The sequence below is a fragment of the Macadamia integrifolia genome, chromosome 4 (assembly GCF_013358625.1).
Source record: "Macadamia integrifolia cultivar HAES 741 chromosome 4, SCU_Mint_v3, whole genome shotgun sequence".
Lineage (NCBI taxonomy): Eukaryota > Viridiplantae > Streptophyta > Magnoliopsida > Proteales > Proteaceae > Macadamia > Macadamia integrifolia.
The window spans coordinates 3,201,615-3,273,703 of NC_056560.1; the positions used below are offsets into that span (position 1 = coordinate 3,201,615).

At 39.8% G+C, this 72,089-nt stretch overlaps 1 protein-coding gene and 1 long non-coding RNA gene across 6 annotated transcripts; one reads left to right on the forward strand and one right to left on the reverse strand.

Moving 5' to 3' along the window:
- Nucleotides 1–13,027: 13,027 nt before the first annotated feature.
- LOC122077285 (thylakoid lumenal 29 kDa protein, chloroplastic) lies at nt 13,028–50,268 on the reverse strand. Of its 4 annotated transcripts, none has more exons than XM_042643178.1 (11): nt 50,060–50,261; nt 49,733–49,831; nt 42,513–42,597; nt 42,398–42,432; nt 42,237–42,302; nt 42,037–42,077; nt 40,903–41,033; nt 40,354–40,460; nt 24,012–24,149; nt 13,757–13,891; nt 13,028–13,439 (listed from the first exon to the last, which is right to left on the reverse strand). In XM_042643178.1, the coding sequence occupies exons 1-11, from the start codon at nt 50,150–50,152 to the stop codon at nt 13,329–13,331; spliced, it is 1,041 nt and encodes a 346-aa protein (XP_042499112.1). In that variant the 5' UTR covers nt 50,153–50,261; the 3' UTR covers nt 13,028–13,328. The 4 variants fall into 4 exon arrangements, with proteins under 4 accessions (XP_042499112.1, XP_042499115.1, XP_042499113.1 ...); XM_042643181.1 differs by having other exon boundaries at nt 50,053–50,193; XM_042643179.1 differs by lacking the exon at nt 24,012–24,149 and having other exon boundaries at nt 50,060–50,263.
- A 1,794-nt stretch (nt 50,269–52,062) lies between these two features.
- Nucleotides 52,063–57,409, forward strand: LOC122077286. Of its 2 annotated transcripts, none has more exons than XR_006139755.1 (3): nt 52,063–52,498; nt 53,479–53,653; nt 56,007–57,409. It is a non-coding gene; the product is annotated as an uncharacterized LOC122077286 (long non-coding RNA). The 2 variants fall into 2 exon arrangements; XR_006139754.1 differs by having other exon boundaries at nt 52,083–52,498; nt 53,500–53,653.
- The last annotated feature ends 14,680 nt before the right edge of the window (nt 57,410–72,089 follow it).

The following is a 72,089-nucleotide window of genomic DNA, read 5'->3' on the forward strand; positions in this document are numbered from 1 at the left end:
CCTCTCCGTTTGATGATACCTTCCATTCTTGTATAGGAAGTGGGTATCATTTGCTCTCAGTACTTAGTATGTCATGCACTGACCTCCCCGAGGGTGCAGGCATGACAGGGAGTACCCTCGCCAAATGATCACTTCGAGCATGATGCATGATGCGATTAGTGAATACAATTACAAACATAGTGTTAGCCAAACACGTTTTAAAAAAAATGTGGTGGAAAATGTTCTTGCATTTAAAGGTAGCATCTAGTATTGGAAGCTTGACATTTATCCCCAGTGGAGTTGCCACTGTGAGGATAGCGGCCGGAGAATGCCTCTGCCCTTTCTGTGAAAAGGGGGCTTTGGCGTCAATTTCATCCTCTCTCCTCTCTTTCTCTTTTCAATAAGGGAGGGGTGCATCGTGTGTGCTTCACTTGCAGGCACCGCACCACTGTATCTCCGCTCGGAGATACGTGGAAGCCTATTTTGCAAGAGTGTAAAGTTTATCATTCGAGACGGGGATTTGATGATGATCTAATATGGGGATCGGGATCATACAAAAGGGTTTGGAGTGGCCACCTAGGATTATGGGCCTAGGACCCAAGGGTGGGCCCAATTTTTAAAAAAAGGGCCCGAAAGTTGGTCTGGTCCAAAGATTTAGGGTAAATGTCAGGTTACAGAATTGAGAAGGTGTTAGGCACCCAATCTGTCTGGTTTAATCGGTCTTCCTACTAGATGCTTAAGAACAAACATTTTCCACAATTATTACTATTCCACATGCATGGCTAAGTAATCACACATATATAAATTGACTGAATTTAAATAACTGTGTACACTAAAACATGGTTAATATAAGGTCTACATTATGACGATTTGGTCGAGAAAATATACCTGATCTTAACCACTGTTTCTGGTCAAGAGGGGTGGGCCCCTGATTAGTACCGACTCAGACTATCTTTCTCTTGGCTCAGGGGAAGATGGTCTTGACCTCCAACTTCCTTTCTTGAGAGATGTTGATTGTGATGGTATTCAGTCAATGTTCTGGCTAGGAACGATTACTTTCGGATTTGGATTCAGACAGAGCTTTGGCTAGGGAAGGCTATTTCTGGGCTTAGGATGAGGTGGCACTCTGTAGAGCTTCCGCCGGGGATAGCCTAAGGGAGGATTAGGGTGAGGTGGCACTCTGACAGAGCTTTCCCTAGGGATAGGCAAGGGAGGGCAAGGCTGAGGTGGCACTTCGACAGAGCTTCCGCTGGGAATGGCTATTTCTAGAAAGAATCCAAGGGCACTCGAATAGGGCTTTGGCTAGGAACTACTTTTTTTCGAAAGAAACGGATTGACCTAAAAATGGATTGAAGATCTCCAAAGCCCCGAAGAAACTTTGAAATCCAAACAGAGTTTTGGATCTTGACAAAGATCTCTCCATAGATCCGAAGAACCTCAAGGGGGGTTTCTATTTTGGGTAAAACTCAAGAACACTCAAAGGAGGGGGTTGAAGAACATACTACTTTTGGTAAAAACTGGATCTGACTAAGAACTTGGATTGAAGATCTTCAAAGTCCCGAAGAATACTTCGAAGATCCGAACAAGATTTCAGATCTTAATGAAGATCATTCCGAAGACCTGAAGAAAATCAATAGGGGGAGGGGAGGAGAGTTTCACTACAAGGGATTGAGGTGGGATTTTGGTGTGTGAAATCCAAAGGAGGGGGTATTTATAGGTTTTTCCGGCCAATAGGAAAGAGGAAACCTCTTTATCCAACGGACGAAATGGGGGTCTTGCCTAAAGTGGGGAGATATGCCTTTTATACACTGGGTAAAATAGTTCCTTGGACAAAAATGGGTGGGGAGGGCTTTTGTCCAATGGGTAAAAATGGGGTTTTTTGGGAGAGAATTACTATAAAAAAGGGGTCTTTTGGTTTTAAGTGGGTGAAGATGGAATTTCTTCACCCATCGGGTCAGGGGAACACCAATCTCGGCCATTGACGGTGGTGTGCGGGACCAGGTCGAAGTACCCGAGGTATGGTCAGTATAGGTAGGCAATTTAGGCGATGTTATGGGTGTGCGACGGATGACACACGGGTAATGGCCAAGGGGGCGCGGGCATGGGCAGTGAGCATGCGTATGCATGGGCAGCAGCCAACGCATACATGTGTGCGGGCTGGCCTACTGGCCAGTGCGTGCATGCGTATGGGCTGGCCTTCTAGCCAGCACACGGGCAACAAGGCATGGGCAGGGGGTGTGTGGCAGCATAGGCAAGGCAAGGCCGCGGGCACAGGTGTAGGCCAGTAGGTAAGGGCAGTGGGTAGGGTGGTGCATGGCATGGCTTGGCATGGCAGCAGACCTGTGCCCTCGGGGGCGCAGGTCTATGACCACGAGGGTGTAGGTCTATGCCGACGGGGGTACAGGCCAGCAGGCAAGGGCAGTGAGCACGTATGCAGGCTGGCCCACTGGCCAGTGCGTGAGTATGGGTTTTTTTGGTGACAATCACGGGAGATCCGTTGGTCCAATTTTGACGTTCCATATATCGTCAGAATCGTATTCTCGAGCACTATCCATATGTACGGTCATCTTGATCGGATTCTTTCATATATAAAATGCCAAAATTGAACCCTCTTCTCTCTCGCGCGAGGGTTTCTAGGGTTTCAGGTCTAGGAGTGTTTCTGGGTTATCTGGGTAGGTAGGGGATGAATTTTAGGGTGTTTGGGATAGGTAGGGGATTTTTTTAGGTTTCCAACGGGACAATCCATGTGCGCGGCATACGTGAGGGAAAGTATAATTTTTCGGGGATGATTGCGGGAGATCCATAGGTCTGATTTTGACGTGTCATATATTATCGGAATCATATTTTTTAGCACTATTCATCTATATGGTCAACTTGACCAAATTTCTCCATATGTTAAAACTCAAAACTGGACCCTCTTCTCTCTCGTGTGGGGGTTTTTAGGGTTTTGGATAGGGGAATGTTTCCATCATCATCTCCATCGATCGGAAGCCAGAAGTTGCATCCAAGATCCATATTTCATCATAGTCGGAGGAGAGTGACAAAATTGGGTGTCTACATGTAGCAAATCACCTTTGATCTAGGGTTAATATCTAACTATGGCTTTCCGCCTATAAACTGTGACAAATACTATCTTAAAATGTGACAAACATTGCCTTTGAACTGTGGCAAGTACTGCCTTTTAAATTGTGGAAAAAATATTGCTTATAACTAAGGCAATTACTGCCTATAAAAAATTCTCAAATGAAACCATAAAACAATTAATAAATGGAATAATTGTGCATAATATGAATGTTAAAACATAATCATAATTCAATAAATTGTGCCCTAAAACATACAAGCTAAGGTTTCAAAACATAAACAAGTACTCAATAAAAAATGAAGCTCCCACTAATCAAGCATTTTAAACAACTCTATATAAAGAAATCATAACTACTTGATAACATTTACTTATAATCGCTCCCAATTGCTGACGATCAGTTCACCTCACCCTTTCTTAGTATTCTCCTATTTATCATCCCCATAATTCTTTCTCTTTTCTAACTATTTCTTAAAGATGAAGCAGTCCTTCTTCATATGTCCTTTCTTATGGCACCAGAAACAGTCCACAATGTTGGTCTTCTCTTCATCCTGAGCATTCTGAGATGTCTCAAGCTCTTGAGAGCCCTTAGTCCTGTCATATGGCTTAAAATTTATTTTATTGAAAAAATTCTTGTTCCTTCTGCTTGGTTCACCAGAAGATCCCTTGTGAAAAGTTGCATTTGCACTCTCAAACCTGGTTTGTTTTAGTTTTTCTTCCTCTTGAGTACAAATGGAAATAAGCTCATTTAAGCTCCAATTGTCGTACAGTGTAATGTAGGTAGACTAGGTAACCTTATACTGAGTAGGGAGGGTATTCAGTGCAGTGTGAATAATATATTCTTCATTGATCTGTATTCCAAGATCCTTAAGTTTATTAGCATCAGTAGCTACATCCAAAATGTATTCCCTAACGCTCACATTTCTATCAATGTGGTTTTCTTAGCTTTCTTATTATGTTCAAACCTAGCTTTAATTGCATCTAAGAATTCTTTGGCAGTGTCTTTGATTTCTATGTTCGCACGTATAATTTCAGGAATTTCCTTTTTCACAACCAGTATGCACTTTTTGTTTGCATTTGTCCATTTCTTAAACTTGGTCCCTTCAGTAGCAGTGCTGATGTTTGTGAAAGGATCAGATTTAGGCTTCCTAAGTGCCAAGTCTAAGCTAAGAAGACCTAAATACAATTCTGATTCCTCCACCCACTTTTGATAGTTGTTACCAGTAAGAATTGGGATGGAAGACACATAACTTGAAGGAATGACCATCCTGCTAGGACAGTAATAACAACACAAAACATGAAAATTTTTTAAATATAAACCACAATACTAAAGCATGTAACAACATCAATATGTTTTAAATAAAACTATATCCCTATCCTTTTGGGACAGAAATTAACTGATGCTCTTATTTCCTTGTTTTAACTGTAAAAAGAACACTTACATTCGAAAATTCAATCACCTTTGGGCAAAAGAACTCCTAAGTTAATGTCCCTTCCTAAAATGTGGATACTTATCCTCAAACCTTAATGACATCACCTTTGGGAAAATGTCACATTTACTGTTGAGGAAGATACAATCGAACCGAATGTACCACTTTGATGAGTTTCACTCAATTCTATCATATCTTTCCTATTGGAGATGTGTATCTTTATTTTCAAAAACATACATTTAAATGTGTCATTAGGACAACAATAACCATACAAAGAGTCACAACTGTAACTACATTCCTATTTGGGCTAAGAATGCACTGGCCCTCTTACAAATCCATATTTACTGTGAAAAGAATAATAACTTTCGAAATCCCCTCACCTTTGGGCTTAGGAACCTCTAGATTACTATCAGTTCCTTTAACTTTTATGACATCATATTTGGGTAAATATCACCTACTTTGCTACCCCTGGGAAAAATCATAGAAAATAAGATGTGCCACTTTGGTGGATTCCACCTCTCCCTTTAATGGTTTCCTTATTTTTTTTTTACTATGCAGCTAAGAGTGTGCAAAAGCTTACACCCAATTCAATATTAACATATCTCAATTTGAAAACCCTTCCCAATCTCACAATAACCACTAACATATATATTTTCCAAAGCATTGATCAATTCCCCTTTGTTTCTATGATAAAAACAAATATAACATAACATTTAAAATAAACATGTTATATAACAATTTATATCATTAAATGTGGCCCATAAAAAAGAATCCAACGCAAAAAACGGATTTCAATTTAGCCTTAAAATGACCCTTTAAATGACATTTTAAGCTATTTAAATAAAAAAAAAAAACCCAAAAAAGAATTAGAAAACAAACAAGCCTATAAGATTTTTTTTTTTTGGTCAATGATAAAAAAGTCAACGCTGAGGACCCACCAAAAAACCCAGGTGTGTCAAAAATATAGGTCATTGGGTCAGGTTTTCAGGTCAACCCGATTGGTCCAGTCCAACTCTAACCCGGTTCGGCTATGTGTGGCCCAAACCTGATCTGATTCAATTTTGGTTCGGTTCATTGAACCGTAATAATCAATTAGACACTATGGGCCAAGCTAGTTGGCCTTAGCCCATAAGTCCTTTTTATAAGTCAAAAACTAAGTTTTAAAACAAAAACATGGGCTTAGCCCATTATATATTAGTTAAGTTTTAAACCAAAACTTATAAAAAAGAAAACTTGGCTCAGCCCATTAGTTTTTTTTTTCACTTAAAAGATTTGATAGACCCTAACTTAAGTCTATCACCATTTTCACGTGAACCCTATTCTTTTTATTTTCTCCAAACCAAAACTGCCTCCGCTGCCGCTGACATTGCTGATCCAAAACAGCCATAGAAGCAGGTTTTTTTTTTTAAACAACACAGCAGCCACCGTCATCGTTGTCGCCGTTGGGGTTGGCCAATACTGGTCGCAGCTCGTCACCCCAAATTCAGCGAAGCAACTCTTCCCACTTTGGTGATTGTCTTATCGGCGGTTAATATACAAAAAATGAACCTCACAGCAAAGAGCGAAACGATCCAAAGTAGAATCAAGACGAAACAATAAATGAGATCTCGTCTCTATTTGGTTGATTGAGGAGAGTGGAAATGCCTACAGAAACGCTGCGGCATGAAGTGCCAGACGGCTTTTCCTATCAATGGGATTTCTTCCTATCTATCCCAATACCCAAACCTGAAAACCTTCACTATCCACTAAGAAGTTGAAACCCTCCAAACAATTTCCCATCACAGCGATGGTTCTAAAGCAAAGATCCAAACATCTGAAGCAAAGTAACCTTTTAATTTGCCAAACCCCTTTTCAAGAGTAAACTTTTATTTAAAAAAAAAAATTATAGAATGGAAACCATGTAAAACGATCTCTCTCTCTCTCTCTCTCTCTCTCTCTCTCTCCATGCCTTTCTTTCTTTTTATTCTTTCTTTTTATTCAAGAAACCAAAAATAAATAAATAAAAACTGAATCAATTCTTGTCTTATGGTTGCCTCTAATACCACTTGTTAGAATAGTCAGTGGGTTCGAATCTTGAAACCTTAGTTGAACAAATCAAATAGAAAAACAAGAACACGAATCTAATAAAATTATCAAATCATAGAGGATACCTTTCACTAGGGGTGTCAATTCGTGGCCCGACCCGACAGAACCGACCGGAACCGACCGTTTAAAGCCCGGCCTGACCCGGCCCGTTTATTAAACGTTTCGGGCTTGAGCCCGGCCCGTTTATAAACGGTCGGTCTCAGTCCTGATACTTGGACCGTCAGGCACCCGACCGAGACCGACCAATTAAGACCCGACCGAGACCGGTCTATTTTGCACCGGCCTGGCCCGGCCCGGTTGTAAGATACCTATTCTACCCCCATATGAAAGAGTTAAAAAGAAAAACCAAAAACCCTAGTATTAACCTTCTCTTCTCTTCGTTTAACACTGTCGCCGTGCCGCGGCCGCCGCTGTGCTCTGCGAGTCTGGGTCGAGCGTCGTCGTCGTCGTCGTCGTCGTCTCGCTTTCTGGGGGTCAGTGCGAGCTGCTGTGCTGTGCTCTGCGAGTCTGGGTCGAGCGTCGTCGTCGTCGTCGTCTAATCAGACCACTGAATGCCCAAAATGCCCTTCTTCAACCTCTGGCTTAGGCTTTGGTTTTGCTTCTCTGCCTCTGCCTCCGACTTCGGCTCAAGCACCTCAATTTCTTCTGAGCCCTCATTTTTATGTTGAGCAAAACCCCCAGAACTTGCATCATCCTCTGACCCGCCATATTCAAGCTCATATTATTAGGATTCCTCTTGCAAATCTTGAACCATCCTCACAAAATCTGGTAGAATTTCTGTAGATTCAGCTGGCTCTTTGTTACCAAAGAACCAGGTTCATTTTACTTTTTCTTCTGGTCAGTAGAGTTTTTCAAACTCATTAATGGCAGGTGCTTGTTAAGATCTAGTCATTCAAGCCCGCTTTCTGTTCACATTCCTCTCTCTCTTTCTCTTTCTGTCTCAGAGGATTCTTACGGTAAGAAATTATGACCTTCCATGCCGGATCTTCTTTTCTAGTTCTCGGGCTGTAAGATTTTCCTTGTTTATCATCCCCTAGACGTCCAGATGTTGAAGTTCTCCAGAGATGCTGTGGAGCGGTGAGGAAAGTTCTTTGTTTTGAAATTGTGTTTGGTTTGGGGCTGGATTTAAAATCAACAATTAAAGAAGGCCCGTTTAAAAACCGGTTACGCCCGTTTAACATTAAACATGTCCGTGGCCCGATTAAGGCCCGACTAAAACCCGATTGAGGCTCAATTTTAATGGCCCGATTGTAGCCCGAGACCGACCGACCGAATATAAAGTGTACCATGCCCTCACTAACTAAGCTCGATTAGTTAAATGGGTGGACACGGTGTAACCTTTAAAAGTCTTCAAGCCCGATTAAGCCCGATCGAAACCGGACAAGCCCGACCGATTGACACCCCTACCTTTCACCTAGTATGCTGAAGAAGATCAACCTCATTCTTCACCTTTTTTCCTCTCTTTGTTATGGATCTTTTACAGTCCCTTAGACCTCAGTGGTAAAGTGAAGAAGAGTGAATACTATCTATAAGAACTCAAAACATAATATTTATAATATTGTCTTGCACCGAAAACCCTAAACCACAATAGGTTGGGTCAGCATATCCCTAAACTTGAGAGTATACCCAATCGATCTGCGCAACTTAACTCTCACTCATTTAATCAACCCGAATAATTAATTAGGCCCATAAGTTCAACATCTTGCTCGTATGATTGGGATCTGGGCACTGATGCTCCTATTATGATGACATTACCTCTTGTGATATACCATGTGTTCATTGGACGACGCATACGAAAATCACAAGGGCTGTGGAATGAATACGTGATGGGTAGGAAAGATCCTTAGTAATAGGATTTGAATCTGTGGCCTTGTGGTCCTTAACAGAACTTTTTCAAAAATTACAAAAAAAGGCCCCTTTGCGTTTTGGAGTTTATTAATAGCTGCTGTCGACTTTTAAAATATTACAGTGGGCCCCCTCTGCATATATTGTACCTTCAAAAACTAACTAGAGCTCCTTATATTCAATCTCGACCACCCGATTGACATTTGAGCGAATTTCTGAAAATTGTAAATCATACCCACAAACTTATGGTATTTATGAATACCCAATTGTAGTGTAAAACGTGGGCGGTAACTATTGTAAAATATCATCTTGTAGTGATCAGACGAAAAACTATGTAACTTCCTCATATGACCTCGGAATGCGATGACACAAAATACGTATCTACAACTCGCAACACTATAAACTTTCAGAACATTCCGTTAATAGACTCAGTCATGTAAAATGACCAAAATAGCTTCAAACTTTTCAATGGACATATCTTCTTCAACTGATATAAAAAAATGAGAAAATTTTGGGTGCATTGAAAAGAGTACGACATACTTTGCAACTTTTCAAAGACTCAACACCAGAAAATTCATTTGTAATGACCAAATTTCCCTCAAACATGAATGGGTTAAAATTAGCAATACCAAGCCCAGAAATGCTCCCATAGCACTCCACCAACCTTTGATACTCCACTCATCACTACCACCTCAACAAAGTGACCATACCTAGCCACATCATCTCTACCACGTGACCAAGGTTGCCAACAAAGACAACCAGAAAACAGCAAGGGATTGGGGTGAGATTTTTCTCTTCCATTGAAACAAAATCACAGTTCCAGTGATCACTTAGATAATGATCAACCTCAAATCCTATTAATTGCACATTGAGTAATCAATCTCCTTTTGGATTAAACTCCCAAGTACTAAGGAAGATTGAAAGAAAAACACCTCTCCTATTTGTGGATTTAGGATTAGATATCTTTCAAACAATCTTGTATAAAATTTTACAACAATTACTTGCAAACTATGATTAACATTTTAATGCATGAAGAGAGTATTGTAATGGACTGATTGCAAGCTAAGGTAGCATTCAAGTGTAAGTTATAAAGCAAGTAAATGGACTGAAATGAGGTAAAGTAACTTACACAAGAAGGGAGGAGAGAGAATCATTGAAAGACAATTGATTTCATAGTGGTTCGGATCCCCATCCTACATCCACTCACAGGGTCAACCGCCCAAGACTTTTTCATTAATTGATTCTTTTCACTGGCAAGAATCAAGCCATTACACCAATTAATCACAATCCTTCATATTGAGATCTAAATCACCACGACCAAGGATTGTGCACCCTGACCAGCAATCAAGGATTTTCTCAACACAATTATAGTCCTTTGAGTTGTGCACCCTGACTAGTAGCTAAGGATTTCCTCCACATAATCATAGTCCTTGAGATTTTGGCCTCATCCAGTAGCCAAGGATTACTTTATGTACTCCACAAACATCCATGAGCTTGCTCCAAGCCCACTTCCTTTTACAGCAAATTACTTGTTTCTTCAAGTCTGAAACTACATGCTTTAAGTTCAGTTGCATCTTTATAAGATCATTTCTTTTTCAGCTAGTGAGAAGTCAACAACTTGTGTGGAAGACTTAAGTCCTTGTAGTTATAAATTCAAGCCTTTTTATAGACACCCAACTAACCATTAAACTAGCTATTAGAATCATGCTAATTCAAATTGATTTTGAATTTTAAGCTCAAGAATTTAATGAGAAGTTGTTAAACTTCAATGTTAACCAAAGACTTTTCAAATTTCCAAGTAAACTAGCCATTGAGCTCTTTTAAACATCACTTAAGATGCCTTGAGAACTCTTCACTTGATTATCCACTAAGCCACTCTTTTTATGATTCAAACTGTCACGGTTGATTGTACGCCACCAAAATTGATCGCAAAAAAAATAGAGTACTTTGAAAAGCAAAATTTGGACGGAACTCATACGGATGACTGCCACCATTGTTTGCAAGTTTCTCTTAGAGTTTTCTTTAAGCCCAATCAACCTAACTTCATATGGATGACCATAGATAGTAATATTTACATTTTTTCTAAGTTATACCATCTAGCTTCTTGAATTTTCACTTGGGTCTCGCTATTCAGGGATTACATAGAATATTACATTTCATCCCAAATAATCTTTATCTTGTCGTAAGACTTCATCTTCATATGCTGATGTTTACTTTAAAACTCTTCTTTGTCTTTCATGGAGGCAAACAACTGCAGCTCTTCACGGTTGACCATCTGCAATAATTCTTCATCATATTTTGCTTTAGTCTCTAAGGAGTGTCCTTATAGGTTTGAGTCCCACTGCTCTTCACATGTCTTACACACGTTTGAACACCTTAACACATCATTATGGTTTTTATATCTAAAACATATCTATCAAAATAATAGAATCTCTCTAGATTCAACTTATAAAAACAACTAGGTCACTGTTGAGTTCTCCATCTCCCAATTCTGATATGTTGGATCACTTAAACAAGGAACCTTGATGTTACCAGTGATGTAGCCTAACTTCCAACAACTTTGCAAGAATAAATTTATGTAGTGAGCCCAATCTAGATAGTTAGTGTTGTCCAGTTTACTGGGTGTTTAGATTTTCAAGGGCAATCAGATTGAGGATTGCGACATTTGAACCACTGCCAGAAGCTTCTGTAGATCCACTGACCTTCGATATTAAGTGAGAGCACATTTAGGAAGCCAGTTGGATATTCAAACCAGATGGGGACTATACAGTTTACTAGACACTTCTTCTGAACATTCCCACAACAATTTCAATTAGCAAACAGATCACAAAACTTGAAGAAACTTTAATCAAATGCAAATTTCAAGCTGTGGTTTCATCCTATTACAACCCACAAGACCCAAATAGTATACTTACCCAAAAATAGCACTAGATTGCCTCAAGATTAGTAGTATTCAAGGTCAAAGAACAAGAAGCAAACCAGAGTGGCAGTGCGATAGGATGGTAGAGAATTGAGTTGTAAAACAACTTACAACCTTTTTGCAACTGAGGTAATAGGACCTTGAAAGAGGATCCCTGAGCGACTCAAATGATCCTCGTACCAACTTCAATGGATCTCCAAGGAGAGAGAGAGAGAAAAAACTACAGCGTTGGCATTATCTCCCCCCGCCCTTTTTTTTTCGTTATTACTCATAAATTTGTCATCATAATTTCAAATCTTCATCAACATGTCTTTTGATTGATGATGAACTACCTAAACGACACTTCTTACATGATGCAGCCTCTATTGAACCCCCACCCTTTTTTTTTTAATCTGCTAATGATGGGTATCTAGGTCGAATGCTTGACTAGTCCCGCGGGCCCATACTGACCCACAACTACATGGATCGGGTCATACCGGGGTTGAATGAGAACCATTCAACTTTTACTGAAAAGCAGGGAAGAGCACTAAACACCCCCATGTACATGAGTAGCCCAAATGAGGTAGGAGGAGTCGAACTCAAAACTACATGTTTTCTAAGGCGAAGTTCCATTGCAACTCGGCTACCCCAAGCCCTCTACTCTTCTAGGGTTACAAAAAACTAGAGGCACAATGGAGAGACAAGTTAAAATTATTAAAAGGAAATGTGTTGAGAGAACTAAGTAGGACTGCTTGGGTCTTATATTTACTAGCTTGTGAATGCCAAATAAAATTACATCAAGACCCCCAACACTAACAAAAAGTACCTAGGAAAAAAAAAACTTATTTAACAAAGTACCCATAATACCATTACTCCATGAACTATAACAGGTTTACATTTCAGGCCAAAATACAAATTTTAACAAAAAAAAAAAATCATTTTTCCGAAATGAATGAAAGTACAGACCAGACCCCCCATAAACATAAAGGTGAAAGAACAAAATTTTCAGCCCGAGTTTGCTGAATTGAAACGAAATAAATGATTATGGCTCCAGTGTTAGCAAGTATGACTGAGAGCTAACAGTCTAGTTTTGGTCCTAGCTGATTTACGTTTGCACATTCAGTCAGACTGATAAAAACCGACTATGGAAACCAACTGTATCACTGATACATAATGCTTATTTGGTATTGGGATCCATGTCATGTGGCCACCAATTCTCCTTTAGGTTATAGCTTTATATCTAGGGGTTTTAGTTAATAAGGGCCAATAATCACTATAGTGGTTGGTTAAACCTTGTTAGTTTGCTTACCATACAGCTCTCCAGAGAAGAGGTTACACTTTCTATAAGTGGCTAGTCAATGTCATCAAAGGAGAGAGAGAGACAGAGAGAGAGAGAGAGAGAGAGAGAAATATGAATGTTGTCTCTTTGGAGTAATTCATATAAGCATCATAGTGCAAGGGGTTTAGGTTTTCGAAATTTTATTGTGTCAGATCTGTGTCCATTCCTTGTCATCAGTTTGGATTTGGTATTTGATAAATGACTTCCACACCATCCAATGCTAAAACATCATTTTGTATTAAAGAAAAAAGAATGGGAATATATATATATATATATATAAATACTGACTGGGCCATCCAATACTGACTATCAGCACGAAATTGGTTTGACAGCAAAAAAAACACTAAACAGGAGAAAAACCCAGTAAATGGTTGGTTGGTTGGCCATAGGTTTGATGAGATGGCCATGAAATAGAATTGAAAGGAGGTTTAAACAGTCAGATTGGCCAACCTCAATCCTCCATGTGGCAAAAATAAACCATTCACCTCCGAGAGATTCAGATTCTGACTCTACAACAAATACAGTTGAAATTTAATAACAACAACTTGTTACAGATAGCTTGCTCTATACGACTGAAGTCGTTTTTTAAGTTAACAATGAACTGGTAATTGACTCTGCCTAAGCTGAGCTGGTGCCTCTTCTTCTTCTTCTTCTTTCAGAAAAATCTTAAATCTATAACTTCAATTTGCTGAAATCAACCTTTTTGATAGGATACGTATAGGCTTCATAGTTAATTTGTTGGCCCAAGCAACTAAGTTTTGTGAGGGTAGTTATAAGGTCAACCTGTTGCAAGATGCCACAACAAAAAAATTTCATCAGTTCCAGTCTTAATTTTTTACAAATAAAGCATATGGTATATATTAGTAGGGAACACCTATCCAAGCTCTAGACTGGCAAGACAATTAAGTCTGATTGAGCATATCCCAAATTGTCCCAATGAAAGCTGGGTAAAAAATTCTACCTCCAGGAACCAAATGTTGTGACACCATCATGACTCAGGTTCTTCAAGTTACCTCAATTATTAATAGTGAATTGAAAAAGATCCACTTCCTCTATTTGTCTTTTTAGTATCTTGAAAAGAAGAGGCAAATTATGCTCACCTCATAGTCTGTCTGAGACACTGTTTCACGGCTACGTTGGTATTTCTGAACCCATGGCTTTACATCTGGGTCTGAAGCTAATAAAGTTTCAATTGCCATCTGATCAGGACCGATGAAAGCCGACATAACAGCTAGCTGCCCCCCACCACCCCCAAAAAAATAAATAAATAAAGTCTCATAAAAAATGTTCAAGATAAAGACCACCAGATTGATGTTAGAAATATATACCAAACAAAGCAAAAGGAAAACTAATGAAAAGTCAGACCACCATATTAATGTTAAGAGAAAAATTACCTAAATAGATATCCTATTTACATGCATATCTTCCCAAAGCATGTTTTGTATTATTGTCTGTAACTGAATGCAATAAACTTGAGTTGTTATTAACTGATAATAAAGATTGGACAATACTCTTATTAATATTGCGTCCACACATAAGTAAGAGCCCACATACTAAACATGGATCATCATTGGATCACCATTGGAACGCTCTAATAACAGCGAAAAGGAGCATTTTTTTTATTGAAAAATGTACACAGCTGGAAGTAAAAGTTAGTAGAATACAAACAACGTGACTTGACAGTACTAACTGATAAGCCTAACTGCAGTATATACGGGTATGATGGTTCACGCAGTAGGTTGATGCCATAGACAACACAAGATATGATACTCCGCGAAAGAGAGAATTGGCCAAGATTTCTTATAGACTAAGTTAAGCAAAGCCAGTGGTGGAGATGTCATGAAACAGTTTAGGAAATATGAAAGGCTCAATAATAATGTATGTTAGGGTTTATCCAATGTTATTGCAGACCAATTCTTTGATAGAGTGTTCAAAGAGATTTTCCCAAATCCACTGCGGGCTTCTCTTTTGTTATTTTGCTCTGACTACAGTATTAACCTTTGGCTGCTCAACCATCACATACACTTTACCTAATAGGGTCAGTATTTATTGGTTGGGCTTCAAAAATAAATAAATAAATAAATGATTAGATATCATAGGCCAATTTACAACTTCATGGAGTCAGATTTTATTTTATGTTTTTAAGTTATTTTATAAAGTTTCTGGTTTAAAAAATTTACCTTCTTTCAGTAAAACATTGAAAAATATTGGGTTTATATACCATGGTTGGGCTTAATTTTATATATGTTAGGCACCGTTGCCCAATCTATGGATTCAAGTCGCTTTTTTTTTTTTTTTAATGAAATAAATTTTTTTTCGAAAAATAAGAGAAAAATTTTTTTGTTTGGATTTGAAAAATCATGCATTAATTTTGGAAGTATTGTTTTTGTATTTTCTACACAAAATGGTGATTAATTAGTAGTTTCATACTATTTTTTTGTTAATTAGGATCTCATTATTTTTTAAAAATCATAAAATTAGTTTTCATTAGGAAAAGGTATATGTAAAGTGAAAATTAAGAAATTATTAAAAAAAAATATAGTTATAATAATGTGTTTGGAGTTCCATAGTAAATTTTCAACCAAAATGCACTTTCTCTTTCGCACTAGATCTGGAAACCCACTAGTTAATTTTTGCTTTGCTAGGTAACTAAATTTCTTCTGAGGAATGTACAATATCTTGAAGTAGAGTGCCAATCATCAATGGAACCGGCTCAATTAGTGTCGGTGAAGGATTCCAACTTTAGATGGCTACTGTTGGAGAATAAAATGCCCAAGATTGTTATCCTCATTGTTTATGTTGAGGAAATTGTAGTTATTGGCAGCCATACGAGAGGAAATCTCGCATCTAAAAGCTTACATGGGCTAAGAATTTGAGATCATGGACCTTGGCAGGTCACATTATTTCCTAGGCATTGAAGTTGCTTGCTCCACCTAGGGTATTTTTCTATCTCAACGGAAATATACTTTTGATTTATTATTTGAAGGGGGATGCTAGGTTGTAAGCCTTCAAACACCCCTCTTGAAGCTAATATTCACTCTCCAGTGAAAATGGTGATCTTGTGGACAAGGGGCAGTATCAACGGTTAGTTGGAAAGTTGATCTACCTATCCCATACTTATCTAGACATTGCCTTCGCCATCAGCCTGGTTAGTCAATATATTCATAACCCTCACTCCACACACTTAGAAGTTGTGTTTTGTATCTTGCTTATTTGAAATCTGCATAAGGAAAAGTGGTCCTTTTCTATTCCTAGGATCACCTATGAGTTGAGGCCTTTACAGATGCTGATTCGGCCAGCTCTCCTGGGGATCAACGGTCTACGACAGGTTATGGTACATTTGTGGGTAGCAACTTGGTTACTTGGAAGAGTAAGAAACAGACTATTATTGCTTGGTCTAGTGCTGAAACTGAATTTTGAGCTATGTCTCATGGCATTTGTGAGTTGATGTGGCTCTAATCTTTTGAAAGATCTGAATCTCTCTGTTTCCTTACTGATGATGCTATACTATTGCAGTAAGTCTGGCCTCAGCATTGCCTATAATCCAGTTCAGTATGATCGCACAAAGCATGTGGAAATTGATCGTTATAGTAAATTCATTAAAAGGGAAGGGAAAAAATAGCCCAAAAGAGGAGTTACAAACCTAATTAGGGATACAAAAATCTCATAAAGGGCACCAATCAGGGCCGACGTCACCGCAAAGAACTTCTACAACCCCGCTTGTAAGCCCAACCAGAGGAGAAGGGCAAAACAGTCTGAAACGGAATAGAATCACAAACCCTAACCCTAATATCTCAACATAAAAGTTCCTTGCTTCCGACAAGAAGGAGCACTACCAGAGAAGAGGCAGCCACGGTGGAGGAGCATTGGCCTTGGGGAGGGCCTCGGCCAAGTAAGCAGCTGGCCTAGCGGATGGGGTCTCCAAGGCGAAAGGGCACCGACCTCTCTGAGGGGCAACGACGGACTAGCTACTGATCAAGAGAGGCCCGACGGGCTGTTATCGAAGAGGCTACTTCCGATCGAGGCAAAAGTTCAAACCAACAAACCGAAAGGTAGGTTACCGGTGGCCGTCAAGTCCAGTAGGACAGGCGGACAACGAGGGTGGAGGCCAACACAAGGAGTAGGTGGACAGACCAAGCGAGTCAAGCATTCGGAAGGGTGGGCAACCTAGAAAGGGTGAACACCAACGGACGACAAGCCTGGTGAGAGTAGCTTCCAAAAGGGATACAGGTATGGCGCAGGCGGGCAGCCATCCGAGAGGCAATATCAAAGGAGTAAACAAGCCACCAGATAGACCAAATGAAAATGAAGGCAACCAGAAGGGTAGGCAATAGTAGGCTTAACGAGAGAGGTGTCCAAAAGGGCAGTAGGCCTGGCGGGATGGCGACTAGGAAGTAGCTATCCCAAAAGGGGCCAGCACTAAGTCATCTACTTGCCAAGTAGGGCAGCAGCCAGCGGGAAGAAGAGCCGAACGGTTGCAACAGGCTCAACACCGATCAAGATGACTAATGCTAGCAACTATAGGATAAGAAGGTAAAGGGAATGGAGGAGGGAGAAGTGAGAGGGAGAGAGAAGAAGAAGAGAAGAGAGACGGAGAGAAGGCGAAGGGAGACGGAGAAAGGAGGAAATGGGGGAGCAGCCTGGCCGTGAGGCGGCCTCCTTTTCTTCTGTCCATTTTTGCTCCTTTCCTCTCCCTCTTGGTTCCTTAACCTCAAAATTCTGACAGTTTAGGAAACTCCAACTTCTTTTTTATTGCTACATATGCCTTTAAGTGTCCCATAGAGACAGCCTCTCTTTAAGGTGACCTTCGTAATATTACCTTGTAGGTTAGGTCCATCCCTAAGGATTGGGTGGTGATTTAAATGTTATTCAGTATCAGTCATGAAAAGCAAGGTGGTGATTGGCTTGATAGGTCTTTTACCGATTATTTTAATTGATCATCATTTTATTAAAGAGAAGTGGAACAAAGGTTGATGCCTCTCCCTCTCAGTTCCTTAACCTCAAAGTTTCTAATTGTTAGAGAACTGCAACTTCTTTTTCATTGCTACATATGCCTTTAATTGTCCCTTAGAGAGAGCCCTTATTTAAGTTGACCTTCGTAATATTGCCTTGCAGGTTAGGTCCCTCCCTGGGGATTGGGTAGTGATTTCAATGTTATTTAGTATTAGGCATGAAAAGCAAGGTGATGATTGCTATAATGGATCTTCTATCGATGCTTTCAATAAGTGCATTAAAGGCATAGTTGTGAATGACTTCAGGTGGTCAAGCCTTAAATTCACTTCACATAATAGAAGAAGTGGTGAGTCTCAGCTTGCATGCAAGCTTGACAGGGTCCTCGTTTAATGAAGCCTGACTCTCCACCTTTCCCTCTCTCTTTCTATACTTCTTTCAATCCCTTGGTATTTCTGAATTTTCACAATGGGAAGATCCCATTTTTTTGAAAAATCCTTATATCCCCAGGATTCTTCAAAAACCAATTTAGAATTTCAGGAAAAACAAAAAACCGATAACAAGGTATCGCAAGGGGAGATGAGAATATCAATCTTACATAAATCACCATAAATAACGAAATCACATGAGGAGATGAGCCATCTTTTCATCAAACCAAATCACAGATGAGATCATAGCAGCAAATTAATACCTTGTTTTGTCATTGTAAATAACAAGGGAATGCATTTTGAATAAAGCAGCCGTTGTTACACCCATGCACTAATCGGGTCAAATTTGAACTTTGGATTGCGACAGTCTATTGTCGTAAGGGAAGGGATGACCCTACTTGCCCATACATTTCTTGTCTGTCACACTGGAGGGGATTCAAACCTTCTGATCCTAAGCGGTAAGTGACCAAACACCTCCCCACAGTGGAAGTTTCCGGGAAGACCTTGAACACATCCTAAAGTAACCCCCTAGTGTATGGCCAAAGGTGGACAGAAAGCTATCAAAATATAGCACTAGAATGGCCACAAAAAATTGACCCTGAATCTGATGACCTCAATCCAGTGGCACTTGTTGTATTGAAATGGCTTCAATGCCCATAGGTCCTGCTACTCAGCCAGATCTGACTAACCTCCCACACTACTTTTTACCCTTCCCCATGACTTATATGCCTAGTGAGTCTAAAGAGGTTGGCCCGTGTGTCCCAATAGGTGACTTAACCCATTTAGGTCCCGGATAAGTGCCCAACCAAACAAGCCTTAAGGCCTTGCACTAAAAAGGAAGGAGTTCATTTCTCACTTCTCACCTAAAAACCAACGTGGGAGAGGGAGAGGGAGAGAGAAAAGAAAAAAAAGGAGGTGGGGAAGCTCCAAGCTATGAGTGTCGTTGCCTGTTGCCACCGAAGGTAGGTGCAACCTTCCCCTAACACTCTTTCCCTTCATTTTTTGTCTTTGCCCTTTGATCAAACTATGGAATCGTAGGGTTGGAGGGGTGAGCCTTGACCCCGGTGCTTTTCAGCTGTCGGGTTGGTGTGCATTGCACTCCCCCGCATGTTCCCGAGCTCAATCCAAGCCGATCGAGCTCCGATAACATTTTCACCAAATAAGGACTTAGGGTTTCGACTATTCGTTCATCGTATCTCCCAAAAGGCTTGGTGGAAGTGTGATTAGTTCAGCTTGAATGAGAGCTGGTAAGACCCCTTATAATCTCTACAGAACAAATCTTGAAGGTCAGGCACGAGCAGGCACAACCCCCAAAGGTGGTTGAATTTCTGGATTTATCACCAAAAACAGACCATCGGAAACACAAGGTTGAATCCAGTGACTTGTTTTCGGTGAACCCTGAGCTTTTAGGAAGCTATTGTCTAGGCCACCAGAAACAACGGGGCTGGATCCAATGACTTGTTCTAAACTGTCAAAATTGACTTGTTCTGAACTGTCAAAATTGACTATTCTGGCAGACCTTGTGGGTCCCCCTTAGATGTTTCTGACACTCGTTAACGCCTATTTATCATTGTACCTAGTATAGAGACAATCACAGAACGATGAGGCCTAGCGGGGTTTAACATTGGGTTTACAACTTGGGAATTGCACCCGTCCGATCTACAGACGAGGTGAGTGGTGGTTTGACTTTATTTTTAGAGTGTTAATATTATAGAACTACGTGCATACCATAGAAATCATTAGTATATAATTTCAACTACTTGTATGATTTTTATGAATTGTATAACATGTTGAGTTATTTATGAATTATATACTATACATGATTTATTTTAACTATATACATGAACTGTGTGACGGGATCTGGTGTGGCCGAGGTGGTTATGGTATCGTGATCGTCGGGTGGATGATTGCATTATGCATTGGGCGTTCAATAAAGTTAGCTATAGTTGTGGATGCACTTTGTGGCCAATATAAATTTCGGTATCGTGTACTCCATGGCTATACTTGGATATTGGTGTGCTTTGTGGTTGATGGTAATTCCGGTATCCCTTATCCCATACTTAATTACTTGTATGCTAGATAGGCTTAGACATGGGTGTGATGTTGCCGATGGTTGATTCCGGTATCGTATTACATACTACTTGTATCTTTATGCAAGGCATGTAGCTTACTATGGCTAGGTGACATTCCCTATACTTCGATCTCTTTCCAACAAGGGGTAAGGTGTTGGATAACCTAACCATGGTATGTTCGATGAACCCTCTCGGAATGCCAATGCTGTGGTACAATGTGATTGTTGTTGGAGGCGTAAACTAGTCCATTGTGGCCGATGGTAATTTTGATGCCATGACTTCCAGGAGGGGATAATCAGGGGTTTGCTAAGTGACTGATAGTCACATTCTGGGACCGACAGGCTCCTAATCACGATTAGGGTTTGTATCGTTGGGTGACCGATGTGTGAGTTCCGAGGACAGGGATACACCCTAATACGTCGTAGTAGCATAAACCTGACTTGGTTGTATGTTAGGTAGTTTAACGTCAAATGAATTGCATCATTCTCGTATCATTGACTATGTGTATATGCTTGCATGAACCACATCCCTCACTGAGCTAGTTGGAGCTCACACCACTTGCGTGTTGCTTTTTAGATGATGATGCAGGTGTTGTTGTGCTACTGGGTAGTGACACTTCTTCTTCGTACCCGAGTACGGTGGCAACTGGTGGACACCAGAAGCCGAGGAGCACGATCCCGATTATGCTTGTGATATCTATGCATATGCAACATCGTGAGCCGACTGATGGCTTATCATCCTGATACTGTATTTTTGGATGGTATACATTTTGGGCTTTATATGTATGTTTCGACAATTGTGACGAGTAAACTTTTGTTATGTAATATATTAACATAAGTTGTTTTCCCAACTTGATTACATGATTCCGCTACATTATACTGGTCCGGTATTGTGTGATTGTGAGGGTTAAGGTACTGCTATCAGAGATCCTGATAGAGGCATAAGACGGGTAAGGCGACTTCTTTACACTGCTGGTATCTTAGTAGCGTGAGCGGGGTGTGACAGCAGTAGTTGCTGCTCCCACCATTCTTGCCTTGAAGAATCTCAAACTGATGCCTTGATCTGTCTTGCTCTGATAATATGGGCCTGCTTGATACCATTATGTTTCTGTATTTCTCAATTTTTTTGTTACTGGAAACAAAAAAAGAATAAAATCCGTTTGCTAACATACGTTCATTTTTTTTTTTCCTGGGAATTTGAAAAAAAAGAAACATCTTTTAGAAACTCCTTACATGATTAATTTGATGGGCAAGACATAATTTTATGTTAAAAATAAAACACCTCCAATGCAACTTCAACCAACACCCCACCACCTCCTCCATTGCCAACACCACTAGGCCCACCACCGTCGCCACCACTGCACCACCAATACCACCACCACCACTACCACCATATCCCATCACAACCACCAGAACCACCAACACCACCACAACCACAACCACCACCAACACCACCACGACCTCCACCACCCACCACAACCACCACCGCCACCACCTAAGCCAAATTTTGGATATTGAATAAGAATTTATAAATTTATATAAGTTTCATACATAGAAATTAATATGCACTTAACAGAATCATTTTTATTTCTTTTCTAGTCCAGAAATAGAAATTACTACACATTATCAAACATGTTTTTTTGCCCAGAAATAGAAATACAAAAAGTTATTTCTAGATAGAAATTTAGCCCAGAAATAGAATGGTTATCATGCAAACCCTAAGTGGCAGAATCAAAACAAGAATAACCAATATGAACCCTTGAGCTAGAGAAGAAGAGAAGAAGCAGACCGAAAATGATGAACTAATCAGCTGCACAAAGATATACCTATAATAATCCAAGTTTCAATAATTACACATAATACCTCAACTAATGTGTATTTACACATGATTCCCTGAATAAGAATGAATTATAACAGAACACTCCGTGCAGTTCATCTTATCAATAATGATATTGACAATGAAAATTACAATAATAATGATGATGACAGTAATAAAAAAATACTAATACTAACAAATATTAATAATAATTAATAATACATAATAAATTGGCAGATATGTTCAAAAGAGAAAAAGGTAAATAATAAAGAATCAGTGTAGCAGTGAGAACTTTATGAATCCTAAATCTCTCTCCGTCTCCTACAATACGTTGACCGTATTTTTTTTCGCTCAGGCATGCCAGAATCCCCTTTGGATGGATTCAAAGTAATCTGACTTTGATCAAGGCGAATGGAGTCCTCTCATGCCCAGATTGCTCCAGGTACTTTGACTTCAAGATTTTTGTAGATAAACCAAACTCAAAGGCAAACAAAGGAATTTGAATCCTAAAGAACGTTGTTCATTGCATTGAGATAAATTCTGAGAAAATTCAAGAGTTTCACTAGTTGGGAAACTCGTTGAAATTACATCTAATGGAAAGAAAAGAGTCCTAAGTAAAGTCTATCCCTATAAAAGAGATGAAATTGGTAAAGAGTTGCATTTTTGCGAGAGTTTTGTTGTTGTTGATTTGATATCCCTTGGCCAAATTTATCTCGCCTTGAAATAGCAATCTTCATTTCGATCACAAAGAGTTGGTTGAGTAACTGCTCCCACTCTCTTACTCTTCGTGTGGCTGAAAGACAGCTGTTCAAGCGGTCTCATCCTCCTGGCACGTCTACACATCATCTATGCGAACGTGCCATGTAATCAATTATTCAAAAATTCAAAATCTACCACCAACAGAATCAAATTCAGATTAGGTATTGAAGGTGTTGGAACCTCTAGTTGAATTGCAAAATCAAGGTGGTTAGAATGATCATTTCGTGGATGAAAGAAATGCAATTTATTAATGGTGAACATGTTACTGCACTAGGAGAAAGGGCAGAGAATGGAGTTACCGATCACTGAGTTGAGGCGGCTGATCAAGACACAACTCGCAGCCTAATATTGGTTCTAATGTAGGTGGCTGGTTACCTAAAGTTACTTCATCTCTGGAATCTGTATCAGGTGGATCACACTGATAGGTTGGATTCAGGTGGATGCATAGGTTGGTGGTGGATCTTAGAAAGGTGGATAACGGGGTTCTGGATGGTGTGGTCAACCATGTTCAGTGAGAGATTCTGCTCGTAGCCTCCTACAGCTTTGGTTTCTGTTAGTCAGATGCTTTGATGTCTAGTTTGGTACAGCTGTTACAAGGCTTTTTTGTAGAGATTTCTTCCATCTTTTTTTATCTGTATATCTTGTACATATACATTTTCTACATTACATTAATAAAGTTTTCCTTTTTCCCATTAAAAAAAAAAAGTACTGAACCCTGAAAGAATAGCTAAATTAGATGTAGATGGGTGTTCCTTGGGGAGTCCTTGGCAACATTGGAGGTTTTCTCTGGCCAATTTGTGAAAGAGACTATAAAAGGGCAGAACTTACAGAACTCCTGAAAGAAACCAAGCTGAGAAAGGATAGTCACACGCAATAGCAGAGGTCTCATTCAGCAAATGTTACAGGGTTGATGAGAAATGCAGTAGAGAAACCAAGTTGCTTTGCCCCAGCTGATAAGATTCATTCACCAATTGATTTATTAGCTGCATATTATTCTGAAAGGGCAGCATGGGATGCTAATCAAGTAACTGAGGACCAAAAAAACAAAGGGATAGTCAAGACCTTGACGTGTTCTTCGCATAGTAACCTTTGTGAATTGTAGCCTGCATTACTATTTGCTTGTAATGGGAACGGGCTAGTTTATTTCACTAAAATCCCCCAAAAAAGATTCACAACTTAGTACTATTATGAATCATGAAGTACTCCTTTGTCTATAAATAATATTTTTATCCCTCCCATCAAAGAAAAAAAGAAGGCAAAGATGTTAAAATTATAACCAAACAGAAGTGTACATTGCAATTATGATGTTGAAGAATGACATGACAGAATACCTGGCGAGGGCCAAAGCCGATGGCAGAGAACTTATCTTTCATTTCCTTAACTGATACCTCCTCCCACTGCGGTACCCTCCCATCTGGATCTGGTTCATTCGCATCCTTCCTTCCAAATTGTTTATCAAACAACCCCCACTGTTCATACAAGACGACCCATTTATGTTTCACAGTTTCAGATTTATACTAACACTTGCATGAATTATAGGGATATTTGGTAAAGGAGAATTTTTATAGAAAAGAATATTCATAAAAACGAGAGACCCCCTGAGTTGCTATGGTTTTATTTACTTTAGCATATTATATTTTTCCTGGTCCTGTATGGGAAATATTACCAACTTCTGTCTACCTATATTTTGATAAAGGAAGATTATCCTAAGAATTTAATGTGGATAATCTAAATAAAAAAAATGAAAAAAGACATGATATATGTTAAAGTTCTCTATATGTACCAAGGGGTATTCTTGTCATAGATTTTCCTTCTCAAGGACTTGTGTGTAACTCCTTATTTTAATCATAGTTGTCTTTTCTATTATAAATAAAGGTTACTGCTCACGGTTAGGGTATTCTTGTAAATCGGTAAAATTCTGTCTATCATCATGAAGAAGAGATTAATATACAAAGAATGGACCCAAACATCATAGGTCTACACAAGGAAATAGCTATACAAGGAAAGAAATTATTAAATAGAATATATACAGCTAACAAGAAAAAATCTTATCTTGCATCTTTACACTCTCCCTCAATCCGGTGCTGAGTAAATAGAATAAGTTTGGGTACAAGATACCAATGGCGAGCTGATGAAATAGCTTTAGCAAAAATTTCTGCAATCTGATGAGCAAAAGAGATTTAAGGAAGAGAAACAAGATTGCTGAGATATTTGTCACGAATTAAGTGACAACCAACCTCCTTGTGCTTAGTGTGCTCGTGAAATATTGGATTGGAAGCAATTCAAATGGTGCTCCTATGTTTTTTTTTTTAATGAGTAAGTGAATTCATTACTAAGCGAGAGAAGAATATACAAGGTAAAAAGGGGGTGGGGGAGGAGAACAGCCCAAAGGCACAAGCCCTTTGAGGAGGGGAAACCACCGACAACACAAAAGGGACTAGCCCAACAAAAAAGCTTGGGGGGGATTACATCAGGGGATGATAATGGAACGGGGGAGACACCAGGACACAAGAGTGAGCATGTTCCTTGGGGTGTCGTGGACAGTGCAAGGGCGGAGGCAACCAAGTTTGGAGCTAACATCAAAGTAGATGAAATTCCAAATCTTATCGAAAGAACGAGAATTGGAAGTCCATCTATGAAGATTTCACTCCATCCAGGTATAGTTGATAGTAGCACAAAAGGCGAGCTTTCCAACAGTATCACAAATGGAGGATCTACCAAAAGTCAGGTCAACCCAGATCCATTCCTTGCTCAAGGGGAGAATTCTTCTTCAAGGCAACCAGCAACTACTAAGGACCCTCTTCCAGATAGAGGAGGAGAAGGGGTAGGAGAAAAGAAAATGATCGGCATCTTCAGCACCATTCCAGCAAAGATAGCAAGAAGGGAGAACATGAATGTGCCAGCAAATGAGGTAAGACTACACAGGGAGGCAATTAGATATAGCTCTCCAAACAGTGAAGCTATGAGGAGAATGGTGCTAGTATTATCAACAGAGAGGAGGTGTAGGATCCGAAAATGAAATAAATAAATCTTGGAATAAACCATAAAGCCAAAGAATCACACTACAAACTGAGGACATGGAATTATAGACTCTGTAGAAGGCTTGGAAAGTGTATGTTGCTTCTTGCATTTCCAAGAAAAACACCGTCCCAAAGTAGAAGACCAAGAGTCAGGACAACAAGCCCAATCAGCATCAACATAGGCACGCAACTGAAGTGAATGAGGATGAGAAAAATAACTCTTGCATAGATGTACCTCACAAATAGTAAATAATGCAGTGAGTACCAAATAGGTGCAATTGACAAGGCGATAAACAAACTGACTTACAACATGGATAGTGTTACAATCTCAGACGCTGTAGCTAGACCAGAAAACCAGAAACAAGAATGAAAAGAGAGAGAAAAGAGAAGAAGAGAGGAAGAAGATGAAGTAACCAAAGGAATTCTTAGGAATGGAGAGCAACCTGAGATTAATTCAATGTGAATCTAACCTCAGGTTCTCTTATGAATATATAACATTAGGTCAAGAGGAAAAACAATAAAGCCCCCCCACTTACAAAACGAAAATCCGAAAAAGACCCAAACAAACATGATAAGGACCAAATGGTCCTTGTCGTAGGCGCTAATATTAGCACTATTCCCTATTTGGGAATAGCACTAAAATCAACACTCCCCCTCAAGCTGGAGCATATAAATCTCCCACGCTCAGCTTGGTACAACTACTGCGGAAGCTAAGAGCAAATAAGGACTTAGTGAACATATCAGCCAACTGATTCTTTAATGAAACAAACGGAGTCTTAATTAGCTTCTTTAGAACAGCATCACGAACAAAGTGACAGTCCACCTCTATACGTTTGATCCTCTCATGGAAGACCGGATTGCTAACAATATACACAGCAGCTTGGTTGTCACAATGCATCTGCATAGGTTTGGTTACTGGAAATCCCAATTCCAAGAGTAACAAACGCAACCACATCAATTCAGCTATAGTATGAGCCATAGCTCTGTATTCTGCCTTTGCACTAGATCGGGCAATGGTGGTCTGTTTCTTGCTACGCCACGTAACCAAATTACCTCCAACAAAGGTGCAATATCCAGTGGTAGATCTCCAATCACTAGAGCCAACCTAATCAGCATCTGAGTAGCCAACAAGATCCATGTGCCAATTAGGATGATACACTAGCCCTTTGCCAGGGGCCCTCTTCAGGTAGTGGAGAACATGAACAATAGCGTCCCAATGAGCCTTCTGAGGAGACTGCATGAACTGACTGAGAACTCCAACAGCATAGAAGTTATCAAGACGAGTCACAGTAAGGTAAATTAGCTCGCCAATTGGACTTTTGTACTGGTGTATATCCTGAAGAGGTTCACCATCATCAACACCAAACTTTTGGTAAGGATCTACAAGGATATCAACAAGCTTGGATGCGAGCATCCCAGTATCAGATAGGAGGTCCACTACATACTTCCTTTAGGATAGATTGATCCCTTTCTTGCTTCAGATTACCTCAATCCCAAGGAAATAATGAAGTTGGCCTAGATCCTTTGTCTGAAAATGATGCTGGAGGTGACTTTTCACTTCAGAAATTCTTGTTTCATCATTACCAGTTAGGATGATATCATCAACATACACTACCATAACCAACTTGTCACCCCTGTGATGAACAAACACAGAGTGATCAGAGTAATACTGAGAAAACCCACAAGTGACTATGGTAACACTGAACTTATCAAACCATGCCCGAGGAGATTGTTTGAGACCATAGACCGCTTTGCTTTATGTAAGCGACACACCCGACCTTTATTCTCCCCCTGAGCAACATACCTAGGAGGTTGCTCCATATAAACTTCCTCCTGTAGATCACCATACGAGAAGGCATTCTTGATGTCCAACTGAGATAAAGGCCAATCAAAGTTGACAGTAAGAGAGATAAGAACGCGAATAGAGTTAAGTTTAGCAACTGGGGAGAAAGTCTCAAAGTAATCAACACCATAAGTCTGAGTGTAACCCTTGGCAACCAGGCGAGCCTTCAACCGCTTAACAGAGCCATCAGAGTGATACTTAACAGTGTATACCCAGCGACATTTCACCAGATCCTTACCAAGAGGTAAATCTACTAGACTCCAGGTACCACGACTCAAGAGAGCATCCATTGCTACATCCATGGCACCCTTCCATCCAGGGATATGGAGAGCCTCAGAATGAGTATGGAAGGTGAGAGATAAACATAAATTTATCAATAGAGTAAACAGCTAAGGATTTCTGAGTGCAAGAACGTATACCTTTCCTGCTAGCAATTGGTAAGTCATTATATGGATCAAAAGGAGGAACTTCACCAGAGGAAGGGAGCGATGGAGGATGTGTAGTAGCTGAATCAATAACCTCGCCATTGGACTATCCAACCCTCGCCCTATGTCGATAAACCTGTAGAGGAGGTGGAACAGGTGCATTGGTACTAGGGGGATCAGGAATCGGTATAAGGGATGGAATAGGAGGAGGAGAGGTAAATGACCACTCCTCAATAGGTTGAGACACCTGTGAAGAAAAGAAAGTACCTTTAAAAAAGGTCACATCGGCACTTACAAAGTTCCAGTGAGTAACAGGATCATAACACTTGTATCCTTTTCGGGTACGAGAGTAGCCTAAAAAAATACATTTAGTAGCCCATGGAGACAACTTATCCACATGCATGTGAAGATTGTGAACAAAGCACATACCCAAAAACCCGGGGAGGAAGAGGAAAACTAGGTAGAGTAGGGTATAAGACATAGAAGGGAGACCAATTCAACAGACCAGAAGACGGCATGCGATTAATCAAATGGCATGCAGTTAAAACCCCATCATTCCAAAAATGCTTAGGAACATGCATATGTATCATAATAGCCCGAGCTACCTCTAGGAGGTGCTGGTGCTTGTACTCTGCAACCCCATTTTGCTGTGGAGTATATGCATAACTAGTCTGATGAATCATGCCATGGGTATCACAGAAGTCAGAAATATCATTTTGAGCATATTCTAAAGCATCATCAGAACGAAAACTCTTAATGGAAATGCCGAACTGAGTTTTTATTTCATTATAGAATTTTTGGAACACAGATAAAAAATCAGATCTGTCCTTTAACATGTAAAGCCATGTGAGGCGAGAATGATTATCTACAAATGTAACAAAATAGCGAAAACCAAACCTATTACTAACTCTGCAAGGACACTATATATCAGAATGAGCTAAAGAAAACAATGATAGACTACAAGACACTAATCGAGATGGTACCCGATGGTGTTTACCCCAGCTCACAGGCTTCATACTCTAATCTATAAACATATAGAAAACTGGGAAACAAAAGCTGTAATCTAGGTAAGACCAAGTGTCCTAGACGGCAGTGCCATTGGAATAGAGAGACATCCCCAACATCAGTAGCGGCAGCATAAGTAGGAGGACAACCACTATTGAGGTAATACAATCCATCCTTTTCACACCCTCCACCAGTCGTTTTCCTTGAGTGAAGATCCTGAAAAATACAATAAGAGGGAAAGAAGGTTACTGAGCAATTGAGAGATCTAGTCAATTGACTCATAGAAAGAAGACTTAACGGAAATTAAGGTACATGTAATACAGCTAATAAGTGCAATGAAGAAGTAGGAGAAATAATACCATGTCCAAGGACAGGGGTGGATGTACCATTAGCAAAAATGACAGATATAGAACTAGTACTGGATGAGAAGGTCTGAAAAAGTGATGACTTACCAGTCATGTGAGCGGAAGCACTTGAATCAATGATCTAGAGGGTAGATGTATTGGAAAGAGGGGCTGACGTACCTGCATGCGCAAGGGTAGCAGCGAATGTGGAGGCACCATGGGATGTACTAGAAGAAGTCTCAAGAGATTGCAAGTGCTGGAGTAACTAGTTGATGTCATCGCACATACTAGTAGAAGAATCTCCTGAAGCAGGTATAGGTGTAGTAGTCGCCGGAGATACAGTATTAGTATCATCATCGGACACTGCATGATTGGCTAACTGAGTTGTCCACTCTGGCTTGCCATGCTTGGCCCAACACATCTCTATAGAATGGTTAGGTTTCCCACAGTAAGTACACTGGCGACCGGTGCGATCCGAGGACTGTCCACTAGAACCTCGACCCATAGGACCACGTCCTCCTCCGCGACCGTGCCCACGCCCACGGCCACAGTTAGCAAAGAATGCAGAATTATCTCTAGAAGGCTTATCAGATTTGGATGAGGAGGTGATACGCTATAGTCGGGAAAAAGCATCATTCAGAGTAGGAACCGGATCACCAGAAAGTAGATGGCCCTTTACTACCTTCAGATCATTGTTCAAACCGGCCAAAAAATTTGGAAACGAAGAACTCATTCCGTTGAGCTTCAACTTCTCAATATCAGTAGTCAGGCTGGAAGACATTTAGCTCTTCCACCATTCTCTTAAAAGCACTGTAATACTCAGAGAGGGATTTGTCAGATTGATGAAACTGGAAAAGCTTCTCATATATGTCATAGATCCGAGTCATGTTCTTCTCTTAGGAGTATGTTTCCTTCAGATTATCCCATACTCCCTTGGCTGTAGAATGGAACATAACATTGGCAGCTACATCTGGTTCCATACTGTTCCACAACCAGATCAGAATCAAGGCATTCTCCTTCATCCAATTGTCATACTTAGCATCATCAGGCAAAGGAGCCTCAGAAGTGGTATAGCTCAATTTGCCTTTAGTTAACAAATACACCTTAACAGACTGAGCCCAAAGAAGATAGTTCGAGCTCCCTTTGAGCTGGATAGAGGTGATATGGACATTGATATTATCCAATGCAGAAGAAGCAATAGTAGAAGAAACAGTAGAAGTAGTAGCAGGCACAGTCCCAACCCCAGCCATGAAATCAAGTAGAGTGTCTAGCAAGCAATAAGATGAACGTATCCGATAAGTAGTAATGCAATTCAGATCTAAAACTTAGGATTCAATCCAACATTCCAAACCACAATTCAGATCTGAACATGTAGACATCAATAAAATATATCGGCAACAAGCAAGCATAAGCATCAATAAGCACTATCGGCAGTAAGCACATATATGCATCAAACAACTCCTATAGGTAGGATAACTAGATCAATCAATCAAGAACAACAGCCTCAAACCTGACCACCATCATATAGGTAGAGTAAAATAGAAGGAGAGGCGGCGGCTTCAAATCATCAAGCAATCAGCCACTTAATCCAACAGTAAAGGCAAGGTAGATCTTCACAAAGGAAAAATCACTCCATTAGGGATTAGATAATAGCAGTTGCAGCAATGAGTGGCTGGGCACCAAGAAGAAGAACCTCTAAATCGTAACCAACAGATTTCTTGTCTTCGGAACCCAATTAATTTAACTACAGCAGTTCTGATACCATGTTACAATCTCAGAAGCTGTAGCTAAACCAGAAAACCAGAAACAAGAATGATAAGAGAGAGAGAGAAAAGAGAAGAGAGGAAGAAGATGAAGTAACCAAAGGAAGTCTCAAGAATGGAGAGCAACCTGAGGTTAATTCAATGTGAATCTAACCTCAGGTTCTCTTTTGAATATATAACATTAGGTCAAGAGGAAAGACAATAAAGCCCCCCACTTACATAAGGAAAATCCGAAAAAGACCCAAACAAACATAACAAGGACCAAATGGTCCCTGTCGTAGGCTCTAATTTTAGCATTATTCCCTGTTTGGGAATAGCACTAAAATCAACAGACAGCATAAGCAATATCTGGGCAATTATCAACTAACCCAGTAATCTCCCCCTAGGCGATGTGGGACTAAAGTTTACACATCCTCACTGATCTCCCAAACACCCTATACTAGCCGTATTCTTGGTGGTGACACCTTACCGATTCCCAGGCGAGTCTGGTACTTGTCATATTCTTGGGTGTCACAATCTTTCCCCTTTTAGCACAACATCCCCACTCTGGCCCTACACACTATCGGGGTCTACTCTGATACCATGTAACGCCCCGGCCCTATTAACCTTGGCACAATATTGTCCTCTTTGGCCCATGGGCCTCAAGGCTTTAAAACATGTTGTGACATGTTAAGGAGGTTAGAGGCTATCAACTAGTGCAGTAATCTCCTCCTAAGCGATGTGGGACTAAAGTTTGCACACCCTCACCGATCTCCCAGGCGGGTCTGGTACTTGTCGTATTCTTAAATGTCCCAGATAAAGCTTCCCCCCAAGTTGTCGTTATGTAATAAGATCAAAAAGAGATTCTCCAGCATGCTTAGAGTATTTGACATTTACTTCTATAAGAGTATCCACTTTTTTATCATCAGTTAAGTCAAAAGTTTAATCATATTATGCACATATTTGTACTGGTTAACAAAGTGACCACCACTAGAGTAGTGAACCTTTAGTCCAAGAAAATATTTGAGAAGACCCAAATTATTTATTTTGAAGGAAGAACTTAGGATTTATTCCAATGTGGTAATAACGCCAATATCATCTACTGTAATAAGAATATAATCCACATACAACATAAACAATGCCATACCTTTAGAAGAAGAATGAAAGAATATTAATGTGTGTGTGTTAAGGTTCAATGTATCTTGTCTGTGTGCATGTTAGGATGATGGATCATCCTCACCTAATATACCTTATTCATATTATTTCTCGTCTATAAATAAAGTGAAAGTGGGCCTCTGTTAGTCATTGATAAGCCAAACCATTCTGATATTCAACTTGGCACCAGAGCCACAAAACCCTTAGAAGGGTATTTTTTGTTTTCTTGCGTTGAGCTGCCAATAGGGTCACCACTGCTAGTTCTCAAGGTCTGGCCTCTCCGGTCAACCATGGGGACTGAACATACATATGCCAACACATGTTGCACAAAATGTGACCCACTAACATCATTATTGACTTCCGTTGAGTGGTGTATGTTACACCACCTATGCTCCACCGTGGAGCCTTCATTGTTAGCCGTTAACGGCTCTACCACCATACGCAAGCCCTAACAACCTTCTAATTCTTGAAGCTAGGAATTTGCAGTCCCTAGGTACTTGTTGTCATACCTTAATGGCCCTTGCTATTGTTTCTTGGCCAAAAAACCCTTGCCAAAACTTTTAGCCCACTCTAGTGATACTTGCTTCCCCCACCAGCACTGCCTGACCTCTCAATGACCATCATCAGCATTGCCTTGCACCCAACTACCCTCACTGTTGTCCGTTACTCATTGATAGTGCCAGTGCCTATACCGTTATATCACCTTTGGTCTGTTAGGCAAACTTTTATGATGCGATAGCCCTTTGCCTTTACTTTCTATATCAGTTTTTTTAATCTGACTCAATTGCGAATAGTGGTAGCACCACCATGAGCGGACTCAGGGTAGTGAGGTGAGTCGTGTTGGGACTCATGGCCATAATCCATCTCTTTAGCTAGGTATGACAAAACTTAACAGAGCCAATTACCTTGCATGGTCCCAGGAATCTTCTCATTTATTGGATGGGGTACTGACTTATGTTAAATATAACACCAGCCCTCTTTTTTATAATAACACAGAGAAAGTTCTAGAATATTACAAGGACCATTAAACCCCTTAGGGACCTAAAGACCTGTCAGGAATCTGACACTTTCCCTAAAACCCATCATTAACGCACTCCACTCAAGCTGGTGTATAAATATCACATATGCCTAACTTGCAGATAATAGGATGAAACATCTTACTACTAAAACCTTTAGTAAATACATCAGCCAATTGTTCACTATTGGGAATAAAAGGCACAGTGATAAAACCCATATCCAGCTTCTCTTTGATGAAGTGTCAATCGATCTCCAAATGCTTGGTTTGATCATGCTAGATAGGGTTGTGGGAAATAGTAATAGCGGATTTTTTGTCACAAAAGAGCTTCACAAGAAGGGTAGCAGGGACAGCCAAATCTGTGAGAAGACCATGAAGCCATAGGAGCTCACAAATGCTATAAGTCATACTATGAAAATCTGCTTCAGCGCTTGAGCGGGCAACCACGGTTGTTTCTTGCTTCGCCATGTAACAAGGTTACCATTAATAAAGGTGTAGTAACCAGTAGTAGACCTACAATCATTAGGAGAACCTGCCTAATCAGCATCCGTGAAGGCCTTCACCCTAAGGTGATGATGAGAGTCACACATCTGCTTGGTTTGTGCAAAAGCGGGTAGGAAAAAAGTTTATTTTGGTCTTTTGGGGGCCTCAGTTAATGCAGCATCGATGTCATCGGTTATAACAGGGGTTAGTCTATGTATGCTATGATATCTAGTCCTAATGGTCATAATAAAAAGAGGTTCCCGGAGCGAAGTAAGATCTCGGAGCTTTATTCTTGCTCCTGTAATGAAGGATGGGAGGGCTTTCAATCTTGATCTTTATTGTAAAAGGAGGTTGGTCTACGATAAGCTAGCTCATCCATTTCTTGGTTAATGTTATCTTCCTACTATCTTTAGCGTTTCCCTTATGTCTCAATTGATCGTGTCTTGACTCAATCCGTTCTTCATTGAACAACTTGATGTGAAGACGATGTTTCTTCATGGTGAATTATGGGAACAAATTTACATAGAGCAGCATAAAGGTTTTACAGTGCAAGGAAAGGAAGATCATGTTTAACTGCTTAATAGGTCACTTTATGGCCTTAAGTAATCCCTTAGGCAGTGGTACAAGTGCTTTGATTCCTACATGGCGCAGATTGGCTACATAAAAAGTGAGTATGATTGTTGTATGTAATGTAAAGAGTCAAATTACAATTTTATTATTTTGGTAATGCTTTATGTTGATGACATTCTCACTACTACCAAGAATAAACATGATATAGTCTCTTTAAAGTCTTTGTTGAGTGCTGAATTTGAGAAGAAGGATCTTGGTGCTACGAAAAAAAAAAAAACCTTAGCATGGAAATCCTTAGAGATAAAAGTGTAAGTAAACTTTGGGTAACTCAAAAGAGGTATGTTAAAAAGGCACTAGAGCATTCAATATGGAAAAGGCTAAGCTAGTTAGCACTCCGTTAGCTAGTCACTTCAAGTTATTTGACAAGGAGGTGGATCAAATGTCTTGGGTTCCTAATGCTAGAGCAGTCTGAAATCTCATGTATGCTATGATTTGTAACCATCCGGATTCGTCTAATGCAGTTAGTGTTGTTAGTATCTGAGTAATCCAGGGAAGGAGTATTAGAATGCAATTAAGTGAATCTTCAGATATCTGAGCAAGACTACAGATATGGGTGTTATGTTAAGTGGTAAGGGAAGTTCCACAGAGTTGACCGGATATGTAACACCCTGAATTTTAAGGCAACTAAACCCCAGTGCTAGGACTTGACTGATAAGAGGGGTAATGGGTTGTTATATTATGGATCCCACATATACAGCAGTAGAAGGGAGAAATTGGTAGATTTAATAGTCAAGTAGGAGGGTTAAAATAGTCAAAATTTATGGGAATGGCCCCACATATGTTAGGTAATGTAAGACAAAGGATTAGTCAGCTGGAAGGCCAAATATAAGGCAACTGGCCAACTCGTTTGGTTGGCAGAATACTGAGAAATTAGGTTTTCTTTGTGGGGCCCACTTCTCTGCAGCATTGCTCTTTGCACTCCCACTATGTGTGGGGTTTATTTGAGGATTTTAACCCACTATTTACCTTATGTAGGCCCTAGTGGGCAATGGGGCCTACATAAGGTTATGAGATGTTAAAGTTTTAGATTAATTTAAATCAAGTTATAGGGTCCAGCCAAACACCCCTAAGGTCTCATTTGGGCTGGCCTATAAATATTTTCTATCAGCCCTAATGCCTCATTTGTGCCATACGGTTACTATTAGCAGCAAAGAAAAGAAGAAGGAAGAGAGAAGAAAAAGAAAGGAGAAGGAGAGAAGGGAAGAAGAAAGAAAGGAAGAGGGCTTCTGCACCTAGGGCTGCTATTGAACAGTTCAGCCAACAGGTATGAAATTCTGTCATGTACAATTGCAGAATTTAAACTGGTTCATCTGAATTCATAATTAAGATTAGGGATTTTAGTCCAATAAGGACTGTAATCAGATTCCTGTGCTCTAATCAGCTTCCCAGTAGAAGAATCCCCAAAATTTAACATGGTTCTGAGACCCAATTGGCTTGAAACCATCTCTGTAAACCCTAGAACAGAGGGCTTTCAGCAATCGGGGTCAATTCCTGCAAATTGATGAGGGAATTAGGCTGATTGTAGCTTGAATTCTGCAGTAGAACAAAATCAGAATTTAAATTGGATTAAAATTGGATTTTTTAAGGTTTTAATCAGAAATTCTTTTCAGAAAAATCAAGTATGGAGCTCAATTGGAGATAACATGGGACTTTGGTGACTGTAACCTGATCATTACAGTTATAATTTGGTGTTTAAGAGGGGGAAATGATTCAATTGTGCTAAAACACTTAAATTCCCATCTAAATCCTGGAATTTCTGAAATTGGAATGTGTAAATACCCAGGTTAGCTAATCTACTCCCAGAGGTGGGTCACTATGCTGCCCACATGACTACAGACTTTCCATACAAGGGCAGACCAATTAGGCTAGAAAGGGAATCAATTTCTGGGCTTACAATGTACAGTATTAGCAGTGGTAGAATTGGATTCTGCGAAAAATGGGCTCTGGTAGGCTCGATCGGCCAACTGGTTAGGCCAAGCCATACCTGCAGATTGGAGTTTTAGAGCCGTATATGGCTGTTGGTTGGGTTTGGGTCCACCTTGTACAAGGGTGGGGCCTGCAGATATGTACTTAGTGAAACTTAGCCCTGTAAAGATGACTATGGTACAGATTTCAGGGCCTGAACCTATCACTAAATTGGCTAAGAGGACTGTGCCATAATCATGAAATGTACATAGGGAGTGCAAGACCATACCTTTTTATAGAAAATAGCACAATGAAGAAGAAGACTGCATTGGGAATCAGCCCAGTCAGCTGAGGTCTATGATAACCCACAGGTTGCCTCAGGTGGGAGTCTGATGACCTCTGTACTATGTAGCTTGGTCTGTTTAGACAAATAGGAAACCCGAGATTGTGCGGATCAGGTTAGTGAGCCACATAGGGGTTAGGGAGCCAAGTTGGTTAAGTAGGTAATTTGTTGGGAGAAATGTTGGTCAGGAATCAGTGCCTCTGTCTGACTGTTGGTTTGGATTCCGGTAAGGGAATTCAATAGGAGTTTAGGAAGTTGGGTTGTCCTTGGACAGTGAATACTGAAACCAACCTAAAATATTAATTGTGTAATTAGGCACCTAAGATACTCGGCAAAGATACGTGTGGACGGGAACTCAACGAAAAGGCATCAGATTCGGGTATCAAGGTGAGTGGATGATTGTTTTACTTTACGGAGTGTTTCTATTTACTTTTATGTTCTGCACGCTCATGTGTATGTGATGGAAACCATGTTTTAGATTTATTTTGTATAAAAATGTATATAATGCACATGTGGCATGATTTTACTGACTTTGATATAATCGAGGTTTTGTGGATGCATAGAATTATAGTTGTGTGGTGATGGTTGTAATATTGACGATCTGAGGCACGATGTGGCCGAGGTTCTTTCCGGTACCATGGGCTTAGAGGTCAGTCTTAGAGCTATGGCCACAGATGTGTGTATGGATGCTATGGATGTTATAGATGCATATAGATGTATATGGTTAGGATCACATCCCAGTGCTATAACCCCTTATCAATACGCGATAAGGTATTGGCTAATCTCACTCAGTGGTAGGTCACGGAGGACTACTACGCCCGGATACAACGTACTGTATCCTGAAAGGGCACAACATAGTACGACATACTATACGCATGACTGTCAGACAACATGGGGGACTGAGGTTCTTTTCGGGACTATAGCTGTCAGGGGTTACTGTTTAGGGGTTAGATGGGGGACTGAGGTTCTTTCTGGGACTGGCTGACTCCTGCTTGCAACTAGCTTGTATATCTGAGGCCCGACGTACTGGGAAGGGGATACCACCTATGTTGCTTATAGCACTTATACCCACATATTGAGACTTAGTAACTAGAATAGATATCTATAAATAAAATGGATCATGTGGTTGTGTATATGTGGATATTATTGTGAGTGTGTTGGCATCATGATGTTGTGTGTAATTGCATACTCACCCCTTACTGGGCTTATAAAGCTCACCCTCGTGGATTTATATTTTTTAGATGGTGGAACCTGAGCTGGAGTGGATCGAGACTCGACAATGGTTGTGAGGTTGTGTCAATGAGACATGTGGTGGAGGATTGGGATTTTCTTTGCTTTATAGTTTAGTTATTGTACTTGTAAGATGTGATTATATTATAATAATTGTGAGTTATAATTCAATTGTGTCTATAATTATTATTTATCATTTAGATTTGATCACCATGGGTTATGTAAAATATAAATTTTTCCTTATATGTGTACTCTGATTTGGTAGAAGATTTTGTACTTGTGTAAGTTCATCTCTACATTAGATCCTAGTGGTTCAGGCTGACTTGTATAGTAAGGTATCCAGTGCCGCATACCTTAGCCTAATTTGAGGCAGGGTGTGATAGGATATGTTGATTCCGACTATGTTAGTGACTTATACAGGCAAAGGTCTACTAAAGGGTATATATTTACATTAGCTGGTGGACCTATATTGTGGAGGGCAATGCTTCAGTCTATAGTTGCACTGTATACTATAGAGACAGAGTACATGGCAGAGGTTGAGACTGCTAAGGAAGGAGTCTAATTTGCTGGATTGGTTCATGAGCTGGTGTTAGAGCAAGAAGGTACAATGTTACATTGTGACAGACAGAGTGCCATACATCTTGCAAAGAATCAGGTGTTTCAAGCAAGGAAAAAGCATATTGATGTGAAGTTTCCCATGAACAGGGAGGAGGGTGCCATACATTTTGTAATATTCACTTGAGGAAAATTCATACAGATTGTAATCCTACGATTATGCTTACCAAGCCAGTAGCTACAAAGAAGTTTGAGTCATGTTTGGACTTAATTAGTGTTAATCGTTGTTGAAGGCGAGGGATGCACTGGCAAGAGTGGGTTTATACCTTTATAAAGGTAAGGAGACGAAGGCATCTACAAGCTATCTTTATAGAAGGCTCAATATAAGTCAAGCTAAGGTGGAGATTGTTGGGGATATGATGTCTTGAATTCCATCCGTGGCGAAAGTGGTGTGATTACAGAGTGCTATATAGGTATTTCGATAAATTTTCTGTATAGGGTTTTGCTATATATTTGTACTGATGGTTATTTCCCTATAAGCAATCTGAGAGAGGTATGAGGAAGAGCGTTGTAACGCTATTCTGCATTGTGATGCAGAATCTTATCTCATCGTGGACATAGGCAATCTTGCAGTACCACGTAAATCTATGTGCATTGTATGATTGTTTGTTCTTGTTTTCCCATTCTTCTCTGCATCGTTTTAGGGTTATGTTTTACTACAAACCAGTTGAAATAAACCTCCTGATTGAAATGATATCTTTCATAATCAATGACCAAAATGAAGATAATGGGTAGTCAACGGAGACTTCAAAACAGATTCTGGCAAAGGCCAGTCTATCTTTCAACTTGGTCCTCCCGTCAAAATAGAGGGGTTTCCAATCACTGATCCAGCCACGCTTAAGCCTTCCTCACCAGAAGTGCAGCGGCAAACCAGGGAGAGAGACCTAGAGAAGGATGGAGCTGAGATCAAGGCGGTCGAGCTGAAGGTAGCGGTTCCCATGCCCAAGGAGAATCTTGCGACCCACATTCCAAGGGCACCCCTCAAGCACTCAGCACTTGTCTCATTCGTCTGAAAAATTGAAGATGAAGAAATCGTTATCCAAGAGGTATGTCTCAAGTCTCCCCTTCACCTTCCATTGTTTAGCAAAAGAGGAGTTGATGATGGGGAGGCTTCTGCAATAAAGTTCCCAACAAGATGGTTTTCCCATTTCCTTGTTTTATGAACCACAAGGTTAACCAGTGTCTCACTTCTCCCTTGTTTTCTTTCGAAAGAAAAACCATTTCATCAAGCAAAAAATAGAAAAAATGAAACCTCATCCTGATTATGTCAGGTAAATACATTCATAATTAATGGAAACAGAATATATGGGGTCAGAGCTGATCCTCTTCCATTTACCCATGAGAAAAAAAACAACAGGTGAAATTTTTCCTTTCCCACTATTAACATTTTGAGGATGGTCTAAGGGAAAACCAAACCCTCTTCTCTGCCTCTTGAGAAATTCGAAATTAACAACTACTCAATCCAACTGAAATTTGTTGCTTTTGACAATTTGGGATCTAATAGGAAAAATGTTTTTGTTTAATGAATGTCAAGATGATGGAGGTCTCAAGGTGCTTCAGTGTCACAAATTGGTGTCCAAGGAAATCAGTGTGTCTGAATTAAGGACAGACAATTCCGTCCATGGTAAACATATTACATATGTTTTTACACAACTTTTCCAAGTTGTTCCATGATGACATCAAGGAAATCAAAACAGTAGTTAATCGTTTCAAATTTCACCAACATTAACAAAAAAACAATGGCATTCGAAACAATCTATTGAACTAACCTATTGGCAACTCTGAAGTCTAAACAATCAGTAGTAAACCTAGAGTTCAGGGAAAAAAAGCTCATCTGTCTGTTCATTTCATGATATTGGTGATTATGCTGCAATAGGAAGAATGTTTTCAAGATGTAAAATAGAGAAAGAAAATTAACCTGGCCATTTGAACCATATGCAGTATATAACAAGGCTCCTTTCTCTTCATTCCCACCACATTTGCGAATTGCAGAAGCAAGAAAAGTACTTTTTATTGCACTCTGTGCTGCATTAATGAAGAAAATAAAGTGATGGCCATTTGAATGGCCTTTATCTAGTAAACAAAACTGTGAACTTTACTAGAATGAAGATGGATCTTTCTGGAGAATAAAACAAAATTATGAGACTGAGGACAAGATGGCAAGAAATAATCGTGGGGAGACACCATTATATATTGTCAGTCTACTATCAAACATAAATTTGATTTGACACGACAATTTGCAAAATGTTGCTGACAGAAAGAGCTTCCCTATGTAAAGAGTGATGTTTTTAACAAACCTTCACCATATTCAACTAATTTGTCCAAAATATTCTTTTTAAGATACTGGTATTACTGTTTAATACTCAGATATTTGGTGATGGGGTATCCACCAATTGCACAATGTGGACAATTCCATATGCTGTGCAGTCAATGAAAAGGAATATCATGCATATCTCTCAAGTCTCACCTGCATATTGTATGAGATCTGCGAAGGAAATGGGTCCTCCCTTTGAATAAGAATCAATTTCATGTTTCGCTTCCTCTAGGAGTTTCAAAGCAGCAGAAAGCCCTTTATTTTCAGGTCTGATAATCTCTGAGCTTTAAGCAAGAAAAATATCAAGAAAAGGTCAAGTTAATGATGCAAGTAGTTTCAGAATTGTTAGATTAAAAGAAAGAGCTAGTAAATAAATTTTCAAATACTCAACCCACTAAAAAATCAACTTCTAATTTGATAAGGAAAATGGAGTTCCTTTCAAACTAATTTGATACAAAGGCTCAAGGACATCCCATGGGTGCAAACTTTTTTTTTTTTTGGATGAATAAATAAACTCATTACTGGAAAAGGAGAAGAATATACAATGGAGGCAAGGGAGGAGGGAGAAACAAACAGTAAACCAAAGAAGGGACAAACCCAGCAAGGTGGGGGGGAGAGACTAACCACTAACCAAGAACAAAACCATCAGTGGGGGGTGGGGGTGAAGAGGGAGACAAGATGGAGGTGGGGAGACACCAGAACACAACAATGAGCTTGTTCCTTGGGGAGTCCCATACAATGCAGGGGCGCAAAAAAGCTAGTTTAGAGTTAACATCAAAATAGATGCCATTCCAAATTTTATTGAAGGATCAAGGGTTGGACGTCCATCTATGAAGATTCCGCTCCACTCATATATGGTTTATGGTAGAACAAAAGGCGAGCTTCACGGTAGTGTCACAAATGAAGGAACCAGCAAAGGTCATATCAACCCAGAACCATTTTCCACTAAAGGAGAGAACTCTTCTTCTAGAAGGCCAACAACTACAACGGACCCTCTTCCAGATGTTGGAAAAGGTCAGGAGAAAAAGCATGAAACAATGATGGTAGACATTTGATCTGGCTGATTTTCAGTCTATGATAGTATGAGGTGTCCATTGGCTTTGAGGGGCCCTTCTGTTATACATCCACTTCAAAATGAAGATTCTAGTCATGTCTGATTCTACATTGAGCTTAAGGCATGGCTATTCCTAACGACAAGTCAACAACGTATTTATTGAAATTCCATTCTATTTCTCAACACTAAATACAATTTCTTACTAAAATATTTTTTCAAGTATGTAAAATTACCTGAACCGAATGGATCCATTAGGGCCCCCGGATTTTGTAGCCTGGAAACTTAAATAAGAATTGAATTAGTCTTTTCTTCCCCATTAGCCACCAAAAAAGAACAAACAAAAAAAGTCTTACTTTTGTCCTTGTTACAAAGCAATCAAAATGTAGCATTTGTAATCAATAGAAGTTTGAAGAGGTAAGTTTTTTAGTCTGACCTTGTCATAAGTCATAGCATCATTCAGTGCTAGAGTTAGGATGGATGGAATGAGTTCCATATTTCCCTGGAAGCATGCACACCAAAGTAAAATATGATATCTCAGGGTTACAGCACATTAAGAATACAAAATCCATCAATAAGAATGTGAATAAAATTTACCTTTAGAAAACTGTTTAGGGTTTTCTTAATACTTGCTGCAGGAATAGTACAGGCAGCTAGTTAATGCTTAGATAGATTTTAGTTTAAGGAAATAAATAGGGTCTAATGAACTTACAGAGAAATTCAGAACGTTGTTTTAGTTGTATCAGATCAGCAGCATTGGCCATTTCTACACATGAACCTGAGCACGCAACTAGTTCCTAAATGAATGAAAACTGATAGAAACTCATCATCATATCATTCTTAATGGAAATTATAAACAAATATAATTGTATAGAAGAATCAATTCACAAACTAACCAGTGTCTAGGGTTGCGCAAGAGGAAGAAGAAGAAGAAGAAAAAAAAAAAAAAAGGAAGAAAATAGGAGAAATAGGGTAGACCAAGTGGGGGAAAAGAAGTATAACCCACCAGCTGCAGTCACCTTTATTTATCACAAAATATGATTAGGTCATCAGAAGAAGACACCTTACTTGTGTATATTTACACATAACCCCTTAACTAGGAAAACAAATATCACAGAAACACTCCTATGGTTCATAACTTGTAACTCTTAACGTTCCCTCTCAAGCTGGAGCCTAGATATCACTCGTGCCCAGCTTGCAACAACCTTGAAGAAAAACATTGTGAAACAAAGCCTTGGTAAACATATCACTAAGTTATTTTATGAAGCTATCAAAACAAGTAGAGAACAGCTTCCACAACACAACATCTTGAACAAAATGAAGAGAGAAAGAGGGAGAAGAAGAGAAGAAGAAGAAGAGGAGCAGACTTGATGCCCTTGCAGTCTTCCCTACGGTCAGTCTTTATTAATAACTGAAGTAGTACAATCAAATAAGGAAAATAAGTCCTTGTGCAACAAGAAAGATAAAATAAGATATCCTAATGAGTAAGTAGAGATCTATCCTAACTAGGGAAAGAGATAAGACTGCACGAAAGTAAAACTCAACCACGATAGGGACACTCACACCCCCCATTATGGTAGACATGAAACTGCAACCCCATGGTACATACATTCTTTAACAAAACTCATGGAACAAATTTTGGTGGAAAATTCCTCTGAAGAACTGGGTGCCATTTAAATTTCATTCAATAATTATGCACGCACAAGAAGGAAAGTATGGGATTCAGACAGCTGGAGCATTTAGGTGGTGTTTGGATCAGAGGGTTGCCAGCTGCGTTTTGCTCTTTCTGCAAAGGCGATTGATGCACTGCTGTTGCAAACACACTACTAGTCTTGCTCTGATTGCAAAACAGGGGTGGAAACTTTCTAAGGAATTAAATGCTTCTAGTTGCAAGAACTGAAGTGTGGAAATTTCCATCAGAGTTCTTCCCTAGAGGCAATGAATCCCACCAGTCATGGGCAAGTCTTTCGAAGGGTAAAGCTTTACAAATAAAGGGGTTTCTTTGGAGAGAATGATACCAAATTTCAACAGCGTCTGAAATGAAATAGAAGGAGAAATAACATGTACAATATTTTTCCCAAATGTTTCGTGAAACTACCGAAATATCGTTTCATAGCATTTAGACCAAAACAATACAATTTGCAGACTCTTTTGAAGCTTTTGCTTCTTTCACCACTGAAGCGTCAAGATCTTGCAAAGTGGAGCTCCGGGGAACTACCACCACTGCTACCCCCCTAGCCAACATATATTTGGGTGCTTTCATCTTTAGGGTTCCCTCTGGTGCGAACTAGAGCCAGAAGACTTACTTCGTTCTGACGGGTTGTTTGAGCTTAAATAATCAAGTGTTCCACATGCGGCTCTTTGCCCAAAATTCTTCAATCCACTGCTGAAAATCTGGTGGATCAAGGCTCACAGGCATTTCTGAATCACCAAAATCAAATTTTAGGGGTTTTTTAAGCATCTTTGCCCAATTTTCACCCAACTTGCAAGTTTGAAGTTAAATTTTCCAAATTCCCTTCAATTTCTTGTGTTTTGTTGCCTGAATTGAATGATTCACACTCCATAATTCTAATATTAATATACTATGTGCATGAAATCATGTACTGTTGAAGTTAAATTTCCCAAATTCCTTTCAATTTGTAGGGGGCGAGCCTGTGGAACAACGTTTAAGTTGCACTATTGCAACATGTTGGTCACAGGTTCAAAACCTGGAAACAGCCTCTTCTGCGAAGTAGGGGTAAGGCTGCATAGACTTACCCCTCCCAGACCCTGCAGTAGCGGGAGCCTTGTGCACTAGGTTGCTCTTTTTGCTCTTTTTTAAGTATTCCCAAAAAAATATGGTCAAAATAACTTGGTTGAGGCTTAATTTTTTTATATGTTAAACATCGTGAGCTGATATACTAGTTCATGTAGGAGGCTTTAATTTTCTACCGAAAATATTTAATTTTCCGACTTTAAACTAAATAAAAATTCATAAACGAAAGTTTGGAGTAGAAGAATTAAAGCTCACTGCATTCTTGAACCTTGGATGTGAGGGATATTAGATCAAACATTGGATGGAATCAAGGAACTAAATCTTAGTCGAAACTGACTGAAATCTCTATGTTATCTAGGTTTGGGCCTGGCTGTATGCCATCTCCATCTTCCTCTCTAGGAACCCCATCTCTTCCCTTTTATCACTCTCCTGTCTTTTTTTTTTTTTTTTGGGAGGGGTGGGGGGGAGGGGTGTGGGGCACCCCTAACGACACCCAACTATCCCCCCACTCTCGAACAATCCATTTCCTCAAACTCCCTTAATGTGATTGGGCCCAACCCTTCCGTGGGCCCTCCATTATTCCCAGAACTTCTCTTGGCCCTACATCTATGTGGACCATTCTGTTTGGCCTCCAACCAACTCGAGCCAATACCTTGGGCACTCCTATTCTTCCCATCAACTTGATGGACCCAAACACCCAACCCCCCTTATATCCCTCTTTGACAACAAATGTCACTCTAATTCCTCCCCATTTGCAGCCCTACCCTTTGGATCTCGAACTTGAGATTGCCCACACGACTGAAACCTTCCCCAACCAGTCTCCTTTACCTGCCCCTTATGCGGTATTAGACCCTGCCACCAGCCATGTTGCCACACATACTTGTGCCCATCTGCGTCCACCCATCCCCCCCCCTTCGGGAGAATAGGCACCACCGACGGGAAAAAATTGGCCACTTGGCCAATACTACCTCGACTACTAGTTCCAAGAGACCTTTATTGCATTCGCCCATTCTACTAGATGACTCTGTGCATCATCTGAAACACTAGGGGGATCAATTATTTGTCAAAGGAGGTTGAGATTACTTCCCATACTAAATCCCTTCGCCCTGGTTTTTGTTGCCTCATTGAAACTAGAATCAAAGAACCTAATTCCATCCACATGTCTTCCTTCATTGGCCCCTCCTAGAGTCTTTGTTCCAATTACCCTCACCATCCTAACAAGCATATCAATTGCCTCTAGGATCCCTTTATTGTCCTAGTTTCAGTCCTTTTCTCCACTTTTCAGCTGCACCTCTCATTTCTGACCTTGCAATGAAAGGAAAGTTTTCTTAGGCAAATTATATTAGTATTATGTAATTTATATTTCAAAAGGAAAGTTTTCTTCGGCAAAAATCCACTTTCAAATAGTTGAGGCTTTAGAAACTAATTCAGTTTACTTCCATAGGTCCATGAAGTCTAGATCCAACATCAACTTCATTCCTATGCGTCTACCTCCTAATGGTTCATCAATTCACAAAGTTGAGGATATTAAAGAAGTGGCAGTTAACTACTTTAAGGAGTTGTTTAGGGATCCTTCTGCTTCACCTGGTCCATCCCTAAGAATTTGCTCAACAAGTTCATTCCCAGCCACCTCATCAGCACCCTCCAAGCTATTCCCACTGATGAGAAATTGAGAACGCTATCCATTTGAACAAATGATAATCTCCTGGGTTGGATGGTTTCAGTATGGGGTTCTTCTCCTCCTCCTGGGATATTATCAAGGATGATCTCATCAAGGCAATCAAGAGCTCCTTCTTCAACCCAAGTTAAATTAAGGGTATCAGTCACACCTTCCTTTGTCTCATCCCAAAAAAGGAAGGTGCCTCAGATATGGTCGACTTCAGACCCATGTCCTTATGCAACCTTCTTTACAAGTTTATTACTGAAGTGTTGTAGAGCATCAGTGATAACATCCTTCTCTATAATGATATCGTAAAGGATCTGACTGAAAATCCCACTCTCCTACTGCTCTTGTAAAGATTGTCATCCATAAAGCTTTCGATTCCTTGAGATGGGACTTTATTCCTAAGGTTGAGCTCAAGATGGTGTTCCCCCTTATATTTGTTAATTAGGTTCACCAGTACATCTCTACTCCTTTCTTCTCAGTTTTGCTTTATGGCAGTCCAACGGGGTACTTTGCATCCTCTATGGGTATTCGTCAAGGCTGCCCTAGATTTTCTCCTTAGCACTTAAAGTTCTCTCTAAGAGCATCAAATGTTGCACAACTAGAAACTCATTTCCCCCATCCCCAAGTGTAAGGCCATTAAGCTTTCTCACCTTACCTTTGTAGATAATTTAATGATTTTCTTGATAGCGAACATCATTCCCTGGAGACCATTATGTCTTGTCTACAGTTCTTTAAAGAGTTGTCAGGTCTTCACATCAGTCCTAGAAAATCTCTTATATTTCTGGTTGGGGTTTCTAATGTTGACAAAACTACTTTCTTGAAAAGACATGGTTTACTATTGGTTATCTCCCTGTCAAATATTTGGGGTTGCCTTTGATTTTGGCCAAATAGTGGGCAAGCTTGTAGCACAACGGTTAAGTTTCACTATTGCAATATGTTGGTCATAGGTTCAAAACTTGGAAGCAGGCTCTTCTGCGAAGCATGGGGTAAGGCTGCATATACTTGCCCCTCCCAGACCCTGCACTAGCAGGAGCCCCGTGCAGTGGGTTGCTCTTTTTGTCTTTGTTGGACCACATCCGAAAAGGCCTTCAGCTTTGGAAAGGCAAGTTGCTTTCTTATGCGGGTTAATTGGTGCTCATCAGATCGGTGCTCTAATCATCATATATCTATTAGTCTAGTATCTTTGGTCTTCCCTTCTCCATTATCAAAGAATTGGAATCTCTTATATGGTTTAAGATCTCGCTCTCACCCCCCATCTCACTAATCTAAAAAAGAGAGATCTCGCCAAGATATTGTATTTTTTCACGGTTGACTCAGTGGTTGGTCTCGGTCATATGGTCTTTGTAGTCCCTGAAACCAGGTATTTACCCTATTTTAGGACTCTAAACACAATGGAAACATCAGTTTTTTTAAAAATCAAACTTAAAATGGTACTTTGACCTCATACCCTATGTCAGTAGTCTCCAACTCTTCGGACCCTAAGCTAATATGCTCTATTCCACAATCCACATTCCACAATCAACACATGACACACCATAATCTTAAGAATTTAAAAGACTTCTTAGATAATTACTTAATTGATTAACAATTAACATTGATGACTGAAGAGTCACATTAACATACATTTGAAAATTTGAAATGACATAAGATAGGCTACTAATGATGTTTCGATGAAAAAATGTTTTGAGAAGATTATTTTTCACCTAAAATGGTTCTTAAGAAGAAAAGTAAATCCGAATGTGGACGAGAAGGTAATATTCTCTATTCTTTAAACTTCAATGAGTGTAGGAATGGAGACCCTCAAGCAAAAGCACCAAAATTCTTGCCCTTTGGTGTTTTTTTCTTCAAAAAAGTAGAAAGATGCGAGATCTGGCGAGATTTGGAAAGATTTTGGCGAGATATGGCGAGATCTTGTTGTTTTTCAATCTCTCCTGTGATCTCGTCTCGCTAATCTAAAGAAACGAGATCTTGCCGAGATCATGAACCATGAAAGTTGGTGTCTAAGAAGATAAGTACCTGGGTCGATTGGGTTTACCCAGGCCTCCTCCACTCTGATCTATTTGGACTGCTCTTGCCTTGTCTGATGTATCCTAAGTTTGGCATAAGATCTTGTCCTTTCGAACCACTGCTCTTGGGTCCATCTCTTCTCAGATTGTTGGTGGCACATCTACTTCCCTTTGGATCTACCATTAGCACCCTATGGGTGTCCTCCTTCACCATGTCAGTGCCAAAGCCATCTACAGTTCAGGGCCATCCAAACATTCTATGGTGCCTAATATCATTGGCTTCGTGTCCCCCCTCCCCTCGACAGCCTTCTCTCCTCTGATCACTAATGTGTGGAATGCGTTACCAGTTACCATCCATTATCAACAATCTTTAAGGTAGAGGAGATAATATCAAGTGGACCCTGCCTCTGTAGGTCTTTTCAGCTCAAAAGCGGCTTAGGAGTTTAGCAGGTCTCAGGGTACTATATCTCTATGGTGCAAGATAGTATGATTTAGGTTCCACATCCCCCAACATTGCTTCATGGTCTATGGAGCTCTCTCCAACTGCCTTCCAACACAGTCCTTCATCATTCATCGGCACTAGTCCTGTCTCGCCATCGTGTTATCCCTACTGGAATGCGACTAAAGATATATGCAATCTCTTCTTTGCTTGCTCTCTTTCTCCATCTATTTTGAAAGGGGTTCTTGCAAACTATCGGCCTAGAAGTTGTAAAATTTTCCCTGTCCAGAGGGAATGGATATGGATGGATATGTCTTTTGGCAAATCTTCCATTTGTGAAGCCATGGGCAAGGTCACCTTTAGTGCCGCCATCAACTACATTTGGATGGAGCATAATAACAGGAAATGGACCACCAAATCTAGATCTATCTGTCATTTTTTGGTATTCCATTTCTTTGGACATTAAAGCCAAGTAATCTGGTGTGGTCTCCTCTTGCATTGACTCCTCAAGGAACAGGCACATTGTTGTTTCCTGGGGCCTCTCCTCTTCTCTTTTCAGATCCCCTCCTCTGTTGTTTGAGGGCTGATCTTTTTCAGTTCCCCTCCCCCCCTCCTTTGGGTTATGTTGTATTCTTTTTTCTCTCTTTGGTAATGAATTATTATTCACCCAAAAAAAAATATATTTAATATTCTCTCTGAAGTATAGTCCTGGCTCCAACAGTAAGGAAAATAAGAACGAAATTAACATGAATGAAGCCTCTGTCATTGATAAGAAGAAGGTACTGATGGAATAAGGGCCTGTCAAGTGCAACCCTATATCAGGTGGCCTCAATGAGAACTCAATTTAGGGGTCTCTAAATCATGACTATATATAAGAGGATACTAAAAAAGAACTCTCACCTAAGAACCATGATTAGGAATGATGATTTACAGATGAGTGCACAAATTTCATTACTAACATTCAATTCAATGCTGTTGCTAGTAAAGCTACTGAGACACCATAACTAGAAAAAAAAAAAAAAACGAAAAAGAAAAAGAAGGAATCAAGTTTGATGTATTATTATACCATGCCAACGGTAGCTCCAACAAACCTAAGAACATCCCTTCTACGAATTCCATCTTCATGAGGAACTGTAGCCTGAATTTTATGACAGCAAATTCCATCCTGATATTCATATTAAATTGCTTAATTAGTAATTCTCCTAAGTTAGGTTTTATGTATTCTACTCATTATAATGACACATTATAGGATTTAGAAAGAAAAATGTATAAACGAAAAGAAAACTACAAATGCGATTGTTGGAACAAGAGCATTAAGAATTGTTGCTTTTCTATAAGCAGCATTTCATCAAATGAAAAGATGACACAGAAAATAAATAAATTAACTAATTACGGTGAAGCATCTAGTTGCAGTTGTGGATAATGGCTGGTGGTACAATGGAAGCAAAGATGGGAGGGTTGACATGAAAGCAAGTGAAACAGCCATTTCTTTCTCTTAATTTTGGTTCCCAATCGCTGAGAGTTGAGCAGAAGAGAGAGGCAGAAAGCGAGAGAGAGAGAGAGAGAGGTGTGAAGTATGATCATTTTCAGATATCCCCTAGGATTGAACTAAACGTGTGGATTACAGTGTAGTAGTATCACGTGGCATACCTCCACCAAATCACGATAAGGAGTGTTCCAAATGAGTTCTCACTCCTCCGTAGGGGTGTCAATCGAAACAGACAGGTTCGGTTCGGTTTTATTGATTTGGTGTGAGAATCAATGAGCCCAAAACATGATCCAATAAGGGATATCGGTTTTGGTTTGGTTTTGATTCGGTGTCGGTGATATTTTGGTTTTCCTTATTGCTGTGGTATTGGTTCAGTTTTCAATTTCTTACGAGGAAAACATGCATAAATTGCCATAAAATTTCTATTTACATTTCAAAAAACGGGTGGATCAAAACAGATTTATCAAACACTTTAAGCCCGTTTTTCCTTTCTCGGCACAGAAAAATGCATAAGCACGTTTTTAGGAACGTTCTTAAATGGTGTCTTATTCTCATTATCAACAACAAAGAGAATGATCACAATGATGGAGGGCTTCCTTGTGTTGAAATGTCATAAATGATTGCACCTCCATTATTGCTTTGTCACGGTAGTTTACTTTGGCATCCTTCAAGATTGGGGGAAATAATAAGAAACAGGTAGTTTACTTTGCATCCTTCAAGATTGGGGGAAATAATAAGGAACAGAGATGCAATGGGATGAAACCAGGGATTGGCATCATTATTGATTTGTCATAGTAGTTTACTTTGGCATTCTTCAAGATTGGGGGAAAGTATAAGAAAAAAGGATGATATGGAATAGAACCAAGCCTCTGATTCAATTAGATTGAAGTAGAAAACCTTTTCAAGCCTTTCACGTTCCCTATCCGGACCAGCTGGAATTATCAAAACAAGTACCAAATTCTGGTATATGGTTTTTATATTGAATCGGTGAAGGGGTCGTTGCTTGAAGCAATGGCAAAGGGCTCTTTTCGCCTATGCAGTGGTGCGGATTCGAGTCCTAGGAACCAACCTCTCCATAAAGGGGGTAAGGCTGTCTACCTATATGCCCTCCCAGAACCCTGCTTAAGTGTGGGAAGCCTTTGTGCACTGAGTAACGGTGGCTTTTGTATTAAACCGGTCCAGTTAATGTAAATTAACCAGGTTGAACCCACCTCAGACGAGCTAGACCCTAGATTGGTTGTTCTGATTGTTGCAAGAAATTCACAAACCCTTAACCAACCCAGATGGGCAAGTGGTTCAAGGTTTTTTTTTTTAATCAGAAAAATATATTTATTAAAAGAAATCCAAGGAGTTCCTTCCTTCCCATAGAAGGCAATTTTACAATAAACATCCCTGGGAAAGATCCCAAAACTCGAGGCTCCCTAGGCTAAGAAATGGGCCACTCGGTTAGAAGACTGGGGTACAAAGTGAAAACTAACAACATCAAACAAGACTGTGGTCCATGGTTGAATCGCACTGAATAACCCATGATGAGTGGGCTATCGCCAACCTTCTTTATGGACCAAGTTATCAAACCATTCAAAAGACACAAAATTCGGGCCAAAATGATCTAATATCATTATCAACCTGTGGTGTTGACGGATCTGAATTATGAGTTTCTAACTACTTTTCATTTACTCTCGTAGTTGCCTCGGTCCAACTATCCTTTGATGGCTGAATGAAGCATTGGATTACGCTCGCCCCCAACCCCACACCCTTCATCACCACATATATAGTATTTAGAGAAAATATCACTCCCCTCCCCTGAACTATGGCAAAATGTCAAGTTCCCCACACTTTTTAAAAAATATCTATCATTCCTCACCGTTTGAAATGGTTATGAAGCCAAATTTTTTTCCTAGTACCTAAACTACCCTATACTCGTTGAAAACCCGTTATACCCTTTATGAACTAAGACCTCGTTTCCTCTTAATCAATCAAAACAACTTTTTCCCTCTCAATCGATCAAGCCGCTTTTCATCTCTCTCTGTGCGCATCTCCTTCTTCACTAATCGGTTAAAACCCTTGGGATCGATTGTGCATTTCGAAGGAGTTTAAAGGCTCTCTCTCTCTCTTCGTTGGTCGGTCTCACAGCTTCCTGTGATCAATTGTGCATTTCGAAGGAGTATGAAGCTAGCCGAAGCCCTCTCTCCCTGAATCTCCTTCTTCACTTCAACCCTTTCTCTCTGCGGTGGGTTTTAGCTCGCCCTCTGCAGCCGAAACCCTCTCAAAGCCGCCTTCTGGGATAAGCATTTTTCTCTGAGAATCTCTCTTCTATTGAAGTCCTATCCTCTCAAATCGGTTGTAAGTCTTCATCTCCATTATGTCACCCTCTATCCCTAATTTTTTTTTTTCTATCATTTATTGGCTATACTTCTGTTTCTTAATTTGATGAGTGTTTGGCTTTTCTTTTCTGCTTTTAATTAAATATTAGTTGTGTTCTTCCAAATAGTTTTGCTACTTTCTGTGGGGTTCTGTTTCTTAATTTGATGAGTGTTTAGCTTTCCTTTCTCTGCTTTTAATTAGATATTATTTATGTTATTCCAAATAGTTTTGCTGACTTTCTGTGGGGTTCTGTTACTTAATTTGATGAGTATTTAGCTTTCCTTTTTCTGCTTTTAATTAGATATTATTTGTGTTCTTCCAAATAATTTTGCTGACTTTCTGTGGATTGTACAATACTGACAATTTTTGTAAGACAAATATTCTGGGAATTTTCCTCTTGAGAAACATCTCTTTTGTGTCCAACTTTCTGATAAGAGTTGTAATATATGGATATGTTTATATATTCTATAAGTTTGGGACTTGAAGTGTTTGCTAAATTGGGTCTTCAACTTACCGTATCTCCAAAGAAACATTATATTTGATGAACAATCTTGATGGCATGAAAATGTCTTTTTTCTTATGTGGATTGTCTTGGGATTCTTAATGTTTTTTGTAAGGCTTCCCCCTTGTATGCATCTTGTAGTAAATTTTCTATAGTGATGGAAGGTTTGAAATTGTTTATCCTTTTCTTGCTTGGTACTTGTTCATGACAACTGGTTCAGTTATACCTTTTTGGGTCAGTTCTTCTGAATGAAGATGTTAATTAATTTGGGTCGGAATGGGTCCTGACATGGTTTCTTCGTGGGTCGTCCACTTGGGGTAATCATATGCCCACTAGGATTAGGAACCCTAGTTGGCCAATTTTCAATAAATAAGAGGGTTTTGGCCACAAAGCTAATTAGGGTTTTGACCTAATCTCAAGAGCTCTCTCTTTCCCTATTCTCTTTTATCTCTCACAGTTGAGGGTGTGTGTCTCCAAGGTGTGTGTATCGAAGGATCTCTATTGCAATCCTTGGATTTGGAGGGTGGAATATTTCCTAGCGAGATTGCTGCAATTTTTCGTTCGTCATTGTTCGTGCGGATCGACACGTGGTGCAACTCAATCCATTTCGTTGCGAGGAAAGCTACATCGAGGTAATCTTCGTTCCCTTATTTGCTTTCCATTCAACATAAGAAAATTAAGCTCCTACAACAGGGAATCCTGATGCAAGAGGATTGCTAAATAATTAAAGAGTTTTTGTTTTCTCCCTTCCTGAAATGAAATTTGGGCATTTCTTTCCGCAGTCTGGTCCTAATCCTTCATTCACTCAAGATCTCAACTGCCCTAATTATTTTGACCATCTTTGAGTTCTACATTTTTCAGTTGTATTTTTAGATTTTCACCGAATATTTCTTCGACTTCTTAAGGTTGATGGAATACTACTCTTCTTATAGTAACATGTTTTTCAAGATATAAGCATAGTCATCTTTAATTTTGGGCTGTCTCACTTGGATTCATGTAACTAATAAAATTATGTGTTGCTTACAAAATTGAAAATTGTGACTAGAATTCTATTTCAGTAGATGGAATGAAACTTTTTTCTTTTAAATTTTGGAAAAATGACTATTGTCCATTTCATGTTATTTATGATTGGGCATTGGTAGTTATGTTACAAATAGCTATCTATCTTGCATTACTATGTCATTTAACATACATGATCATTTACTCTGTGATGGAGATCAGGGCAAGCATTTGTTATCACTTCAACATGAACACCTCAGGACTTACATTGGTAGACCTAGACAAATATTGCTATAAAGACATGGTATGTGACATATATAATACAGTTATTAGGCAAGGCCCCATAGACCATATTGTGAGATTTAAAGTGAAGTGTATACTTCCAAATAACCTAGATATGGAGTTGGACAAGGATGAAAGTGTGTATAGGATGTTTGTTTTGAATGAAGTTGTGAATTGCATTAACCTATATGTCTACGATCTGTGTGTTGATGACAATCCATCGTATACAGACACAGTCAATACCTTCCCTAGTGCGCTAGTTGTACGAGAGGATGAAACCATGGGTGGACCAGTGGAAAAAAATTATGTTCCAAATAGTGTTGTACAACAAAATGAGAGTGGTTTTGGAAATGATGTCTAGCAAAGTCAAGTTGGTTTTGCTACTATTATTCAACAAGGTCATACTGGATATGGTGGTGTGTACAACAAGACCACATCTGTGGTGGTACTAGGGTAGAACATAAAGTGAAAAGGGGTGGAGCATCTTTTAGAGCATTCAGTAGTAATGCCACCAACAATGTGATGGGTGAGACTGATTACGGTAATAAGGAGAGTGGTGGGACTAATATTGGGAACAATACAGGTAATAGTTATGCTACTGACAAGGGTAGTGGTGAGTTTGAAGTGATTAGTGATGGTGATAGTGATATAGAGTGGAAATGTTTGAGTGAAGGTGAAAATATTTTAGAAGAGAGTGATGTTGATGAGGTTCTTGAGGTAGAAAATGCGACTTTATCTGACCATGGAAATGATATAAGAAGGGAGAAGTCCAGTTATAAAGTCCATGGTCCATATGATAGATGGTCTGATTATGATTTAGTTGATTATTACAGACCAGATGTTGACAATGCTAATTATGTTTGAGATGAGAAAAAAGCTTTAGATGTTGGGATGATTTTTGATGATGTGAATCACTTTAGGTCTGTACTTAGAGATCATGTTATTCAAGGAGGTTTTCAAAATTTGAGAATTAAGAATGAGAAGACAATGGTACAAGTTGTGTACCTCACCAGGGTGTACTTGGAGCATCTATGCTTCACCTTGTGATAAAAGAGTTACATTTATGATTTGGTCAATCTATAAAGACCATTGTCGTGAGAGAGATAATGAAAACAAGGATATAGCATCCACTTGGATAGTTTCTCATCTTGTTCTCATCTTGTAACACAGTTAAAGGTAGACCCAAATATGAAGAATAATGCAACAACTGCATATTTTATAGATAATTTTAGGATTAAAGTCCCTTATCTTACACTGTACAAAGCCAAAAAGAAAGCATGTGAGCTCAATGAAGATAGTCATTCAAAGTCATATGCCAAGCTACTTGCTTATGGTCATATGGTGAACTGATAAGAGAAAGAAATTCAGGGAGTAGGTTCAAACTCCAATTGCATGAGAAGCAGGTAATGTCAGATCCCCCAGTTTTTAAACGACTATTTATTTGTTCCAAAGTTTGTATAGATGATTTTTTGAGCAGTGCAGACCATTTGTTGGGGTTGATGGTTGTCATTTAAAGGGCATGTATGAAGGTGTTTTCTTAAGCAACTTGTATGCCATTCTACATATAGCCATTGGTGATGTTTGACATAAAATGTTACTTGTCGAGATTGCAATCATTTAATTTGTATTATAATGATACTATACTCACTGTTTTTTTTTTTTTTTTTTTTTAATATTTTTTTATTATGTGTTTGTATGTTGTAGGGTCAATGTGATGCCATCTCTAATATACTCTCAAGTTGTCATCATAGATGGTGTAGTAGACATCTGTATCAAAATTTCAAGTTATAGCATCCAGGTATATTACTGAGAAAGCAGTTTTGGAGAGCAACAAAAGCATCCAATCACTTTTTTTTTTATAAGGCAATGAATGAGATGAAAGCAACTAAGAAAGAGGCTTATGAATGGCTGGGGTAAGAATCCTTCTAAGATATGAGCAAGACATGCTTTTGATTTTAGATGCAAAAGTGATCATACCGCAAATAACATGACAAAATCTTTCAACCAATGGATTTCACCTTTTAGGGGAAAGCCAATTATGACTTTGATTGACGAGATTAGGAAACAACTATGGGCAAGATGCAAAAATGATATCAGTTGGGATGTAGCTTTAAGGGAAGTGTCACACCAAAGATCAAAAGTAAATTAGATGCCATGACTACTGAAGCTAGAGACTGGATGGTTCTTACTGCTGGATTAGATGAGTTTGAAGTCACGGATAGAGAGGACAAATATGTAGTTGATTTAAAGAAACAAACTCGTGGATGCAGAGTATGGGATGGTACATGATTGCCATATAAGTATTGTGATGATTCTTACAGTTTGGAAAAATACTTGGCAGTATACATGGATATTATTCTTGTATTACATGGTCTGGGTGAGTTGAGAGAAGAACACTTTATGGGGATTGTTCAACCTCTACCATTAAAAAGGTTGGTGGGCAGGCCATATGAAAATAGGAAGAAGGAACTGGACGAAGGACCATCTAGAGAGTTCAGGAAAAGATCCAATACTGTCAGATGTGGAAGATGTAAGTCCAGTGAGTACAATGTAAGGACATGCATGGGGCCTACAGTGAATGAGAAGGAGGCCTCTTCTGGGAAGACAGTAAGAGCAAAGGTATTAAGATTACAATTACCATTACTTATAATTTTCTCCTAGTGGTATCTACTAAACAATTTTGTACTTCTTGTTTATGCAAAGAAAGGAAAGAAGTAGAAGCCAATTTGTTATCAATACTTCACAGAGAATGACCAGGTCACAAGCTTCCACCACTACTGCTGAAGTGGACATACAGTTCAAGACTAAAGCATAATTGAAATCTAAAGAGGAGAAAAGGAAAGCACGAGAAGGGAGGAAAAGGGCAATGAAAAAAGGGAGTACATTGAAGGATTGAGTACAAGGAGAAGAGAGGAGGATGAAGACAATGAACATATTTATGGTCATAAACTTTGTATTATATTTTGGAAACTGTTGTATTTGTTAAGTAGGATGGGATGTATCCTTCTGGTGATGTTAAACTTGGTGTCGATATTTGATACATATGTTCATTTTTTTGTTAGACGGATGAATTATATATCGATGGCTTTCTATGATGCTTATAGTCATTTTTTATTTGTCAACTATAGTGAGGAAATGGTGCCAAATTTTTTTTAGGTCCAACATTTTGTCCACTATGGTAATGAAATGTTGTCGAATTCTTTTTTAAGCCCACCATGTCATCCAAGTTGACTCTACAAAGTCATTAACATAATAAAGTCATATACTTATCATAATAAACATTTGTCATTCATGAAAGATAAATCCAAGTACATATATTTTTAGTGTGATTTGTCACATTATTTTACTCATAAAAATTGTTACAAGCACTCCAACAAAGAAAACTATTACAAAATGGCACAAGAGCTTCATTGATTTTGTTAATTTCTCTATTCAATCCAATCTAAACTTCTCAATGCCCACTTCCTGTTGCAACCCTTGTAACACTTCTTGTAACACCTGTAACTCCTCTCGCAACTCACAGACCTCCACTTGCAAGCCACGGACCTCCTCTTGCAAGCCATAGACCTCCCCTTGCAAGCCATAGACCTCCCCTTGCAACTCATGCAACTTAAAGGTGAGATTATCTATTGGTACTTCTCCGCTTGGCAATTCTGTTAATGTGCATTAATGAGATCACACCAAGCAAAAAGGTTACATTCATGCAATTCTGGGTAGCTGTAAAAGAGTTTGTTTGGATTATCGACTATCTCTGAGATCCTAGTGACGACTTTTTGATTACATCTACACCTTTTGCATTTGTACTTCAATGCATCAATGTTACGAAAACCAACACTTGAACTAGACATTTATCTGCAAAATATACACAAAAAAAAAGAAGAAGAGGAAATTAATCCAAAGTTAGAAACTAAGTTAGGTAATAAGTATTGTCTTATTTTGTAAAATACGTATACAATGCATTAGGGACTTAATGCATTAGTTTAAGGCCAATAAGTTGATAATGTTTCATTATCCAATATCTAAATCCACTGGGTGAACATACTTGAGTTTTAGCCCATTGGAATCCACATACCTAGTAAATCTAATTACATGGTCAACTACTTTAACTCTAAACTGCTATGGTTTTCTATGAACTAGTATTAATAAAAGCATGGGAAAGTGAAAATAATGATGGTTTTGATACATAATAAAGTCACTTTATAATTTTGTAGCTAAATTAACAGTGATGTAATACCATCTATCTACTCATAATTTAATGACGATAGTTGTTGCATGCTCAAAAATCCAAAAACATAAAATAAGCTAGAAATCCAAACCATAGGTGAGGATGGCAGGAACCACCAAGAAAACCAGACTATAGGTGGAATTGATCTCTCTTAATTAGCAACTCAGATATCCCTAAAATTCTGGTCCAGTGTAGTGTTCAGATGAAGGAACAAAGCCCTAAAATTTCAATGACATCCAATAGTTGGGTATGATGAGCTTTTGTCTCAATAACAAAATTTTGAAACTGAGATTTAACAAATCTTCAGATCAGCAATTCAGATCAACCTGGATTTCTAGTTAAAGAGGACAAATAATGAAAGGAAGACCCATAAGATATCAGTGGTCCAATGTGTAAACTGGAAAACATATTAGAGGATCCGGAATTGCCTCGATTTAGCTTTCTTCATAGCAGAATTGATCGGGTTGCACCACGCATCGATCCACACGAATAGTGACGAACAAAGGATTATAGTGATCTCACTATTTCCACCCTCCAAATACAAGGATTTAGTGGTGATGCTTGAAGACACACACTCTTAATGGGGGGGGGGGGAGAGAGAGAGAGAGAGAGAGAGAGAGAGAGAACTAGAGAGAGAGAGAACTATTGAGCTTAGGTAAAAAACTTAGCTTTATTGTGGCCAAACCTCTTATTTATAGAGATTTGGCCAGCTAGGGTTCCTAATCCTAGTGAGTCTTTGATTACCTCAAGTAAACGACCCACAAACGAACTAGGTCAAGACCCAGTTTAACCCAATTCAATTAACATCTCCCTCTCGCCCATGCAGGGCAGACATACTATATTGTCCATTCTAGAAGTCTCTATCAAAGGTGTCTCATCATATAGGAAATGGAGCATGCATCCTAACAAGATAGTACTAAGGTAGGAGTGCTATATCAAGCTTCCAACCAACATAGCACAGCATTCACAAATAATCTGGGGTACCCTAAGCAATCCAATTACACCAAATCTAGCACTCTCAATCCCTCATGATGAGCAGTGTTGACCTGAAAATATGTAATGTGCTTTTGACTATGTCCAAAACATAAATATGACAAGTCACCCGGGCAATAAGCCACAAAACAAGGGTGGAATTTCAAATAGTTTTCCTTAAGCCCATATATTAATCCGACTATTCCCAACTGCCTTCCCAATCGTGTCTCGCTGTACAACATTGTCCATGATCCTAAGGAGCACGTCAAAGTAGCATCATTGGCATCCTCTTCATGACATGGTCTCAGGTAGAGGGAATTCATAGGATCAACTCAGTTTGATCCAAAAGGCTCACATAGTGACGAAGAAGGGATCCATTCAATCACTTTTACAAACAGTCATAACAAAGCATATACAATATGAAATGTATGCTATGGTACAACTCCCACTAAGATGGGCATGTCACTCATAAAAAAGAAAAAACCCCATACCAGTTTGGGTTCATTCGTACTTTCAAGAGCCTAACTTAAGTCAATCAGCTCAGTCACCTGGCACCTGCCTGAATTCTCACACTCGGCTATAAGTAGGCTACATTGAGGCATGGGATCTCTGTGTTTGACCATAGAAATGTCTTATCTTAGCTTTAACTAATGCACCACTTAGGAAAAAAAATGTTTGTTCATCTCGCTTGCTATTTTTAAGTGCCAAGGTGAATTTTCTCATCTTGCTTGTTTTCAAGCATCAAGTTGAATCAGATGTATGATTGGGTTAATTCAAGCCTAGTGACATATTTACAAAATCACCTTAAAGAGTTATATGTCCCATATATAAATCAAAGAGTAATAACAATAATGTCTAAAGAAAATGTCAAAACTGAAAATACAAATCATCCACGTCTAAGTCCCAGATTCCTAACATGAGTTAGAAAAATGTCTCGAGCAATAGACATAGTCAGTGGATTAGTCACAATGCTACTCGTGGAGATATGCTTCAAGATAACTTCCCTTTGCGCAACCATATCTCGAATATAGTGATATTTGATGTCTATGTGCTTGGATTTTCTATGGAACTTGGGATCTTTAGCGAATGTCAAAGTTGTCGTACTATCATAGTGTACAAGCACTGCATCTTGTGAATGAGCAGTAACACTAAGGCATTATAGGAACTCCTCAGCCAAACTCCTCCTGAATGGTCGTCGAGCACACGATGTACTCGGACTCTATCATTAAGAGGGCGTGCAAGTCTTCTTCTTGCTACTCCAAGATACCCCACCTCCTAGGAAAAATGCATATGCCGAAGTAGATTTGCGCTCGTCTCTATCACTAGACCAGTCAGCATTATTGTAGCTTCTCAATCTCAAATCCGAACCACTGTAGGTGAGGGTGAGATTAGTGGTCCCATATAGGTATTGAAATATTTTTTTCACTGCCTGTCAATGACTTGGTCCTAGATTACTCTGGTGACGACTAACCATACCAACTATGAAGCATATATCTGGATGCATGCGCATCATTGTATACATTAAACTATCTACCTTTGCTACATATTTGAACATTTGATTTTTCTCATCAAGAGTAAGTGAGATGCTTTCCTCATCCTCTATCTTAAAGAGGTCGAGATCCGTACTGCCGTCACTAATGCTAGGAAAGTTTGTCTCAATAAATTCGACATCCCGTGACTCTATCTCAATCATTCCTCCGTCAAGATGTTCACCATACATAATGTAACCCTTCAAGCTGTCGAAATATTGTATAAAGATGTATTTTCTAGCTCTAGGGCTCAAGCTTCCCAAATTTATCGGAGGTGTTGTGAACATAACTTGCTGATCCCCATTGTTGGGTATGCCCTAAATTTAGCTTCGCACCCTTCCATCACTCATAAGGGGTCGAAGGAACTGATTGTGAAAGCACTCGGTTAAGGATGTAGGCAGCAGTCAAAAGAGTATCCCCCCAAAAAGATATTAGGAGGTTGGCTTGCGCCATTATCGACCTAACCATATCTAAGAGTGTCTTATTCCTCCTCTCCACTATGCCATTTTGCTACGGAGTATGAGAAATGGTCAGCTGCCTACAAATCTCCTCCTTACATAGTTCTTTAAACTGGTTAGATAGATACTCGCATCCTCGGTTAGTGTGTAGAGTTTTTAAGTTCTTACTTGATTGATTCTCAACCTCTTCCATGAAGCGTTTGAAGCAATCTAATGTCTCGTAGCGGTGAGCAATCCGAAACACATAATTGTATCATGCATAATCATTAATGAATGTGAGAAAATAAGAGGAGCCATGCTTGACTTTACATTTGTAGGTCCGCAAATATCTGAGTGGGCAAGTTTTAGAGGTTGGGTAGCTCAGATTACGTTTCCAAAAGGCTTTCGATGAGCCTTACCTGCTAGACAGTGCTCGCACATAGGGAGGTTAACTTTAGGGAGTGAGCTTAAAAGGCCTTCTTTAGCTAACTTAGCCATCCTGTCTCCCATTATGTGTCCCAATCTAGCATGTCAAGTAATAGATTTAGAATTATCATATGTATTAACTACATAAACAAATAGATGAAGCAGAATCAACTAAATCTAATTTAAGAAATTCATCAATTAAGGATCCACGTCCAACATAGTACCACTCAAATAAAACTCTAAAATGCAACCATCAATATGAAAAGAATGTCCTAAAGGTAATAATACAGAAACTGAAAGTAGATTATGCTGAATATCTAGTGCATAAGGCACATCGTGAAGCAGTAAGGTGCGCCCAATACGCGTATTGAGCTGATAAGTATCAACTCCTCTAACTGCCTCACTAGTGTCATTCCCTATGAACACGTTCTGGGATCCAGTGGAAACTTTGTGATAATCTACAAAACTTCCTCGATCTCATGCTATATGTTTTGTTTGCTCCTGTATCCACAATCCAATCAAACTGTGTATGAGCAACCAGATCATGGGTACAAAGAGAGTGAGATAGAAATGGTACCTTCTTTAGCTCAGTGCAATCACGAGCAAAGTGTCCCATCTTCTGGTAGTTGTAGCATTTGACCTTAGATAAATCCTTATTTCTGCCACGTTTGCCTCTTTTGCCCTTGGTGGGCTTGCCCTTTCTTGACGCCTAGTTCTGAGCCATACCCTAATTTCCTGGGTTGCCCTGTCTTTTGCGCTTAAACTTATGCTTGCCTCCTTGGGCCACTAGGGCAGTTAGATCGCTCGCCTCTAGGAACTCCACCTCAAGTTTCACATGTTGGGGAACGTTAGTAAAATTTTAATGCTATCATTGTGTGTGTGAACAAGCTTTATGAGGCTCTAAGAATCAGTTAGTGTCCTAATGATAGCTTGAACCTGCTGCTCGTCAGTAAGGGTGGTTGCGCATCAGTAAGGGTGGTTCCATCATCTTTTAGCTTCTGAATCATGTCCTTGACCACCCTAAGGTGTTTAGGCATAGTGTGCTTAAGGTCCATTTTATGCATCTCAAACTTCAAGATCATACCTCTTAACCTTGTAGTAAATGTACCTCTGAAGTCAATTTTCAGTTGGTCCCACACGGATTTAATTGTAATGTATTTCTCACAATCACCCATCAGATCATATGGCATATCGCTTAACATAATAAAGCACGTACTATGTTCTTTTTTCACCCACTGATTATAGGCTTCCATATCACGATGGTGTTGAGCGATAGTACCCTCAATGTGTAGTTCATAGTAGTGGTCAAATACTCAAAAGTAATTTTGCTTCTCGAGCAAATATTGAATCTTTCGATACCACATGTCATAGTTGGTCCCAATTAGTTTGTCACCCTTATGAGGTTCGAAACAACATGATTAGTGGCCATATCACTACGCATAAAGATGTACAAGGTAAACATTAGGTACACATCAATAATTTGTTCCAGAAACTCTGATTAAAATTAGTGGTTCAATACTACACACGGTGAGACAAAAAATTTCGCTAAATTCATAATCAAATGTCACATGTGTGGGTTAGGGATATATAATTTTAATCAATTTCGAACAAACAGAAGGAGAATTATGTATCTCCATTCCACAAAATTACTTCATACAAACGGGTGCGCATAGGTCCCACATAGGAACCCGATTGGTATTTAAAGTGACATGTCGAGGTAGTGTAAGCGTATGATATGCAGTGCGAGGCACTTTCCCTTTACAAGGCTTCTAAAAAAAAATTAATTATATCATCCCAAATAATAATTACAATATTAAATCCTACTACATTATTCTATTAAGTAGGGAGCACCTCACTTTACATTATGCACGAAGACTACCTCTAACGAACATACATAGGAACATGCCCACTTTTTTATGCTGGCAGGACGGTTAACTAATAATTTTGACAAGGGTGATCTTGCTTTCAACTCTAATGTACCTATTGATGTCAGGATATCTTTGAGCAGAGCTCTTGGAATGAAGGAAATGAGTTGTGACTCTTCCTACCTAGGGACATGTCTCTGCCATCATTGAGCCAAATCTCTTTATTTCAAGAGAGTGGAGTTGAAATTTGGATTAGGGAAAGCTAGCCTTCTTTCTTATGTTGGTAGGACAGTTCTTATACAATTTGCTCTCTCCTCAATCCCATCTTATCTGATGTCTTGTTTTGCCTTCCCTAAAGTAGCGTGCAGGAAATTAGATTCCACATACTTGCATTTTTGGAATGGAGACTCAGACAAGTCCAAAAAAACCCACCTCATTGGATGGTATAAAATATGCTTACCCAAACTTCAGGGAGGCCTTGGAATTCGTGATTCAGAGACTCAAAACAAAGCCTTACTCCTAAAACTTCGCTGGCGCCTCCTCACAAATGAGCATTCCTTATGGACACAGATCTTGACAGCCAAATACTTCCCTAACATGACAATATTTGATAAAAAAACACTATGTGAAAGAGGATCGATTTGGGAATAGCATTGTGAGTATCCTCCCAACTCTCAAAAAAATGATCTTCTTAAAAATTGGCAATGATAAGGACACAAACTTTTAAAATGATCCCTAGATCAAATCCCTTCCCACATCTTCCCTTACAAACTTCACATTTTCCAAAAACCATCCCCCACACCTCCTAAAGGTTAATGATTTCATGTTGGGGGATGAATGGAATGTTAGTTTGCTACATTCATTACTCCCTCCTTCCTTAACTAACAAGATTCTTCAAATTCCTATTTCTAATAATAATGACAAGTGGTGGTGCCACCACTCAAAAGAGGGATCCTTCTCCACTAAAATAGCTGCCAAATTTCTCAAATCTAATATGTGTACTAACTCCAGTCGACTCTCAAATAGGTGTACCTACATATCTCTAGGCTCGCACTGGTGGTGCTATTTCTAGAAGCTCAAAATCCACCCCAAATTTAAGCTGTTCTTGTGGAGAATAGCACATGAAGGAATTCCCATTAAAGACATGCTAAGAAAGTGGGTGGATATTGACACTATTTGTGGTTTGTGCCACAACCAACATGAGAATACTAGGCATGTCTTCCTCTCTTGTGAGTTTACAAAAAAGGATCTAGGTTGTTAGTCCGTTGGGCCTTAAAACTAAACTATTAAATGGTTCTTCCTTTTCAAATTTAATTATGTTCTTCTTTAACTCTAATACCATCCCTTCGAATAATTGGATTTCTTTTTCAGTGTCTATTATTATATGTTACCACATTTGGAAACACAGGAACCAAGTCTCCTTTGGGCATGCTAAACTCAATCCGTATATCATCCTACAACAGGTAGAGTACTGGATCCTAATGGCATCCCTGCACACTCTGATGAGCGATAGGTGACCATACTTTGCCCCACACTAACCCAGACAATAACACTCCCTTTTTTCAATAAAAAAGTATTAATTTGCACAGGGATCACTAATAACACCAAAAACGTTTCTGGTTGGGCTATTTTGTTTATAACTAAGGTGAAGTGTGTCTTACTTTATGCTAATTATATGATGACAGGCAAGTATCTTGAGCCAACAACCAGGAGTCTACTATATGAGATGAACCAAGCTAGGAAAAGTGGATGGGAGATAGGCGAAATCTGGAGCGATGTAAGGGAGTTGGAGCATCTCATGTCTGCTGATTGCACAAACTTACGGTCATGGAGCTCAATACCCCTCTTTTTGGAAACTGCAGATTTTTTGTTTAAACCAAAGTTTTGTTACAAAAGTAACAATGACCTAGTTTTCTCGATCAAAGCCTTAACCCACAGGGCTATGAACTTGAAGACTCTAATTAGGGATCCTAATATTCTGATGGACACTTATATTAGTAATTAATAATTTTTCTTTTCTTCTAATAAAAAAAAATTATGATCTCCAACCCAAAGCAAGAATAAATAATCATGGGCCAGTTGGTGGAGGTCGACTACGCATCCCAATTAGTAGAGTGAGTCGCAAGTCAATATTGCCTCGGGAGGGCATGATGAAATTTCTAACATGCTAAACACATCAAAGCAATGATATCATATATGTCAAACAAAAATATTTAATCAATTTAAATATTAACATGCAATAATAGCCATGCACAAAATCCGATTATATAGAGTATAATAGAGTAGGTCATGTCGAATGGTACAAAATCAGATTTTGAAAACATTGCCACTATGTTTGGAAGGATCCAAAGCCCTAGATCCCCAAAATAAAAAAATAAAAAATGTTTCGAAAATATTTTAGAAACATTCTAGATCTTTTCTAGAATAATTCCACCAGAACTGTTCCACAAGAACTAGTCTAATCTTGCTTGGGTTTAACTAAGTAAACCAATATTATTTAATAACTGATATGAGAATTGACATCAACATGCAAGCTGTAAGTCTAAAGGTAAAACGGATTCAAATCTATGTGATCCGATCCAATTGAATCCGAAACTTCAAATCAAAGCTAAATAGTCAACGTAAGCTCTCTTTATGTAATAGTGTTGTACAACACTATCTTTTTATAGTGTCATGATGACAATCTAATTTCCATTAAAAAAAAAAAACTCTTTATTTTATCAGATGAATAAAAAATTTATACTTTGAAGACTTACCTTGCTAGTGTCGTACTACATTTTTAATTTCCTTTTAAATATAAAAACTTTTGCAAAATTTTTATTTTATTATTATAGTAAGGAATATTCCTTTCTCATCTTGTCAGCATCTTTGTGAGTGCTGCAAGTCACAGAACAACAACTTCCAAGCGTGCGCTCTTTGTGGTATAGAAAACACTATGACCAGTTGTTCTCATGGCAAAAAAAACTGTACATGCACAATGGAGATCTAGGCCTTGTAGGGAACAAGAGCGGCTTATCACAACCCGCCCACTAAAGGCCCACAGGCCTAGCCCATTAAGCCCATGGACTGCCATTGGGCTTAGTAAGGCCCAGTTTCTAGAGAATTCTACCAAAGTGTGGTACTCTAGATATTTTGTAGTAGATATTTTCTAAAAGATATTTGTAGGAGATATTTTAAGAGGTCCTTAGAATCCTCCACTAAGGAGGTGGAAGTAACTGTTGGATGTAAGACAAGTATACATATATACATATCCTAACCATTCATTGTAACTAAGAGAGCCTATAAGTAGAGGTGCCCTTATTTAGCCAAGGCACCAAGCGAGTTCTCAAGCTTTGTACTCAAGCTTTCTAAGTGCAATACAAGTCTATTATTTTCAAACTCACTCTTGTGTTCACTTCTTCTCTTCGCAAGTCCCTTAAGGAGTGTAGTTCGGCTGACTTAGTGCTAGTGGGAGTACTAAGTGCCAGCGCGGTTGCTTAGAAAGGTCTAAGGCCATGATAAGCGTGGTATCAGAGCCAGGTTACGAGGGAGCCAAGGTTGTGGGATAAACATTATGTTTAACTTTTCAGAGGTGCACAACGTTGCAATAGGTGAGTAGAACCGTGGAAGGGAGGCCAACCCCAACACAGAGAAGCAAAGGAGGAGCAAAGACAAGTCCGTGGTTGTTGGTGGTGCTATGGAGCCTCGCTTAGCTTGGGTGGAGCTAGCAATGGTCGGGGTGATGGAGCTCCTCGATGTTGTAGAGCAAAGTGGGGAGGAGCTCGATGGCCAGGTGGGGGAGCTCAAGGAGTCCCTATTAACTTCTCTTAACACCATGGCACACCAGTAAAAGGACGAGCTCGTGACCTTCAAGGCTCAAGTGTGGGAGGAGATTGTCACCTTCAAGATCAGGTACGGGAGGCGTTGGCCAAGATGAAAGCACACATCAATGTGGTATATGAAGATTAGGCTATGTGTAGGAGGGCAGTGGTTGGGGGAACCACTAACTCTCCTGAAGTGCCTAGGGTGGAGGCACCAAGGCCCAAACCATTTTCCGAGAAGAGAGATGCGCAGGAAGTCAACAACTACCTTTGGCATATAGAGAGGAACTTCGAGGCAATGGCACTCGATGATGAGGCCTCAAAGGTATGGACCGTTACTCTCTACCTCATTGATATTGCAACTCTATGGTGGCGCAGGAGGTATGTCGATATTGAAAGAGGCTTGTGTAGCATAGATACTTGGGATAGCTTCAAGAAAGAATTAAAGAAACAGTTCTATCCCGAGAATGCTGTTTTCTTGGCTAGGAAGAGCCTCAAAAGGCTCAAGCACAGGGGGTCTATTCGGGACTACGTTAAAAAATTCTCTACTTTGATGCTAGAGGTCCCGAGTATGACTGATGAAGAACTCCTATTTAACTTCATAGATGGCCTCCAAGGCTGGGCTGTGTAGGAACTATAACGCTGAGGCATGTAGGACCTTATTTTAGCCATTGTAGCGGCAAAGTCATTGGTGGAGTTTAGGAGAGAGGATAGTCTAAGGCCAAAAAAGGCAACAACGGAAAATGTGGAGAAAAAGGGTCCACCCTCCCAAGGAAGGCATCATCCAACCATCTTCAAGCAAGGAAGTAGACCCAAGCACAACAAGAAGGACAAGTTCACACCTAAAGACAAGTGCTTGTGTGATGGACCACATTGGGCTAGGGATTGTCCCAAGAGGAAGGCTTTTAATGCCTTACTTAAGGAGAAAAGTGATGATGAAGCACATATGGGGTCCCTACAACGATTGAGTGCCATCAAGGCCAAGACAGAGGTCAAGGCCACAACCTCTCAGAAGGGGCTAATGTATATTGAGGTCAGCGTCAATGGCAAGCCCACTCGTGCGATGGTAGACACGGGCGCTACCCATAATTTTGTCTCGACGGAAGAGGCGAAGAGACTTGGACTTAAGGTGTCCAAGGAGGGAGGATGGCTCAAGGCAGTCAACTCCCATACATGGCGTTGCTCAAGGGGTCGAGATGAGTATCGGGATGTGGAAAGGCACTATAGATCTGTCGATAATGCCTATGGATGATTTTCAGGTAGTACTTGGCATGGATTTCCTATGAAGGGTTAAGGCCATATCCATGCCATTCATAAGCACGGTTTACATTATGGTGGAAAGAGCACCATGCATGGTCTCAACGGTGCAAGGGACCAAGGATGGCCCAAAACTCCTTTCATCCATGCAGTTAGAGAAAAGAGTCAAGAAGGGAGAAACAACATACTTGGCTGCACTATTAGAACATAAGGAAGACGGTCCTACTGAGGTGCTGCCCAAGTCAATTGAGACGGTCCTTGAGGAGTTCAAGGATGTTATGCAAGCCGAACTGCCCAAAAGACTTCCCCCTAGGAGGGAGGTGGATCATGCTATAGAGTTGGAGCTTGGTGCCAAGCCACCAACAATGGCACCTTGTAGAATGTCACCGCTAGAGTTAGAGGAGTCAAAGAAGCATCTCAAAGAGTTATTGGATGCGAGATTCATTCATCCTTCTAAAGCTCCCTGCGGTGCCCCGGTTCTCTTTCAGCGGAAGCATGATGGATCGTTTCGACTAGGCATCGACTACCGGGTGTTGAACAAGGTTACAATCAAGAACAAATATCCCATTCCTTTGATAGCTGATCTATTTGACAGACTTGGTGGGGCAAGATACTTTACCAAGTTGGACTTGCAGTCGGGGTACTACCAAGTCCGTATAGTCGAAGGAGATGAGCGAAGATGACATGTGACATGTTATGGCTCTTATGAGTGCTTGGTGATGCCCTTTGGCCTCACCAATGCCCCGACTACATTCTACACCTTGATGAAAAAGATCTTCCACCCCTACCTCGACAAGTTCGTGGTAGTGTACTTGGACGACATCGTTGTCTATAGTAACACCTTGGAGAAACACGTGCAACACTTGAAGACCATCTTCAAGGAACTAAGGGACCATCAACTTTATGTTAAGAAGGAAAAATGTGCATTTTCACAAGAGGAGATGATGTTCCTTGGTCACAAGGTCGGAGGAGGAACACTATGGATGGACGAAAGTAAGGTGCGGGCAATTCATGAATGGAAGCCACCTACCAAGGTGACGGAGCTAAGGTCTTTCCTTGGCTTAGTTAACTACTGTCGACGGTTTATTTAAGGCTACTCAAGAAGGGTAGCTCCACTCACCGACTTACTAAAGAAGAACCAACTATGGGTTTGGTCGGATGCGTGCAAAGAGGCCTTTGAAGACATGAAGAAGGCCGTTATGGGGGAGCCAGTGCTTGCCTTACCTAACTATGGCAAGCCATTCAAGGTGCATACAAATGCCTCTGATTTTGCTATTAGCAAGGTGTTAATGCAAGAGACACCCCATTACCTATGAAAGTCGTAAGCTGAATGAGACGGAGCGGCGCTACCTAGTCCATGAGGAGATGACCGCAGTGGTGTATTGCCTAAGGACGTGGCGACACTACCTACTTTATTCAAGGTTCGTGGTAAAAACCGATTACATTGCCATTAGCTACTTTCAGACCCAAAAGAAGTTGAGTCCTAAGCAAGCTAGATGGCAAGACTTCTTGGAAGAATTTGATTTCATCTTCGAGTACAAGCCAGGGAAGGCCAACGAGGTGGCCGACGCGCTTAGTAGGACGGTGGAGTTGGCTTCTCTTAGCCAATCGGAGGGGGAACTTCTACACTAGGTCAAAGAGGGCCTCCAACATGATCCTGTGGCTAAAAGCTTACTTACCCTTACATAGGAGAGCAAGACACAAAGATTTTGGGAGCAAGATGACTTGCTCTATGCCAAGAAAAGGAGATTATGTGCCGAAGTGGAGTAATCTAAGGAGAAATCTCATTCGTGAATGCCACGACACTAAAGGGGCCGATCACCCAGGACAATGACGCACAAGGGCATCGCTGGAAGCGGAATACTATTGGCCTCGGATGAGGGATGAAATTAAGGGCTATTTGTGAACTTGTCTTATGTGCCAATTGTTCTTATAGAAACGTTCAAGGGATTCGATGATATGAGCTATAGCCACAAATTCGGACTAGATCATTATCAGGGAAGTCCTGCTGTTTTTCAGATTTGGCTCCTCGAGAAATTGAAGTTCACCACACCATTTAGGGGATGCCCACTCGGAGTTTTTTGTTAGTAGGATAAGAGAGAAGTTTCGGTATTTGACCTTATCATCGATTGGAAGAAGTACTTGTAGGAAAGGATTGTGCAGGATATCACATGGAGGTGCCCAGGGAAGCCACAAGAAGATTTTCTGATGAAGACCCTTGGCCACAACTATGTCAGACTGATGGGATTGACACACACGTCCTTTTATTTGCCTATGTACATTAGCTGACAATATGGGCTCGAGGAGATGGACCCAGAAGAGTTAGTGAACTTTCACCCACCTCAAGAATTGTCTCCCCACCTTGTTATTCACCTATCCTGTCTGTGGTAGGAAAGTGGTCTCCCTTTTTATGTAATTCACTTGGTAATGGAATGAGGAAGTATTTGGATTCTCGTGTAGTCTCGATTATTATAATTATGACTTGAGTTATGGAATTGATTGTGCCTAAACATTGCAAGCAAACCAAACAAAAAAAAAGGAAGAAAGATTTTCTTTGTGCTAAAAGTAAGTTTTCATAGAGATGCTGAAATAAATTAATGAACAAACAAGGGGAGGGAAAAAGGAAAAAAGAAAGAAAATATCCATGTGTTTGTATTTGCAGGAAATATAGGAACAAATCCCTATGGGTCAGAAGCCATCATCTAAATCGTACTCTGAACCATCCTCATGAAGCACCGGGGAGTCCATAGATGCTTCTCCAACCTGCTCCAGCCTCTAGGTCAGGTCCTAAATCAGTGCACCTTGCCTAGCAATCTCCCGATCCTTGGTAACTATCACCTCTCACAGGCCATAGTGCATCCTCCTAATCTCATTTACTCGGCCCTAGGCGGCCCAATCTCATTGACTCTGCCCCAAATGGCCTAATTGCATTTACCCGGCCCCAAGCAGCCCAATCACATTTATCTGGCCCCAGGTGGTCCATTGTTGTTAACTCGGCCCCAAGCGGCCCAATCTTATTGACCCGGCCCCAAGTGGCCCAATTTCATCGACTCGGCCTCAAGCGGCCTAATTTTATCGACCCGACCCCAAGCGGCCTAATTTTATCGACCTGACCCCAAGCGGCCCAATTTCATCGACCCAACCTCAAGTGGCCTAATTGCATTTACTCGGTCCCAGGTGGCCCAATCTCATTGACTTGGCCCCAAGTGGCCTAATTGCATTTACTCGGCCCTAGGTGGCCTAATCTCATTGATCTGGCCCTAGGGGCCCAATTGC

Excerpts from the sequence above, each read along its gene's own strand:
- LOC122077285 (XM_042643178.1), bottom strand. The coding sequence starts at position 50,152 with ATGGCTGTTTCACTTGCTTTCATGTCAACCCTCCCATCTTTGCTTCCA. Across the intron at positions 24,150-40,353 it reads CATATGGTTCAAATGGCCAG|TGGGGGTTGTTTGATAAACA; the intron begins GTTAATTTTCTT and ends TTGTATGAACAG. Across the intron at positions 13,440-13,756 it reads TGTCTCAGACAGACTATGAG|GTTGACCTTATAACTACCCT; the intron begins GTGAGCATAATT and ends ATCTTGCAACAG.